We start from the raw sequence: 52,539 nt of genomic DNA, 5'->3' as shown, positions 1-52,539 counted from the left end.
GGGGCACTAATCCTCCCCACTGGCACCAACGAAGGGGCACTAATCCTCCCCACTGACACCAACGAAGGGGCACTATTCCTTCCACTGACACCAACGATGGGGCAATATTCCTCCCCACTGACACCAAAGATGAGAAACTATTCCTCCCCACTGACACCAACGATGGGGAAACGATGGGGCACTATTCCTCCCCACTGGCACCAACGATGGGGCACTAATCCTCCCACTGACACCAACGATGGGGCACTATTCCTCCCCACTGACACCAACGAAGGGGCACTATTCCTTCGACTGACACCAACGATGGGGCAATATTCCTCCCCACTGACACCAACGATGGGGCACTAATCCTCCCCACTGGCACCAAAGATGGGGCACTAATCCTCCCCACTGGCACCAACGAAGGGGCACTAATCCTCCCCACTGACACCAACGAAGGGGCACTATTCCTTCCACTGACACCAACGATGGGGCAATATTCCTCCCCACTGACACCAAAGATGAGAAACTATTCCTCCCCACTGACACCAACGATGGGGAAACGATGGGGCACTATTCCTCCCCACTGGCACCAACGATGGGGCACTAATCCTCCCCGCTGGCACCAACGATGGGGCACAGTTCCTCCCCGCTGGCACCAACGATGGGGCACAGTTCCTCCCGCTGACACCAACGATGGGGCACTGTTCCTCCCCGCTGGCACCAACGATGGGGCACTGTTCCTCCCCCGCTGGCACCAACGATGGGGCACTGTTCCTCCCCGCTGGCACCAACGATGGGGCACTGTTCCTCCCCGCTGGCACCAACGATGGGGCACAGTTCCTCCCCGCTGGCACCAACGATGGGGCACAGTTCCTCCCCGCTGGCACCAACGATGGGGCACAGTTCCTCCCCGCTGGCACCAACGATGGGGCACAGTTCCTCCCCGCTGGCACCAACGATGGGGCACAGTTCCTCCCCGCTGGCACCAACGATGGGGCACAGTTCCTCCCCGCTGGCACCAACGATGGGGCACAGTTCCTCCCCGCTGGCACCAACGATGGGGCACAGTTCCTCCCCGCTGGCACCAACGATGGGGCACAGTTCCTCCCCGCTGGCACCAACGATGGGGCACAGTTCCTCCCCGCTGGCACCAACGATGGGGCACAGTTCCTCCCCGCTGGCACCAACGATGGGGCACAGTTCCTCCCCGCTGGCACCAACGATGGGGCACAGTTCCTCCCCGCTGGCACCAACGATGGGGCACAGTTCCTCCCCGCTGGCACCAACGATGGGGCACAGTTCCTCCCCGCTGGCACCAACGATGGGGCACAGTTCCTCCCCGCTGGCACCAACGATGGGGCACAGTTCCTCCCCGCTGGCACCAACGATGGGGCACAGTTCCTCCCCGCTGGCACCAACGATGGGGCACAGTTCCTCCCCGCTGGCACCAACGATGGGGCACAGTTCCTCCCCGCTGGCACCAACGATGGGGCACTGTTCCTCCCCGCTGGCACCAACGATGGGGCACTGTTCCTCCCCGCTGGCACCAACGATGGGGCACTGTTCCTCCCCGCTGGCACCAACGATGGGGCACTGTTCCTCCCCGCTGGCACCAACGATGGGGCACTGTTCCTCCCCGCTGGCACCAACGATGGGGCACTGTTCCTCCCCGCTGGCACCAACGATGGGGCACTGTTCCTCCCCGCTGGCACCAACGATGGGGCACTGTTCCTCCCCGCTGGCACCAACGATGGGGCACTGTTCCTCCCCGCTGGCACCAACGATGGGGCACTGTTCCTCCCCGCTGGCACCAACGATGGGGCACTGTTCCTCCCCGCTGGCACCAACGATGGGGCACTGTTCCTCCCCGCTGGCACCAACGATGGGGCACTGTTCCTCCCCGCTGGCACCAACGATGGGGCACTGTTCCTCCCCGCTGGCACCAACGATGGGGCACTGTTCCTCCCCGCTGGCACCAACGATGGGGCACTGTTCCTCCCCGCTGGCACCAACGATGGGGCACTGTTCCTCCCCGCTGGCACCAACGATGGGGCACTGTTCCTCCCCGCTGGCACCAACGATGGGGCACTGTTCCTCCCCGCTGGCACCAACGATGGGGCACTGTTCCTCCCGCTGGCACCAACGATGGGGCACTGTTCCTCCCGCTGGCACCAACGATGGGGCACTGTTCCTCCCCGCTGGCACCAACGATGGGGCACTGTTCCTCCCCGCTGGCACCAACGATGGGGCACTGTTCCTCCCCGCTGGCACCAACGATGGGGCACTGTTCCTCCCCGCTGGCACCAACGATGGGGCACTGTTCCTCCCCGCTGGCACCAACGATGGGGCACTGTTCCTCCCCGCTGGCACCAACGATGGGGCACTGTTCCTCCCCGCTGGCACCAACGATGGGGCACTGTTCCTCCCCGCTGGCACCAACGATGGGGCACTGTTCCTCCCCGCTGACACCAACGATGGGGCACTGTTCCTCCCCGCTGACACCAACGATGGGGCACTGTTCCTCCCCGCTGACACCAACGATGGGGCACTGTTCCTCCCCGCTGACACCAACGATGGGGCACTGTTCCTCCCCGCTGACACCAACGATGGGGCACTGTTCCTCCCCGCTGACACCAACGATGGGCACTGTTCCTCCCCGCTGACACCAACGATGGGGCACTGTTCCTCCCCGCTGACACCAACGATGGGGCACTGTTCCTACCCGCTGGCACCAACGATGGGGCACTATTCCTCCCCGCTGGCACCAACGATGGGGCACTATTCCTTCCCCCTGATACCAACGATGGGGCAATATTCCTTCCCCCTGATACCAACGATGGGGCAATATTCCTCCCACTAACTCCAAAGATTGGACACTATTCCTCCCCACTGACACCAACGATGGGGAACTATTCCTCCCCGCTGACACCAGCGCGGGGGCACTTTTCCTCCCCGCTGACACCAAGGATGGGGCACTATTCCTCTCCACTGACACCAAGGATGGGGCACTATTCCTCCCCACTGACACCAAGGATGGGGCACTATTCCTCCCCACTGACACCAACGATGGGGCACTATTCCTCCCCACTGACACCAACGATGGGGCACTATTCCTCCCCACTGACACCAACGATGGGGCACTATTCCTCCCCACTGACACCAACGATGGGGCACTATTCCTCCCCACTGACACCAACGATGGGGCACTATTCCTCCCCACTGACACCAACGATGGGGCACTATTCCTCCCCACTGACACCAACGATGGGGCACTATTCCTCCCCACTGACACCAACGATGGGGCACTATTCCTCCCCCACTGACACCAACGATGGGGCACTATTCCTCCCCACTGACACCAACGATGGGGCACTATTCCTCCCCACTGACACCAACTATGGGGCACTATTCCTCCCCACTGACACCAACGATGGGGCACTATTCCTCCCCACTGACACCAACGATGGGGCACTATTCCTCCCCACTGACACCAACGATGGGGCACTATTCCTCCCCACTGACACCAACGATGGGGCACTATTCCTCCCCACTGACACCAACGATGGGGCACTATTCCTCCCCACTGACACCAACGATGGGGCACTATTCCTCCCCACTGACACCAACGATGGGGCACTATTCCTCCCCACTGACACCAACGATGGGGCACTATTCCTCCCCACTGACACCAACGATGGGGCACTATTCCTCCCCACTGACACCAACGATGGGGCACTATTCCTCCCCACTGACACCAACGATGGGGCACTATTCCTCCCCACTGACACCAACGATGGGGCACTATTCCTCCCCACTGACACCAACGATGGGGCACTATTCCTCCCCACTGACACCAACGATGGGGCACTATTTCCTCCCCACTGACACCAACGATGGGGCACTATTCCTCCCCACTGACACCAACGATGGGGCACTATTCCTCCCCACTGACACCAACGATGGGGCACTATTCCTCCCCACTGACACCAACGATGGGGCACTATTCCTCCCCACTGACACCAACGATGGGGCACTATTCCTCCCCACTGACACCAACGATGGGGCACTATTCCTCCCCACTGACACCAACGATGGGGCACTATTCCTCCCCACTGACACCAACGATGGGGCACTATTCCTCCCCACTGACACCAACGATGGGGCACTATTCCTCCCCACTGACACCAACGATGGGGCACTATTCCTCCCCACTGACACCAACGATGGGGCACTATTCCTCCCCACTGACACCAACGATGGGGCACTATTCCTCCCCACTGACACCAACGATGGGGCACTATTCCTCCCCACTGACACCAACGATGGGGCACTATTCCTCCCCTCTGACACCAACGATGGGGCAATATTCCTCCCACTAACTCCAAAGATGGGGCACCATTTATCCCACTGTCACTATTGATGAGCGATGTGAATGGAGGGTTTTTTTTTTTTTAAGGAATTTGTTTCTTTTTTTGGCCCTTGGGGCAATATTCTTCTCACTGACATTAATAATGGGACATAATTCCTCTCACTGAAACCAGTGATGGAGCACTATTCCTGCAACTGACACCAACACTGAGGCACTATTCTTCCCCACTGACACCAACGAACTATTTATCCCACTGACACCAATGATGGGGCACTATTCCTTCCACTAACTGCAACGATGGGATACTATTCCTCCCCACTGACACCAACGATGGGGCACTATTCCTCCCCACTGACACCAACGATGGGGCACTATTCCTCCCACTGATACCAGTGATGGGGCACTATTTCTCCCACTGATATCAGAAACACTGGGGGGGCAGTTGTGGTAACACTGAGGGGGCATAAACACTGGGGGGGGGGCAGTTGTAACATGGGTAGGGGGGAAAACACTGGGGTGAGGGCAGAAACACTGGGGGGATGGAGGCAGTTGTGGTAGCACTGGGGGGCAGAAACACTGGGGGGGATGGGTCAGTTGTGGTAACATGAGTGGGGCAGAAATACTAGGAGGAGGGTGGGGGCAATTTTAGTACCACTGGGGGTGGAGTTGTGGTAACACGGGGGGAGGAACAATGGGGTGGAGGGAAGAAACACAGCTGGATGTGGGCAGTTGTGGTAACACGGGGGGGGCAGAAACACTGGGGTGGAAGGCAGAAACACTGGGGGGATGGGGGCAGTTGTAAAACTGGGGGGGCAGAAACACTGGGGGGATGTGGGCAGCTGTGGCAACACTGGGGGGGACAGAAACACTGGGGGGCATGGGGGAATTTGTAACAGGAGGGGGGCAGAAAGACTCGGTGGGAGGGTGGGGGCAGTTGTATTGACACTTTGGGGTAGAAAAACTGGGGGGGGGGGCAGAAACACTGGGGTGGAGGGCAGAAACACAGGCAGAGATGGGGGCAGTTGCGGTAACACTGGGGGGGGCAGAAACACTGAGGGGAGATGGGGGCAGTTGTGGTAACACTGGGGGGGCAGAAACACTGGGGTGGAGGGCAGAAACACAGGCAGAGATGGGGGCAGTTGCGGTAACACTGGGGGGGGGCAGAAACACTGAGGGGAGATGGGGGCAGTTGTGGTAACACTGGGGGGGCAGAAACACTGGGGGGGAAGTTGTGGTAACATGGGGGGTAGAAACACTGGGGGGGATGGGGGCAGTTGTGGTAACACTGGGGATGGGGGGCAGAAACACTGGGGAAGAAGTTGTAACATGGGGGGGCAGAAACACTGGGGGGGGATGTGGGCAGTTGTGGTGGGGGGGGTGGATGCAGTTGTAGTAACACTGGGAGACAGAAACACGGGGGGGAGTGAGTTGTGGAAATACGGGGAGGGGCAGAAACACTGGTGGGAGGGAAGAAAGACTTGATGAAATGGGGGCAGTTGTGGTAACACGGGGGGGGGGGGGCAGAAACACTGGGGGGCATGGGGGAAGTTGTAACAGGAGGCGGGCAGAAAGACTCGGTGGGAGGGTGGGGGCAGTTGTATTAACACTGGGGGGTAGAAAAACTGGGGGGGGGGCAGAAACACTGGGGTGGAGGGCAGAAACACAGGCAGAGATGGGGGCAGTTGCAGTAACACTGGGGATGGGGGGCAGAAACACTGGGGAAGAAGTTGTAACATGGGGGGGCAGAAACACTGGGGGGGGGGGGTGGAGGCAGTTGTGGTAAGACGGGGGGACAGAAACACTGGGGGGGGCAGAAATATTTGGGGGAGATATGGGCAGTTGTGGTAACACTGGAGGGGTGGCAGAAAAACTGGAGTGGAGGTCAGAAACACTGGGGGGGGGGTGGGGGCAGTTGTGGTAAGACGGGGGGACAGAAACAGTGGGGGGGGCAGAAATATTTGGGGGAGATGGGGCAGTTGTGGTAACACGGGGGGGCAGAAACACTGGGGGGGGGATGGAGGCAGTTGTGGTAACTTGGGGGGGGGGAGAAACACTGGGGGGGGTGGAGGCAGTTGTGGTAAGACGGGGGGGACAGAAACACTGGGGGGGGCAGAAATATTTGGGGGAGAATTGGGCAGTTGTGGTAACACTGGGGATGGGGGGCAGAAACACTGGGGAAGAAGTTGTAACATGGGGGGGCAGAAACACTGGGGGGGTGGGGGCAGTTGTGGTAAGACGGGGGGACAGAAACACTGGGGGGGCAGAAATATTTGGGGGAGATGGGGCAGTTGTGGTAACACTGGGGGGGGCAGAAACACTGGGGGGGCAGTTGTAACATGGGGAGGGGGGAAAAACACTGGGGTGGAGGGCAGGAACACTGGGGGGGAAGGGAGCAGTTGTGGAAACATGGGGGGCAGAAATACTGGGGGGAGGGTGGGGGCAGCTGAAGTAACACTGGGGGGGGCAGAAACACTGTGGTGGAGGAAATAACACTGGGGTGGGGGATGGGGGCAGTTGTGGTAACACTGGGGGGGGGCAGAAAAACTGGGGGGGGGCAGATGTAGTAACTCTGGGGGGGCAGTTGTGGTAACATGGGGGGGAAGGACGGGGGTGAGGGTGGGGGCAGTAGTAGTAATACTGGGGGGGGCAGAAACACTGGGGGGGATGGGGGCAGTTGTGGAAACATGGGGGGACAGAAACACTGGGGGGCAGAAATATTTGGGTAGTTGTGGTAACACTGGGGGGGGCAGAAACACTGGGGGGCAGTTGTGGTAACACTGGGGGGGCAGTAACACTGGGGGGAAGTTGTGGTAACATGAGGGGGGCAGAAAAACTGGGGGGGATGAGGCAGATGTAGTAACTCTGGGGGGGGGGCAGAAACACTGGGGGGGATAGGGCAGATGTAGTAACTCTGGGGGGGCAGAAAAACTGGGTGGGGTGGGGCAGATGTAGTAACTCTGGGGGGGGGGCAGTTGTGGTAACATGGGAAAGACTGGGGTGAGGGTGGGGGCAGTAGTAGTAATACTGGGGGAGGCAGAAACACTGGGGGGGATGGGGGCAGTTGTGGTAACACGGGGGGGCACTTGAGGTGACGCTGAGAGGGGGGGCACTTGAGGTATGGGGGGTGACAGGCGATGGTGGAGCTCCAGGTATGCCCCCCCCATCATTTATTAGTCTCTCGATAAAATTCCCCCCCCCACATCATCCAGCACTCACTCAGCCTCTTCCTCCTCTCCACCCCCGGCCTTCTCCTCACCTCCTCAGTTGGGCTCCCCCGGTCGCCATCTTGCCCCCCCCGGACCCCGTTTCTCTCAGCTCCCGTCTGTCTCTGCTCCATCCTTCCTCCGGCTCCGATTCCTCTCTGTGACATCAGAAGATGGCCGCCGAAGGAAAGGAAAGCGATGTTTATGAAGGAAGGGAGACATCTCTGGCGGGGAGCAGTATTACCGCCATGGAACACATACAGGCACAGTAAAATCTAGTGGCGGAATTTAGAAAAACCCACTAAAGTCACCACAACACTGATTAATTCTATGGGAAAATCAATAAAACGATATCAGATTTATTTTGGTTGTCACTCAAAATATGTAGGCCTGAAAAGTGAGGTGGAAGGCTGTGATAGGCAGGCAGAGCGAATAGCTCCACCTCCAGGCTGTGATTGGCAGTGATTAGCTCCACCTCCAGGCTATGATAGGCAGTGATTAGCTCCGCCTCAGGCTGTGATTGGCAGAGTGTTTAGCTCCGCCTCCAGGCTGCCTCTGACCTCACTTCCTGTGACCTCACTTCCTCTGACCTCTCTTGCTGTCTGCATGCCTAGCGATACGCATCAGCAGAGAGAGTCTCCTGCCACTGACTGCGATTCTTAGCATTTCGATTCATTTCTATTGCTGATATCATTATCAGGTTATTTTTTATTCTATTAATGGGAAATTTTTAGATTTTTAGCCACTTTAAGGTCATCCAGAGCCATCAGGATGCCACGACCTTCACGACGCCCATCCCGTGGAAGGTCTTCACATCAGGAGGATGGAGGGTCTCCGATCGCCCATCGGACGAGGTCCAGAGTCCAACATCATCGGAGAGGGGAGGAGGCCTCCACCCACCGCAGCCATTCACCAGGAGAGCGTGCCCGGGCCCCTGAGCACCCCCCACCTCCGGCCATGGAGCAGCGTGCCCGGGCCTCTGAGCACCCCCCACCTCCGGCCATGGAGCAGCTCCTCCCATTGACACCAACGATGGGGCTCTATTCCTCCCACTGACACCAACGATGGCGCACTATTCCTCCCACTGACACCAATGATGGTGCACATTTCTTCCCACTGATACCAAAGATAGGGCACTACTCCTCCCACTGACACCAATGATGGGGCACTACTCCTCCCATTGACAACAATGATGGGGCACTATTCCTCCCACTGACACCAATGATGGGGCATTATTCCTCCCACTGACACCAATGATGGGGCACTATTCCTCCCACTGACACCAATGATGGGGCATTATTCCTCCCACTGACACCAACGATGGGACACTAGTCCTCCTCGCTGACACCAATGATGGGGCCTATTCCTCCCACTGACACCAGCAATGGGGCACTATTCCTTCCACTAACTCAAACGATGGGATACTATTCCTCCCCACTGAAACCACTGATTGGGCAATATACCTCCCAATAACTCCAAAGATGGGGCACTATTTATCCCACTGTCACTATTGATGAGTGATGTGAATGGATTTATTTTTTTTTAAGGAATTTGTTTCTTTTTTCTGGCCCTCGGGGCAATATTCTTCTCACTGACATTAATAATGGGACATAATTCCTCTCACTGAAACCAGTGATGGAGCACTATTCCTGCAACTGACACCAACGGTGGGGCACTATTCCTCCCACTGATACCAATGATGGGGCACTATTCCTGCAGCTGACACCAATGATGGGGAACTATTCCTCCCACTAACACCAACGATGGGGCACTACTACTCCCACTGACACCAATGATGGGGCACTATTCCTCCCCACTGACACCAACGATGAGGAACAATTTCTCCCACTGACACCAATGGTGGTGCACTACTCCTCCCACTGACACCAGCAATAGGGCACTATTCTTCCCCACTGACACCAACAATGGGGCACTATTCCTCCCCACTGATACCAACAATGGGGCACTATTTATCCCACTGTCACTATTGATGAGCGATGTGAATGGAGGAATTTTTTTTTTTAAGGAATTTGTATCTTCTTTCTGGCCCTTGGGGCAATATTCTTCCCACTGACATTAATAATGGGACATAATTCCTCTTACTGAAACCAGTGATGGAGTAAAATTCTTGCAACTGGCACCAATGTTGGGGCACTATTCCTCCCACTAACACCAATGATGGGGCACTATTCCTCCCACTAACACCAATGATGGGGCACTATTCCTCCCACTGATACCAATGATGGGACACTACTCCTCCCATTGACACCAATAATGGGGCACGATTCCTCCCACTGATACCATTGATGGGGCACTATTCCTCCCACTGACACAAACAATGGGGCACTATTCCTCCCACTGACACCAACAATGGGGCTCTATTCCTCCCACTGACACCAACAATGGGGCTCTATTCCTCCCACTGACACCAACGATGGGGAACTATTTCTCCCACTGACACCAATGATGGTGCAATATTCCTCCCACTGATTCCAATGATGGGGCACTACTCCTGCCATTGACACCAATGATGGGGCACTATTCCTCCCACTAAAACCAATGATGGGGCACTATTCCTCCCACTAAAACCAATGATGGGGCACTATTCCTCCCCACTGACGCCAGCAATGGGGCACTATTCCTCCCACTAAAACCAATGATGGGGCACTATTCCTCCCCACTGACGCCAGCAATGGGGCACTATTCCTTCCACTAACTCCAACGATGGGATACTATTCCTCCCCAATGACACCAATGATGGGACTCTATTCCTCCCACTAACACCAAACGATGGGGAACTATTTATCCCACTGATACCAATGATGGGGCACTATTCCTCCCACTGATACCAAGGATGGGGCACTATTTCTCCCACAGACACCAACGATGGGGCACTAGTCCTCCCATGGACACCAACGATAGGGCAGTATTCCTCCCCGCTGACACCAGTGATTGGGCACTATTCCTCCCACTGACACCAGCAATGGGGCACTATTCCTCCCTACTGACACCAACGATGGGACACTATTCCTCTCTACTGACACCAACGATGGGACACTATTCCTCCCCACTGACACCAACGATGGGACACTATTCCTCCCCACTGACACCAACGAGGAGACACTATTCCTCCCCACTGACACCAACGATGGGACACTATTCCTCCCCACTGACACCCACGATGGGACAATATTCCTCCCACTAACTCCAAAGATGGGGCACTATTTATCCCATTGTCACTATTGATGAGCAATGTGAATGGAAGAATTTTATTTTTTAAGGAATTTGTTTCTTTCTTCTGTCCCTTGGGGCAATATTCTTCCCACTGAAATTAATGGGACATAATTCCTCTCACTGAAACCAGTGATGGAGCACTATTCCTGCAACTGACATCGATGGTGGGGCACTATTCCTCCCACTAACACCAACGACGGGGAACTATTTCTCCCACTGACACCAACGATAGTGCATTATTCCTCCAACTAATACCAATGATGGAGCACTACTCCTTCCATTGACAACAATGATGGGGCACTATTCCTCCCCAAGATACCAATGATGGGGCATTATTCCGTCCACTGACACCAGTGATGGGGCACTATTCCTTCCACTGACACCAGTGATGGGGCACTATTCCTCCCACTGATACCAGTGATGGGGCACTATTCCTCCCACTGATATCAGTAAGAGGAATAGTGCCCCATCATTGGTATCAGTGGGAGGAATAGTGCCCCATCATTAGTATCAGTGGCAGGAATAGTGCCCCATCACTGGTGTCAGTGGAAGGAATAGTGCCCCATCACTGGTGTCAGTGGAAGGAATAGTGCCCCATCACTGGTGTCAGTGGAAGGAATAATGCCCCATCATTGGTATCTTGGGGAGGAATAGTGCCCCATCATTGTTGTCAATGGAAGGAGTAGTGCTCCATCATTGGTATTAGTTGGAGGAATAATGCACTATCGTTGGTGTCAGTGGGAGAAATAGTTCCCCGTCGTTGTTGTTAATGGGAGGAATAGTGCCCCACCATCGATATCAGTTGCAGGAATAGTGCTCCATCACTGGTATCAGTAGGAGGAATAGTGCCCCATCATTGGTACCAGTGATGGGGCACCATTCCTCCAAATGATACCAATGATGGGGCACTATTCCTCCCACTGATACCAATGATGGGGCACTATTCCTCCCACTGATACCAATGATGGGGCACTATTCCTCCCACTGATACCAGTGATGGGGCACTATTCCTACCACTGATACCAGTGATGGGGCACTATTCCTCCCACTGATACCAGTGGTGGGGCACTATTCCTCCCACTGATACCAAGGATGGGCACTATTCCTCCCACTGATACCAAGGATGGGCACTATTCCTTCCACTGATACCAGTGATGGGGCATTATTCCTCCCACTGATACCAATGATGGGGCACTATTCCCCCCACTGATACCAAGGATAGGCACTATTCCTCCCCGCTGACACCAATGATGGGGCACTATTCCTCCCCACTGACACAAACGATGGGGCACGATTTATCCAATTGACACCAATGATGTGGCACTACTCCTCCCACTGAGACCAATGATGGGGCATTATTCCTCTCAATGATACCAATGATGGGCACTATTCCTTCCACTGACAACAATGGGGCACTATTCCTCCCACAGACAACAATGGGGCACTATTCCTCCCACTGACACCAATGATGGGGCACTATTTCTCTAATACCAAAAATAAGGCATTGTTCACTCTCACTGATGCCAGAACATTTCCTCCTCTCACTGGCCACAGTTCGGCCCCTCTATAGTCTGAAGAACAATAAATTGGCCCTTTATTTAGAGAGTTTAGCGATCCCTGCTATATACCTTCACCAACTCTCTCTTAGATGCTTTGCCATGTAAATATTTTAAAGATTTTTAACCTTCACCATCCTCACTTAGACACTAAAGAGCCATTTACATACCGGTTAGTTCCCTCACGACCCACTCTAACCTAGAGACTTTACAAACACATCTATCACAGTCCTGTTATAAGTCGCTGATCGCTGGCATTACTAGAGAGAAAAATATTCCTGTATACATACTGCTATTAGTAGATGATATCATTTTCACGCACACCAATTAATATACACTTACTGGGATTTTGTTTACCAAAGACATGTAACAGAGTACATTTTGGCCTGAATTGATGAAGAAATTTTATTTTTGTTACTTTTTTTTTATGGGATATGTAAAGTAAAAAATATTGTTTTTTTTTCCATTTATAGTGCGGGAAATTAATAACCCAATAGTGATCAAATATCACCAAAAGAAATCTCTATTTGCATGTAAAGAATTACATAAATTGTATTTATGTACAGCGTTGCATGAAAGTGCAATTGTCACTTAAAGTAGTGCAGCGCCATATAGCAAGAAAATGTTCTGGTCATGAAGGGGGGTAAATCTTCCAGAGGGTAAGTGGTTAATGTGCTATACAACATTCTCCATTTACTGGGCTGTTTATTACACCTTTCAAAATCTCCCCTTTTTCAAGGAGCTACAGTCACTGTAATGGGCCTAGCTTGATTCTTTGTCCAGTAACTTCATATTAACGATACATGCGGTCATGTAACTTTACAGATATTTTAACATGCCCTAAGGAACATGTGTCAAACACAAGGCCCACGGGCCATATCCAAGTCCCAGCAGTTGGCAGCACAGAGGACAGGACTCCTCCTACAGATCCTGTGCCTCTCTGTGCAGCCGCAGCACCCCCTCATCGCTGCCTCCCCTGGTCTCAGGATTCAGCAGATTCTGGCAGCTGACTCCAGCCCTCCTCTGGTCCCCCTCCAGATCCTGAACTTTCTACTTCCCAGCACACTTGCCCTCCACTTTTTCCCAGCAGCAGCACAAAATAAGAAAATAAGGGGGGGTGCACTGTGATGTAAGGGAGGGTAGGGGGAACCTTGACCTCTGATGGTGGGGGGAGGCTCATGATATCTGATGTAAGGGGGGGGGGTGCCCTGGATGTCTAGTCTTACAGAGACAGTCAGCCCTTTGAGGGCATCCATAATGCGGATGGGGCCCACTATGATAAAGAATTTGACACCCCTGCCCTGAGGTAACGTAACTTACTTTTTAAAAGGTTTTTTATATCTGATCTAGAGGTACATTGTCACTTACTTAGACATTTATCCAGAACTAGTGGTAACTATTATACACATTATCTAGTCAAATAATAATATATACAATAACATACAACTACATGAGGAAAACTATTATTTAACATCTAAGCTACACGTTATACATTGTGGAATATCCAGTTCCGGTTATTACACTTCAGTGTCATTATTAGAAAATATCCAATCACTGTCTGTTTGGGAAATTTCATTCATCTACCTATCTTAACTGCTTGCTGACCGCTTCACATAGGAATACGGTGGCAAAGCGGGCTCCCTGCACTGGACCACGTACTTAGAATGCGATCCGAGCACCGGGACAGGGGGTGCACACATGTGCCCGCCAGACCAGCACTGCTTTGATTCGGTACAGCACTCATCAGTCATCATGCTGATCTGCTGTAATGAATCACAGATCAGCTGGTTCCTGTGTTTACAAAACATTAATCAAAAAAGTAAAAAAAAAACTTAAAAAATTAAAAAGAAAACAAACGTTAAGAAAGTTAAAAACAAATTGTTGTTTTGTTGACTTCATGTTATATTGTTACTGTGTTTTATTGTTAATCGTTGTTTGCTTTGCAGGAAGACCAATCAGCTGCAGCACTGACATGTTTACTCTGACAGAATGTATACGCCCAAATATGGGGGCCGGGGGCGGTCAGTGGGTGGATCGCTCCTATACTTCGGCATATATTTTTTTTCCGTTTTCTTCTGGCACAGATTTCTTCATCCACATTGATCGATGTGAATGGAGGAATCCATATGTTTTATTTTTAGGTATGTGTTCTTCTTGAGGCAATATTCCTCCCACAGACATTAACCACTTGCCTACCGGGCACTTATATCCCGTTCCTTACCAGGCCAATTTTCAGCTTTCAGCGCTGTCGCAATTTGAAGGACAATTGCGTGATCATGCAACATTATTCCCATATGGAATTTTTATTATTTTTTTCTCACAAATCGAGCTTTCTTTTGGTGGTATTTACTTGCTGCTGGGTGTTTTACTTTTTGCGCCATAAACAAAAAAAGAGCAAAAAAAAAAGTTCCTTTGTTTCTATTATAACATTTTGCAAACTGGTCATTTTTCTCCTTCACTGATCTGCGTTGATGAAGCTGCACTGATAGGCAGCACTAATGAGTTGGGTAATGATATTCGGCGATGATAGGCGATACTGACTGGCGCAACTGCTGGGAACTGACTGGCGGCACTGACTGGTGGCACAGGTGGGTGGCACTGCTGGGTACTTGTGGGCAGAACTGGTGGGTGGCACTGCTTGGCATAGGTGGGTGGCACTGCTTGGCACAGGTGGGTGGCACTGCTTGGCACAGGTGGGCGGCACTGCTGGGCAGAAGTGGTGGGTGGCACTGCTGAGCACTGATGATCGGTGCCGATCCCTGCTTTGACAACTGCCGGTTCTCAACAGTACTTTCCTCACGCTCTGAAAGTAGTCAGAATAATAATATATACAATAACATACAACTACATGGGGGAAAACAATGTTTTACATCAAAGCTACACATTATACAGTGTGGAATATCCATTTCCGGTTATTACACTTCAGTGTCATTATTGGGAAATTTCATTCCTCTACCTATCTTAACTGTTTGCAGACCGTTTCACGTAGGAATACGTTGGCAAAGTGGGCTCCCTGCACTGGATCACGTACTTCATACACCATTCAAGCACCCGGACAGGGGGTGCACACGTGTGCCAGCCAGCCCGGCACTGCTTTGATTTGGTACAGCACCGATCAGTCATCATGCTGATCTGCTGTAACGAATCACAGATCAGCCGGTTCCTGTGTTTACAAAACATAAATCACAAGGTAGAAAGAAAAATTTACAAAATTAACTGGTTGCCGACCAGCCACTGTATAAAAACGGCGACAGGGTGGCACCGCTGCACAAAATCATGTTTCAAAACGTCATTCGCACTCCCGTTGTTTTTGCAGGCAGGGGGGCGCGCCCAAGCCCCCGCCGACCCGTGGGTGTCACGATTCGATCTCAAGTACAAAAAAAAATTTAGGAAATTAAAAAGTAAACAAAAAGGTTAAAAAAAAAATGTTTTGTTGACTTCATGTTATATTGTTACTGTGAGGAGGATGATGATGGAGGAGGAAATGATGGAGGAGGGGGAGGAGGAGGAGAAGGAGATGATGGAGGAGGAGGAGGAGAAGATGGAGGAAGAGGACATGGAGGAGGAAGAGCAGATGGAGATGATGGAGGAGGAGATGGGATGATGGGGATGGAAGAGGAGGAGATGATGGAGATGGAGATGATGGAGGAGATGATAGAGGAGGAGGTGGAGAAGATGAAGGAGGGGGAGATGCAGGAGGAGGAGGAGATAGAGATGGAGGAGCAGATAGAGGTGATGGATGGGGATGATGGAGGAAGAGGAGATGATGGAGGAAATGGAGATGGAAGAGGATGAGATGATGGAGGAGGAGATGGAGATGATGGAGGAGGAGGAGATGGAGGAAGAGATAGGAGGAGGAGGAAGAGATTGGGGAGGAGATGGAGGAGGAAGAGAAGATGGGGATGATGGAGGAGGAGATGGGGATGATGGAGGAGGAGGAGATGGAGGAAGAGATAGGAGGAGGAGGAGATGGAGGAGGAAGAGAAGATGGGGATGATGGAGGAGGAGATGGGGATGATAGAGAAGGAGGAGATGGAAGAGAAGGAAATGGAGATGGAAGAGGAGGAGATGATGGAGGAGGAGATGGAAAAGGAGGAGATAGAGATGGAGGAGGAAGAGCAGATGGGGATGATGGAGGAGGAGATGGGGATAATGGAGGAGATAGAAATGGAGGAGGAGGAGATGATGGGAGGAGGAGGAGATGATGGGAGGAGATGGAGGAGGAGGAGGAGGAGGAAAAAAGAAAGAAGAAAGGGAGAAGAAAAAGAAAGAAGAAAGGGAGAAGAAAAAGAAAGGGAGAAGAAGAAGAAAGGGAGAAGAAGAAGAAAGGGAGAAGAAGAAGAAAGGGAGAAGAAGAAGAAAGGGAGAAGAAGAAGAAAGGGAGAAGAAGAAGAAAGGGAGAAGAAGAAGAAAGGGAGAAGAAGAAGAAAGGGAGAAGAAGAAGAAAGAAGAAAGGGAGAAGAAAAAGAAAGAAGAAAGGGAGAAGAAAAAGAAAGAAGAAAGGGAGAAGAAAAAGAAAGAAGAAAGGGAGAAGAAAAAGAAAGAAGAAAGGGAGAAGAAAAAGAAAGAAGAAAGGGAGAAGAAAAAGAAAGAAGAAAGGGAGAAGAAAAAGAAAGAAGAAAGGGAGAAGAGAAAGAAAGAAGAAAGGGAGAAGAGAAAGAAAGAAAGAAAGAAGGGGAGAAGAAAAAGAAAGAAGGAAAGAAGAAGAAATGAAGAGAAGAAGAAAAGCAAAGAAAAGAAGAAAACAAAGAAAAGAAGAGGAAAAGAAAAAAGAAAAGAAGAGGAAAAGAAGAAAGAAGAGGAAAAGAAGCAGAAAAGAAGCAAGAAAAGAAGAGGAAAAGAAGAAAAGAAAGAAGAAGAGAAGAGGAAAAGAAGAAGAGGAAAAGAAGAAAAGAAGAGGAAAAGAATAAAGAGAAGGAATAGAAGAAACAAAAGAAGAAAAGAAGAGGAAAAAAGAAAGAAAAGGAAAAGAAGAAAGAAAAGAAGAGGAAAAGAAGAAAGAAAAGAAAAGGAAAAGAAGAAAGAGAAGGAATAGAAGAAAGAAAAGAAGAAAGAGGAAGAAAGAGAAAGAAAAGAAGAAAGAGAAAGAAAAGAAGAAAGAAAAGAAGAAAGAAGAGGAAAAGAAGATGAAAAAAGGAGAGGAAAAGAAGAAGAAAAGAAGAGGAAAAGAAGAATAAAAAGAAGAGGAAAAGAAGAAAAGAAAGAAGAAGAGAAGAGGAAAAGAAGAGGAAAAGAAAAAAAGAAGACGAAAAGAATAAAGAGAAGGAATAGAAGAAAGAAAAGAATAAAGAGAAGGAAAAGAAGAAAGAAAAAAGAAAAGAAGAAAGAAGAGGAAAAAAGAAGGAAAAGAAGAAAGAAAAGAAAAGGAAAAGAAGAAAGAAAAGGAAAAGAAGAAAGAAAAGGAAAAGAAGAGGAAAGGAAGAAAGAAAAGAAGAGGAAAAGAAGAAAGAGAAGGAATAGAAGAAAGAAAAGAAGAAAGAGAAAGAAAAGAAGAAAGAAGAAATAAAAGAAAGAAGAGGAAAAGAAGAAGAAAAGAAGAGGAAAAGAAGCAAGAAAAGAAGAGGAAAAGAAGAAAGAGAAGGAAAAGAAGAAGGAAGAAGGAAAAGAAGAAGGAAGAAAGAAAAGAAGAAAGAAGAGGAAAAGAAGAAAGAAGAGGAAAAGAAGAAAGAAGAGGAAAAGAAGAAAGAAGAGGAAAAGAAGAAAGAAGAGGAAAAGAAGAAAGAAACGAAGATGAAAAGAAGAAGGGGAAAAGAAGAAAGAGAAGGAATAGAAAGAGGAAAAGAAGAAAGAAAAGAAGAAAGAAGAGGAAAAGAAGAAAGAAAAGAAGAGGAAAAGAAGAAAGAAAAGGAATAGAAGAAAGAAAATAAGAGAAAGAAAAGAAGAAAGAAGAAAGAGGAAAAGAAGAAAGAGGAAAAGAAGAGGAAAAGAAGAAAGAGAAGGAAAAGAAGAAGGAAGAAAGAAAAGAAGAGGAAAAGAAGAAAGAAGAGGAAAAGAAGAAAGAAACGAAGAGGAAAAGATGAAGGGGAAAAGAAGAAAGAGAAGGAATAGAAGGAGGAAAAGAAGAAAGAAAAGAAGAAAGAAGAGGAAAAGAAGAAGAAAGAAGAAGAAAGAAGAGGAAAAGAAGAAAGAAAAGAAAGAGGAAAATAAGAAAGAAGAGGAAAAGAAGAAGAAAGAAGCAAGAAAAGAAGAGGAAAAGAAGTAGAAAGAAGAGGAAAAGAAGAAGAAAAGAAGAGGAAAAGAAGAGGAAAAGAAGAAAGAAGAGGAAAAGAAGAAAGGGAAAAGAAGAGGAAAAGAAGAAAGGGAAAAGAAGAAAGAGAAGGAATAGAAGGAGGAAAAGAAGAAAGAAAAGAAGAAAGAAGAAAGAAAAGAAGAAAGAAAAGAAGGAGAAAAAGAAGAAAGAAGAGGCAAAGAAGAAGAAAGAAGAGGAAAAGCAGCAAGAAAAGAAGAGGAAAAGAAGAAAGAAAAGAAGAGGAAAAAAAGAAAGAAAAGAAGAAAGAAAAGAAGAGGAAAAGAAGAAAGAAAAGAAGAGGAAAAGAAGAAAAAAAGAGGAAAAGAAGAAAGAAAAGAAATAAAAAAGAAGAGGAAAAGAAGAAGAGGACAAGAAGAAAGAGAAGGAATAGAAGGAGGAAAAGAAGAAAGAGAAGGAATAGAAGGAGGAAAAGAAGAAAGAAGAGGAAAAGAAGAAAGAAGAGGAAAAGAAGAAGAAGAGAAGAGGAAAAAAAGAAAGAAAAGAAGAGGAAAAGAAGAAAGAAAAGAAGAGGAAAAGAAGAAAGAAGAGGAAAAGAAGAGGAAAAGAAGAAAGAAAAGAAGAGGAAAAGAAGAAAGAAAAGAAGAAAGAGAAGGAATAGAAGAAAGAAAAGAAGAAAGAAGAGGACAAGAAGAAGAAAGAAGAGGAAAAGAAGGAGGAAAAGCAGAAAGAAAAGCAGAAGAAAAGAAGACAGAAAAGAAGAAAAAAAGAAGAGGAAAACAAGAGAGAAAAGAAGAAGAGGAAAAGAAGAAAGAGAAGGAATAGAAGAAGGAAAAGAAGAAAGAAGAGAAAAAGAAGAAAGCAGAGGAAAAGAAGAACAAAAGCAAAGGAAAAGAAGAAAGAAAAAAATAGGAAAGGAAGAAAGAAAAGAAGAGGAAAAGAAGAAAGAGAAGGAATAGAAGAAAGAAAAGAAGAAAGCAAAGGAAAAGAAGAAAGAAGAGGAAAAGAAGAAAGAAAAGAAGAGGAAAAGAAGGAGGAAAAGAAGGAGGAAAAGCAGGAGGAAAAGCAGAAAGAAAAGAAGAAGAAAAGAAGACAGAAAAGAAGAAAAAAGAAGAGGAAAACAAGAGAGAAAAGAAGAGGAAAAGAAGAAAAAAAAGAAGAAAAGAAGAGGAAAAGAAGAAGGGGAAAAGAAGAAAAGAAGAGGAAAAGAAGAAGGGGAAAAGAAGAAAGAGAAGGAATAGAAGAAAGAAAAGAAGAAAGAGAAGGAATAGAAGAAAGAAAAGAAGAAAGAGAAGGAATAGAAGAAAGAAAAGAAGAAAGAGAAGGAACAGAAGAAAAAGAAAAGAAGAAAAAGAAGAAAGAAAAGGAAAAGAAGAAAGAAAAGAAGAGGAAAAGAAGAAAGAAAAGAAGAGGAAAAGAAGAAGAGGAAAAGAAGAAAGAGAAGGAATAGAAGAAGGAAAAGAAGAAAGAAGAGGAAAAGAAGAAAGAAGAGGAAAAGAAGAAAGAAGAGGAAAAGAAAAAAAAATAGGAAAGTAAGAAAGAAAAGAAGAGGAAAAGAAGAAAGAAAAGAAGAGGAAAAGAAGAAAGAAAAGAAGAGGAAAAGAAGAAGAAAAGAAAGAAGGGGAAAAGAAGGGGAAAAGAAGAAAGAGAAGGAATAGAAGAAAGAAAAGAAGAAAGAAGGAAAAGAAGAAAAAGAAGAAAGAAGAGGAAAAGAAGAAAGAAGAGGAAAAGAAGAAAGAAAAGAAGAGGAAAAGAAGAAAGAAAAGAAGAGGAAAAGAAGAAAGAAAAGAAGAGGAAAAGAAGAAAAAAAGAAAGAAGAAAAGAAGAAAGGGAAAAGAAGAAAGAGAAGGAATAGAAGAAAGAAAAGAAGAAAAAGAAGAGAAGGAAAAGAAGAAAAAGAAGAGAAGAAAAAGAAGAAAAGGAAAAGAAGAAAGAAAAGAAGAGGAAAAGAAGAAAGAAAAGAAGAGGAAAAGAAGAAAGAAAAGAGGAAAAGAAAAGAGGAAAAGAAAAAGAAAAGAGGAAAAGAAAAGAAAAGGAAAAGAAGAAAGAAAAGAAGAGGAAAAGAAGAAAGAAAAGAAGAGGAAAAGAAGAAAGAAAAGAAGAGGAAAAGAAAAGGAAAAGAAGAAAGAAAAGAAGAGGAAAAGAAGAAAGAAAAGAACAGGAAAAGAAAAGGAACAGAAGAAAGAAAAGAAGAGGCAAAGAAGAAAGAAAAGAAGAGGAAAAGAAGAAAGAAAAGAAGAAAAGAAAGAAGAAAAGAAGAGGAAAAGAAGAAGGAGAAAAGAAGAAAGAGAAGGAATAGAAGAAGGAAAAGAATAAAGAAGAGGAAAAGAAGAAAGAAAAGAAGAGGAAAAGAAGAAAGAAAAGAAGAGGCAAAGAATAAAGAAAAGAAGAGGAAAAAAAGAAGAAAAGAAAGAAGAAAAGAAGAGGAAAAGAAGAAAGAGAAGGAATAGAAGAAAGAAAAGAAGAAAGAAAAGAAGAGGAAAAGAAAAGAAGAAAGAGAAGGAATAGAAGAAAGAAAAAAGAAAAGAAGAAAGGAAAAGAAAAGAAGAAAGAAAAAAAGAGGAAAAGAAGAAAGAAAAGAAGAGGAAAAGAAGAAAAAAAAAAAGAGGAAAAGAAGAAAGAAAAGAAGAGGAAAAGAAGAAAGAAGAGGAAAAGAAGAAGAGGAAAAGAAGAAAGAAAAGAAGAGGAAAGTAAGAAAGAAAAGAAGAGGAAAAGAAGAAAGAAAAGAAGAGGAAAAGAAGAAGAAAAGAAGGGGAAAAGAAGAAAGAGAAGGAATAGAAGAAAGAAAAGAAGAAAGAAGGAAAAGAAGAGGAAAAGAAGAAAGAAGAGGAAAAGAAGAAAGAAGAGGAAAAGAAGAAAGAAGAGGAAAAGAAGAAAGAAGAGGAAAAGAAGAAAGAAATGAAGAGGAAAAGAAGAAAGAAAAGAAGAGGAAAAGAAGAAAGAAAAGAAGAGGAAAAGAAGAAAGAAAAGAAGAGGAAAAGAAGAAAGGGAAAAGAAGAAAGAGAAGGAATAGAAGAAAGAAAAGAAGAAAGAGAAGGAATAGAAGAAAGAAAAGAAGAAAGAGAAGGAAAAGAAGAAAAAGAAGAGAAGAAAAAGATGAAAAGGAAAAGAAGAAAGAAAAGAAGAAAGAAAAGAAGAGGAAAAGAAAAGAAGAAAGAAAAGGAAAAGAAGAAAGAAAAGAAGAGGAAAAGAAGAAAGAAAAGAAAAGGAAAAGAAGAAAGAAAAGAAAAGGAAAATAGGAAAGAGAAGGAATAGAAGAAAGAGAAAGAAAAGAAGAAAAAGAAAGAAAAGAAGAAAGAAGAGGAAAAGAAGCAAGAAAAGAAGAGGAAAAGAAGAAAGAGAAGGAAAAGAAGAAGGAAGAAAGAAAAGAAGAAAGAAGAGCAAAAGAAGAAAGAAAAGAAGAGGAAAAGAAGAATGAAATGAAGAGGAAAAGAAGAAGGGGAAAAGAAGAAAGAGAAGGAATAGAAGGAGATAAAGAAGAAAGAAAAGAAGAAAGAAGAGGAAAAGAAGAAAGAAAAGGAGGAAAAGAAGGAGAAAAGAAGAGGAAAAGAAGAAAGAAGAGGAAAAGAAGAAGAAAAGAGGAAAAGAAGAATGAGAAGGAATAGAAGAAAGAAAAAAGAAAAGAAGAAAGAAAAGGAAAATAAAGAAAACAATAGGAAAAGAAGAGGAAAAGAAGAAAGAGAAGGAATAGAGAAGGAAAAGAAGAAAGAGAAGAAAGAGAAGAAAAAGAAGAAAGAAGAGAAAAATAATTGGAAAAGAAGATGAAAAGAAGAAAGAAAAGAAGAGGAAAAGAAGAAAGAAAAGAAGAGGAAAAGAAGAAAAGAAGAGGAAAAGAAGAAAGAAAAGAAGAGGAAAAGAAGAAAAGAAAAGGAAAAGAAGAAAGAAAAGAAGAGAAAAAGAAGAAGAAAAGAAAGAAGAAAAGAAGAGGAAAAGAAGAAAGAGAAGGAATAGAAGAAAGGAAAGAAGAAAGCAACGGAAAAGAAGAAAGCAGAAGAAAAGAAGAAAGAAAAGAAGAGGAAAAGAAGAAAGAAGAGGAAAATAAGAAGAAAAGAAGAGGAAAAGAAGAAAGAAGAGGAAAAGAAGACAAAAAAGAAGAGGAAAAGAAGAAGAAAGAAGAGGAAAAGAAGGAGTAAAAGAAGACAGAAAAGAAGAGGAAAAGAAGAAAGAAGAGGAAAAGGAGGAAAAGAAGAAAGAAAAGAAGAGGAAAAGAAGACAAAAAAGAAGAGGAAAAGAAGAAGAAAGAAGAGGAAAAGAAGGAGGAAAAGAAGACAGAAAAGAAGAGGAAAAGAAGAAAGAAGAGGAAAAGAAGGAGGAAAAGAAGAAAGAAAAGAAGAGGAAAAGAAGACAAAAAAGAAGAGGAAAAGAAGAAGAAAAGAAGAGGAAAAGAAGGAGTAAAAGAAGACAGAAAAGAAGAGGAAAAGAAGAAAGAAAAGAAGAGGAAAGAAGACAAAAAAGAAGAGGAAAAGAAGAAAGAAAAGAAGAGGAAAACAAGAAAGAAAAGAAGAGGAAAAGAAGAAAAAAAAGAAGAGGAAAAGAAGAAAAGAAAGAAGAGGAAAAGAAAAAAAAGAAGAAAAGAAGAGGAAAAGAAGAAGAGGAAAAGAATCAAGAAAAGTAGAAGATGAAAAGAAGAAAGAAAAGAAGAAAGCAGAGGAAAAGAAGAAAGAAGAGGAAAAGAAGATGAAAAGAAGAGGAAAAGAAGATGAAAAGAAGAGGAAAAGAAAAAAAGAAGAGGAAAAGAAAAAAAGAAGAGGAAAAGAAAAAAAGAAGAGGAAAAGAAGAAAGAAGAGGAAAAGAAGAAAGAAGAGGAAAAGACGAAAGAAAAAAAAAAGAAAAAGAAGAAGAAAGAGGAAAAAAAGAAGGAGGAGAGGAAAAAAAGAAGGAGGAAAAGAAAAAGAAGAAGAAAGAGGAAGAAAAGAAAAAGAAGAAGAAAGAGGAAGAAAAGAAAAAGAAGAAGAAAGAGGAAGAAAAGAAAAAGAAGAAGAAAGAGGAAGAAAAGAAAAAGAAGAAGAAAGAGGAAGAAAAGAAAAAGAAGAAGAAAGAGGAAGAAAAGAAAAAGAAGAAGAAAGAGGAAGAAAAGAAAAAGAAGAAGAAAGAGGAAGAAAAGAAAAAGAAGAAGAGGAAGAAAAGAAAAAGAAGAAGAAAAGGAGAAGGAAGAAGAGGAGACATGTTTAAAAGCAAAACGTTAAAAATATTGTTTTTTTTTCAAAAAATAAAAAACGCACAAGCGATCAAATACCACAGAAAGAAAGCTCTATTTGTGGGAAAAGGACAAATTTCATTTGGGTGCAGCGTTGCATGACTGCACAATTGTCAGTTAAATTAACACAGCGCCATATCGCAAAACAGGGCCTGGTCAGGAGTGGGGGGATCCTCTGGAGGGCAAGTGGTTAAAGTGGTTGTAAAGGCTCAACGTTTTTTATCTTGAATACATGAAGTTAAAAACAGACTTGTGTACAGCAGCCCCCACTTCCCTGAGCCCCCCCTCATTCCAGGAATGGAGCCAAGCCATGCTGTGTGTGTGTGTAAATGGTCACACACAGCAGCAGCTCAGGAGTGAGCCTGCTCGAGTGCCCTCATATTCCGTCATTTCCGGGTGGAGCTCGGTGACGTGTTTCCGGTGACGCACTTCCGGTTTTTGCCAAACGTGATTTCCTATTACTCCCATAGGATATGGGGGAACCGCTTGTTAACTACTAGGAGCATGTGAGTTATTCGTCTGGTCTTTATATTTAATAATCGTTACATATTGCGCAATGGAGATCTCTCTTTTTGCTTAATCTTCCATGGTCCATGGATATATGGCTGAGTCATCTTATATAATAAGATTTTGAGTCGTGGGGACAAGATATATCCTGGTGTCGGTCTGGAACATCATTTAAATAAATGATCTGTGACCTCTAGGGGTCGAATGTTGGAGGTGAGGAGGCACTCTGGATATTTAGGATTGATGCACTGGAGTGACACCTTGGTCTGAGCACAATTTTGATGAAGAAGCACCTATTTATATCTTAATTTTCACAGAAGAATGATAGCATGATTTTGCACATGATGATATTAGATGTATATTGATTGCATTTTAACACTTGGCACTTTTTGAGATTATTCACTGTGATTTTTTATTATATTTATTAAGACATTATATATGTAAGTAAGCACTTGGTCACCCTTATTTAAGTCGTGTGTGCACATGTTTAACCAGTTTTTAGCCACTTGGGGGCAGACTGGTTTTATATGAATTATATATTTTTATTGTGTTTACACATATAATATTTATTAAGCACTAGTCACTTTCTTTTTTTGTTTTATATATATTTGTACAATATTTTGGTTTTGTGTATAGTACTATTATAGCAGAGCGCTTCATCCAATATTTAATATTTATGTTGTGTGCAAAACCAATGCACAGAGCAGGTAAGTATGACACATTTATTTTTCTTAATCTGCCTTTAATATCACTTTAAGGAACCCAAAGATATGGGTGGGGGTCCAGTCAGCAAAGCCCAACAGCAACACACGGCACAGTGGTAGAAACTGTGAGGCACTTTTAGTGCATTATCATAGCCAAGAATTTTATGGAGAAGACTGTGAATTCCTAAGATATGAGGGGTCTCCATTTACTAATCACCACCCATAATTAAAATATCCATTTTAGGTGGACTGACCCATAAAGCAGATTTATACAGTAATCTCCTCTTCTTGCCCAAATCTGAGTATAGCACATCCAGTATATTGGCACTTCTTATACAGAGCATACAATAAAGAGGCAATATGCCAATCAGGTCCAGACATATTGGCAGGAAAGGTTTCATGCAACTTAAAGGTTTGTTACAAGTTCCACACACTTTAGGGTCACAAATTCCCCCCCCCCCCCACCTGTGACAGCGGGCCAGGGATCTTCTCTCAGCGCTAGCTGTCACAATTTGAAAAGAATGCAGCCGTGTGGTCAGAATGTAAATTAATGAACTACAAGTATCAACAGTCTTTGCGTCTGACGGCTTGCAGTTCTTGAACTACCAGGGTGCTAGTGAGTGCTCTAGGCAGTTCATTGAGTCTTCCTGTCATCGTGTAACTGCCTGTCCATATGAGGAACGAGCAGACAGATACAATGACAACCTGCAGGAGCCTGTCATTGCACCAGCGATCTGCTGATCACGGGGTGCAATGTTTTACATGCACCAAAACAAATAAATAAATGAATGAATGCACATTTGTTTTACCTGCAAAATAATTGCATGGGAAAGCTTGGGTTTCATCCTACCCCCCCCCCCCTCTTTACTGGTCAGCCACATAAAAATGCCAAAAGTAAGGCTGAGAATACAACAGCTCCAGTAAGGATGGCGAGTTGCACATCACATCAGCTGCCTCCATCTCTGGCATGCAGGTTTAACTCAAAGTTAAAGGATAAGTTAATCTTTGGGAACATGCAACATGTTCCCGGGGCCCGCTCTGCTGCATCTAGTCACAGCGAGCAGATCTTTCCCCTGATAGCGGTTACTATTTTTTTTTTTTTTCAATGAACTACCACGGAGCTGTTGAGCACTGTGGTAGTTCTTTGTCTCTTCCTGTCTGTCAGTGTGTATCATCTTGCCTGTATGAGGTAGGAGCACACAGATACACTGACAGGTCTACAGGAGTCCTGCATGGCACCTGTATCTGCTAATTGTGGGTGCAATGCTTTCTAGGCTCCAAGTAAAAAAATAAATAATAAATGCACATTTTTTTATCTGCAAAACAGAGTTAAAGAATAATTTCACCTTTTTTTTTAAAATGTATTTATGTGTTTTTTCCTGATAACCGATCTGCTCATTTCAACTTGCCCAGTGTAGCCACCCTGCCATAAACAGAGGTGACTAGTAAATTTAGTTCTGCCAGGTTGATCAATAGTCTTTTACTTGGCTCTCCCCTAAACTCAGTGTTGGTGTTCCTGGCTGCTGCTACTAGGAATCACTGACGCTTAGGGCAATAAAAAAGGGAGCTGCAGCAATACTAGATTATAGATATTTATGTCAGTCTTGGTAAACCACAAGGAAAATCCTCAAGCTGCCTTGCCAGGTCAAGGAGCATACAGTACCCAAGCTGGAGAGCCAGGAAAAGAAGTCCTGTTGGAGGAAGATTGGAGTCTGCCCTCAGAGAGTGTGATGACGTTTTGAACCCATGTTGCTGGAGGTATCTCAATCCCTAATCCTCTCTCTCTTATGAGCCAGAGCAGAATACTATAAAATACTAAAGTGCTAGGTGCCCTTCATCACTGTAACTCTCCACTGCGGCCATGGATCCACCCTGGGGTAATATCAGCCCACCTCTGTGCTGGAGGTTTTTCCTTTTCTAGCCAGGAGGAGTCACTACACCAATTTAGGATGATCAATAACAGTTTTTTAGATCAGGGGTATTGAATTAAAATTCAAGAAGTCCGGTCACTAAAATTTTCTTCTGGCCGAGGTCCAAATAGAGTGTGCCCATCAGTGCACCCCCTTACACTAAGTGTCGCCATCAGAGTGCAACTTTACATCATGTATTCCCATCACATCAGGTGTGCCCATCAGAGTGCCCCCTTTACAACAGGTGTCCCCATCACAGTGCCACCTTACATCAGGTATTCCCATCAGAGTGCCCCCTTTCACTCAGAGTACCCCTTTAAATCATATTCCCCATCAGAGTGCCCCTTTCCACAGTATGTGCCCGTCAGAGTGCCCCCTTAACATAACATGGGCCCGTCAAAGTGCCCCCTTAACATAACATGGGGCCGTCAGAGTGCCCCCTTAACATAACATGGGGCCATCAGAGTGCCCCCTTAACATAACATGGGGCCGTCAGAGTGCCCCCTTAACATAACATGGGGCCATCAGAGTGCCCCCTTAACATAACATGGGGCCATCAGAGTGCACCCTTAACATAAAATAAGGGGCACTCTGATGGGCACATTTATAGTAAGGGGCACTCTGATGGGCACATTTATAGTAAGGGGCACTCTGATGGGCACATTTATAGTAAGGGGCACTCTGATGGGCACATTTATAGTAAGGGGCACTCTGATGGGCACATTTATAGTAAGGGGCACTCTGATGGGTACATTTATATTAAGGGGCACTCTGATGGGCACATTTATAGTAAGGGGCACTCTGATGGGCACATTCTATGTTGTGTCCATCACAGTGCACCTTAACATTAAATGTGCCCATCAGCATGACTCTAACATTAAATGTGCCCATCAGAGTGCCCCTGTAAGACTACACCCTACCTTAAGGGCAGACAGGAGCTGTGTCAGGATCCTTGCTGAAGAATGCTTGTGTACAGGCAGGGAGAGGGAGCCGGAGAGACAGTGAGCTGCAAGGGGCGGGGCGCACACACGTGATGTCATGTTGCTGTGAGGACCGCCCTGCTCAGCGGCAGATCTGTCATTGCAGGCTGGCGGTCCAGAAGGGAGCATTTTGGGGCCGTTCTCGGACTGTGGTCCGCCATTTAGTGACCGCTGGTTTAGATACTGAGCAAGTCTATTGTAGCTAACACGAATAGCATTTTGTTTGTTCACCACAAACTAGAAGAAAAACTACAGCAGCCAGTGGGAAAGGTCTAAATTTAATAAAATTAAACACTGCACACAGAAATCATGACTACGTACATGAAGGTGCACAGAGCAGCAATGCAGGATGGATGGATGGATGGATAGAATGAGTCTGTTGGCGACTTTTACTGCAGTGATCAGGAGGGAAGGAGGATGGGGATTCTGAGGTCATGGAGCTTCATCCCACTGGGCACAGCATTCATGGTTCCCAGGTAGTGACATGGAGTCTTGCGCTCCATCTGTTGGAAAAGAGAAGAAGAATGAACAAATTGAATTGACTGCAGGAGGACATGACACAAAAAAGAAGAGGATTGGAGCGGTTTGCCTTAAAAAAAAGTACAACCTTACATCACTTTAAATTTATCCTGTATGTTGATTAAAAAAAGAGAAAATCAATGTTTCCTGTAATCCCTCACCCTTTCCCAACAATTCCCCCCCTTCAACAAGCACCAGCATGACTTCACAAACACCACTCCTTCGGGGCTTTACTTTCATTTCCAACCTTACAGATTGGCTGAGGAGCAAAAACCAGGAAAGTATTTGCATTTGTGGAGGTTGGCATTATGGTGAACCTGTCGCTTTATCCTGAATGTGCAGATTAATTTAACCTTCATGCGTTTACTTTGCAAGGAAGAATGAAGGTTGAATTTTATCAAAGAGAACCTGTCACCCAAACACCATGGAGAGACCCATCCTGTGCACAGACCCAATACACAGCTTATTAGTATAAAATTATGGATGTACTACAAGCCACAATGTTAATGCTGCTCCCTGGGCAATTCACAGGCTGTATTTTATTAAATATTAGACCATCCTAAAAGCGTGGTCTTCCACGGGGCTAGGAAATGCACAGTTGAATAGGGACCCATCCATCTTTCAAAACAGCTCTTAAATTTACCCATATATTAGAAACAATGTGAAACCCCCCGGAAAAGCAATTGGCTGGAAAAAGACATTTGATATACCGTATTTTTTGCTCCATAAGATGCATTACCCCCCCAAAAAAAAAAAATGGAGAAAAATGTCTGTGCATCTTATGGAGCAAATATGGAGCAGCCGGTCTGGTATTCCTGCTGCCGCCGTGTCAGAATACCTGGCCGGCCACTCGGCTCTTCTCTGCAGCAGAGCCCTTACCTGTTCCTCGGTCCAGAGCTCTACAGTCTTCTCTCCCAGCACCGGCATCTTTAGTGTGGGCACCAGGCTGTGACAGCCGGGTGCCCACTGCGCATGCATGAGAAGTGTTGCTCTCTGTGAGTGGTCCAGCAGTCTTCTGGGACCTGTCAGTGTCCCAGAAGACGGGGAGGGAGGACAACTCAGTGCAAGTGGGAGTGGGTACCTGCTACCCCTCCCTCCCCAAAGGTCCGCAGTCTCTGCTCATCCCCTGTACTGTGTCACCAGTCTCTGCTCATCCCCTGTACTGTGTCACCAGTCTCTGCTCATCCCCTGTACTGTGTCAGCAGTCTTTGCTCATCCCCTGTACTGTGACCGCAGTCTCTGCTCATCCCCTGTACTGTGACCGCAGTCTCTGCTCATCCCCTGTACTGTGACCGCAGTCTCTGCTCATCCCCTGTACTGTGACCGCAGTCTCTGCTCATCCCCTGTACTGTGACCGCAGTCTCTGCTCATCCCCTGTACTGTGACCGCAGTCTCTGCTCATCCCCTGTACTGTGACCGCAGTCTCTGCTCATCCCCTCTACTGTGTTCGCAGTCTCTGGTCATCTCCTGTACTGTGTCTGCAGTCTCCGGTCATCTCCTGTAGTTTGTCCGCAGTCTCTGGTCATCTCCTGTACTATGTCCGCAGTCTCTGGTCATCTCCTGTAGTATGTCCGCAGTCTCTGGTCATCTCCTGTATTATGTCTGCAGTCCATTGGGTCAAAATATTTTTTTTCTTGTTTTCCTCCTCTAAAACCTAGGTGCATCTTATGGAGCAAAAAATACGGTATATCCACCTGTGTCTGTCTGGGTCTCTTCCCTGCCGAGTAACCACCAGCTTATCACTGACCATTCCTGCAAACTTCCAGGAATCTAAAAAAAAAAAACAAAAAAAAAAAAACACTTAGCTTAACACTTAACACAAAAAACATAGCTGGTGTCAGTGAAAGGAATAGTCCATCACTGATGGGAGGAATAATACCTCATTGTTGGTCAGAGGGAGGAATACACCCTGTTCCAAATTATTATGCAAATTCTATTTAAGTGTCACAAAGATTAAATATTTTGTTTTTCAGTTTAACTCATGGATGGCATTGTGTGTCAGGGCTCTTTTGATCACTGAACACAATCTCGGACACCTGTGATAATTAGATTAGCAGGTGAGCCCAATTTAAGGAAACACTACTGAAGGAGGGCGTTCCACATTATTAAGCAGAGCACCGTTTTCAAGCAATATGGGGAAGAAAAAGGATCTCTCTGCTGCCAAAAAGAGTGAAATAGTTCAATGCCTTGGACAAGGTATCAAAACATTCGATATTTCACGAAAACTTAAGCGTGATCATCGCACTATTAAGAGATTTGTGGCTGATTCAGAGCACAGACGGGTTCGTGCAGATAAAGGCACATTGAGGAAGATTTCTGCCAGATCCATGCATCGGATCAAGAGAGCAGCTGCTAAAATACCATTACATAGCAGCAAACAGATATTTGAAGCTGCTTGTGCCTCTGGAGTCCCACGGACAACAAGGTGTAGAGTCCTCCAGAGTCTTGCAACTGTGCATAAACCTTCTATTCGGCCACCACTAACCAATGCTCACAAGCAGAAACAGCTGCATTGGGCAGAAAAATGCATGAAGACTAATTTTCAAACAGTCCTGTTCACTGATGAGTGTCGTGCAACCCTGGATGGTCCAAATGGATGGAGTAGTGGATGGTTGGTGGACGGCCACCCTGTTCCAACAAGGCTGCGACGTCAGCAAGGCGGTGGTGGAGTCATGTTTTGGGCCGGAATCATGGGAACAGAGCTAGTCGGCGCCTTTAGGGTCCCCGAAGGTGTAAAAATGACCTCTGCAAAGTATGTGGAGTTTATGACTGACCACTTTCTTCCCTGGTACAGAAGGAAGAACTATGCTTTCCGTAATAAAATCATCTTCATGCATGACAATGCACCATCTCATGCTGCAAAGAATACCTCTGCATCAATGGCTGCTATGGGGATAAAAGGAGAGAAAGTCATGGTGTGGCCTCCATCCTCCCCTGACCTCAATCCTATTGAGAACCTTTGGAGTTGGATCTGTGTTTAACAGATGAGGCTGAGCGCTCCTTACGTTGGACTCGCCAGAAGTGGTATTGCAAAGCTAACAAACCAGACTCTATGTTGGCCCGTAGATTGCGTTCTTTTGCGCAACACCCTAAACCGATATCTTTACGTACTCGTCACAATACCCTTACGAGCAACCCAGTAACGGTTTTAGAGGAGTTCCGGCACAGACTAGCTAAACTTTACTCTGATCCCACCCGGGCTGACCCTCAGTCTATTTCTGACTTCTTATCTAGTTTGTCATTACCTACTTTAACACCGGCCCATAAGGATCTGATGGATCGCAATATCCAAGTATCTGAAGTTTTGCAATGTATAGCGGAACTGAAAACAGGCAAACGCCCAGGTCCTGATGGATACACGGCACTATATTATAAGAAATTGGCTGATGTGCTCGCTCCCCACCTTGCCGCTATGTTTAATGCGGTGAAGGGAGGTTCAAATTTTTCCCCGGACTCTTTAACTGCTAATGTAGTTATGATCCCTAAACCGGACCGAGATCATTCTTCCTGGGCTAATTATAGGCCTATCTCTCTTACCAATATCGATATGAAGATTCTTACTAAGATTTTGGCTACTCGATTGAATTCCTTCCTTTCTCGTCTGATTAAAAAGGATCAGGTGGGATTTGTTCCCCATAGGCAGGCCGGAGATGCCATTAGACGTATTTTACAATTGCAACATTTGGCCCATACTCGTAAAATCGATATGATGCTCTTATCCTTGGACATCAACAAGGCTTTTGACACTTTATCCTGACCGTATCTCCTGTCGGTCCTCCATCGTTTTGGCTTCGGTCCTTCCTTCTTGCGATGGATCTCTTCACTATATACATCCCCTCAAGCGAAGCTTAGATACTACGGATTTGAGTCTTCTACGTTCTCGGTTGCTAGAGGTACTAGGCAGGGCTGCCCGCTTTCCCCTTTACTTTTTATCTTAGCCCTGGAACCGTTGGCAGAAGCAATCCGTGTACATCCTGATATTAAGGGAATCGATGTGGCGGGCTCCCAACATAAATTATCGTTGTTTGCGGATGACATATTATTGTCAATCTCGAATCCGGGGATTACTTTGCCTAATTTACTAGCAGTTCTTGATTCTTTTGCCACCCTCTCAGGTTTACACGTCAATCCAGCTAAATCAAGAGCTATGTCAGTTACCCTCCCACCATCACTTCTGACTACTTTGAAGCAAACGTTCCCCTTCCAATGGCTTTCGGCCTTACCATATCTAGGAATTAAGCTTACCCCGACATATGATGGACTGTATCAGGCTAACTTTCCCACTGTTTTTCATGAGTTGACTGAGCTTTTGTCCTCTTGGTCCCATTTCCCGTTATCATGGTTTGGCAGAATTAATGCAATCCGTATGACCTACCTTCCTAAACTATTATACCTATTTCGTGTTCTGCCAGTTTCAGTACCTTCGCATATATTGCGTATACATCAGCGAAAACTTTTGTCCTTTATTTGGGGCTCCTCTCGACCTAGAATTAGCAAGCACATTTTATTTGCGCGGCGGAATGCGGGCGGGTTATCTGTTCCAAATCTCCAGTCCTATTATTTGGCGGCTAACATTGCCCCTTTAGCTCATATTCATGCTTCTCACCATTTCCCCCTGTGGGCTGTAGTAGATATGATGGACTCTCACCCGATACCGCTCCCCTCCTTGCCCTGGCTCCCTAATGCTCAGCGTCCATCTAATCTTAGCCCAACGCTGACACTTTCGCTTCGTCTTTGGGATTCTATAAAATACTCCGCTGGCCTTATCTCTCCTCATCTGCCTCTGCTACGTCTATTGCATAACCCATTATTCCCTCCGGGTAAGGATAACCCTAGACAGTTTGTCTGGTGGCAGACACATGGTTTTTATGATATTCATTCACTCCTATCCCCCACCAGAATAATTACCTTTGACACTTTGCGTTCTTCTTATAACATTCCCCTCCGAGAACATTTTGGTTATCTTCAACTTCGTCACTTTATTCATACTCTAATACGTACGCATCCAGGACCTTACCGTTTATCCCCTTTTGAAAGCCAGTGTAGACATAGACCTCATGCTCCAGGTCTGATCTCCCTGATTTATTCTTCCATTATGTCATATAGAACCCCTCCGGTTCGTTCCTACCATCAGCGTTGGCAGTCGGAATTAGGGGGAACCCTGGATCAACAAGACTGGCAGCTCATGACCCAAACATTATCTAAGTGTTCCAGGAATGTTATTATTCTTGAGAATGCCTACAAAATTCTATACCGATGGTATTATACGCCTGCCCGTCTAGCTAGTTTTATTCCTACCTATTCCCCGGTTTGTTTTCGGGGATGTCAGCAATTAGGTACCATGGCACATATCTGGTGGACTTGTCCTAAGGTAAGCAGGTTGTGGATTAGGGTGTATGCCCTCCTCCGCACTATTCTTCATACAGACATTAAGCGTAATCCATATGAAGCGCTTCTATTTAAACCACCAGAGGGCCTTCTCCGCTCTGAACGGCAACTGGCATCACATTTATTTATGGCAACTAAGTTGACGATTGCGAGGGCTTGGAAGACTCCTGTTCTTAGCTTTGAGGCTGTCAAAAACCGGATGAACTTCATAATGGTCAATGAAAAACTGACGGCCATATTATTGGATACCCATACAAAATTTCTGCAGATATGGCGTCCCTGGCTGGACGTAGCCCAGCCCTCGAGATTCGACCAGTCCCTTCTATCGATATGAGGATGGATTCTGCTGTGATCCCCCCGGGGCCCCTCCCTCTCCCCCCTTTTTTTTTTTTTTTTTTTTTGTTGTGTGTCTGTGTGTGTTGTCCATGTCTCTCTACTATTTGTCTTTTTCTACTCTTCTGTTTACTCTGCTCTTAAACATAATTTACGGATTGTACCTCCTGTTCTCTACGCTGCATTCGTAAGGCTATTTATGCAATCTAGATTTCTTTTTAAATTCTAGGTCATGAATATGTGCTGTTTTTTGATGCGGCCTTTTCTCGGGCCTTTCCTGTTTATTATAATGTTGATATAGCAATACTTCCCTTTGGAGTTTACATTATCATTGCCCACAAAGGTCTGTTGCCCGTTCTCTCCCAACCTCCCTCCCCATCCCCTCCCTCCGGGCACCTATGTAAACTTTTCCGATTTTGCCTTTATTGATGCATGCCTTGCACCAGCTTCCCTTCATTTATTGTACTATGTAAATGTTGGTCATTGAATTTTTGTTACGATTGTCTGTTCATCTTTGCTTATTTTTCAATAAAGCTTTTTGTAAAAGAGAACCTTTGGAGCATCCTCAAGCAAAAGATCTATGAGGGTGGGAGGCAGTTTACATCCAAACAGTAGCTCTGGGAGGCTATTCTGACATCTTGCAAACAAATTCAAGCAGAAACTGTCCAAAAACTCACAAGTTCAATGGATGCAAGACTTGTAAAGCTGCTATCAAATAAAGGGTCCCATGTTAAAATGTAACGTGACCTGTTAAAATGTTGTTAAAAGTTTGATTGAAATAGCTTTTGATTTCAGTAAATATGCTGCAAACACAAGAAACTACAATTTTCAGTTCTTTACAACCTATAAAGTGTTTTGAAACTTACTGTGCGGAATAATTTGGAACAGCGCATTGTAAGTGTTTTAGGTTTCAAAAAAATCCTGTTATCATTAGGAGGTTTGTTCAATCAAATTTGAATTGTACTCTTAATAGTTGATAACATGAGAATTATGCCGACTGTTATTTACATCAATTATTTAGGTAAATGAGAAAAATATCATTTGCATAATAATTTGGAAGTCCAAAGGGCTAGATAAAGGCAAGTAAAGGACTGGATATGGCCCTCGAGCAGCAGTTTGGAGACCACTGGTCTAGGGAGTAGTGATGGACGAATTGGAAAGCACTTAAATGTGTTCAACAATTCACAGGATAAAGTAATATTTGAGCAGGTAAAGACTTAACAACTGGGACTTCTAACCTGCCCAACTGACTGTAGGTTGGGAGATCAGGGCACACTCACTCAACATCATAAAGCAACTGGAAATGACAGGATTCTCCCAATTAAGTCTTCTTAAATGTAACCCATTGGAATTCTGCACCACAATCCTTTTGCAGGGTTTTAACACTGAAACACTGACAATCCCTGTTATTTCCCCACCCTCCCCAATAACTGGCCCTACAGCCACTGCTTATTTTTAGTCAGGAGCAAAATAGAAGTATCATCGCCCATGCCATGTATGAATGCGAATTCACCCTGCACTGCAATATGGTAAATGTCTGCAAGCAATATCCATCTGTACTATCGCCCATGCCATGTATGAATGCGAATTCACCCTGCACTGCTATATGGTAAATGTCTGCAAGCAATATCCATCTGTACTATCGCCCATGCCATGTATGAATGCGAATTCACCCTGCACTGCTATATGGTAATCTATACTGCTTTTAAAATCCACCTCTAACTGAAGCCGATTCATGGCTATCAATGTTCTTGGTAATTCTTACTGCTTCCCAAATCTTTACGGCTACGTTCACACTAGCTTTGTCAGCAGGCGTCAGACAGGCGTTTGGGAAGTGTTTTTAACGTTTCTCAAACACCTATGAATATTCTGCACATGGCAGCACACAGTGCTGTTCACACTGAAGCGTTGCGTCGCCGCAAAACTGACGCCTCATGTTGAGTCAGGAGGAGTTGAAACCTCCCATTCAAGTCTATGGTGACGCTCCTCAAACGCCTGGGCGTTTGTGGAGCATTAATACCATTAAACTTCATTATAGGTGTTTGTGGTGCGGTTTTAATGCTTGGTAAATGCCTCAAAAACGCTTCCCAAATGCCTGTCAAACACTATAGGAGCGTTTGGCAAGAGTTAGAGATAAGTCAAGTGTGAACGAGCTCTAACTCTGTCCATATTACTGTGGTGTTTATTTTGCTCTTATTGTCTTACCCAAATTTATGAGTTGATCCTAATCTTTACAACTCTGCCCTCCTGCAGTCTTTTTGTCCTCCTTTGGTGTGAGAAATTTGCCCTGCTAGCCATGTGTCTCTCCTATGCATTCCTCATTGATTAATTGGCAATACCCCCACCCAACTCAGTAAAAATTTAGACCTTCCTTAGGGGAGGCACAGCCAGAGGCAGCACAGCCATGGGTAGCATTGGCAACTATCATCTTGGATTAAGTATTGAGCATTGCACTTTGGCTCTGCACTTCAGCAAAACCACAGCAGACGACTTCAAATACTAAACAGACTACAGGTGACCTGTTTCCTCTTCCACTCTTTCATCTCTTACCCAGTCTGCTTCTTCATCTCACCACTCTGTAACATGCACTCCCTACTCCTCCTTCTCACAGTTGTATCCTCTCTCTTCAAACTCTCTCTCCTACACCCCTCTTCTCCACCCCACAACTCATATATATCACCCTCACTCCTACCTTCACCTTATTACTGTACTCATCAACTCCTGCTAATTCTGAACTCACATCCTAATAAAACCTCCAGGACACTGGGACCTGTCCCTCCATATAAGTCACACTCCCATATTACCTCTCTCACCCTTCTGCATCTCCTAACATCTGGGAGACATTTCCCAAATCCTGGGCCACCATCTTTCTCATTTGACCAACACACCTTATCCTCGAACTGCGGCCGCAATCCACACAATCTGGTTACTATTCCTCTTCTTTCTAGAACCAGCCTCCCCTTTTCCTGTGCCCTTTGGAATGTCTGCTCTGTCTGTAACAAACTCACTTCTGTCCATGACCTTTGAATCACTAACTCCTTTAACCTACTTGCAACTATGTAAGGGTGTGACGCATGGATGAATACTGACATCTAATGTTAAACTATATTGTGCCTGTAATATGCTCTTTGGTCAGTAGATGGCAGCAAAGTACAAGAATCGATTTTGTAGTGACTTTTGCTAAGACAAGATAAATGCTTATTTACCCTATAAAGTTTCATGAATACTAATTTAGGGGCCGAGTAGGACCCTCAGAAGGGTCATAGTGAACTGTAAATGCAGGTTTGAGGCTGCAATTAAGAAATGACTTACTGCATCACAAACTCTGAGGAGGAAGTGGAGTCTGGGTCTGGCTTTTGGATGCTGAGGACGTCTGGAGAATCTGTGTGGGGCCTGGAAGAGGATTTACGGCTCACAGTGGAATCTGGCAAGGGCACCTAAGGAAGATCCACAACGAGGCCAGGAAACAAGTGACTGTGTGGTCTGGTTCCGGAGTGGGTCAGGAGAAAACACCAAGAGCCTGGCAGGGAACCGTAAGTGCGGCTTTGCCGCAGCACATCGCACCACACGTGGTCAGTGACATTTTATATATACCAGAAAGTTACAAGAGACATACTCCACTTTCCTTTGGATTACAAATAGTATTGCGCAATACTTAGGGTGCACCCCAACGTTATATCTTGCTCAGGAACATTCAGGCGCAGCCAGGCTGCTTTCTGGACATTGGGGAAAAGTCCGCAAGTACGGGGTTAGTGTTAGACAGTATTATTCTTACTGTATGGTTATGCGCTGTTATCATTCTGTTTACGTATGCTCAACTACATGATCACTATAACTCTTCAGTAAACGTAATTGTGGCATCGTGTACCCTCTGAATCTGTGGGCCCAGCCCTCGGTTTTCCTTCAACTACAGAAACCTGGCTTCATGAATCTGACTTTCCCTCTCCTGCTGCCCTTTCCCATGGTGGTCTCCTCTGGACTCACTCTTACAGGTCTAGTGGATGGAAAGGAGGTGGAGTTGGAATCCTCCTATCCCCTCAAAGCACTTTTCAGGACCTCCCTCTCCTCATTTGAAGTTCACTGTATACGTCTATTCTCTCCAATTTCTTTAAGAATTGCTGTGATCTATCAGCCTCCTGAACCGGTATCACGCTTCCTTGTTGACTTCTCTGCCTGGCTGCCTTACTTTTTCTCTTCTCAAATTCCCACAATCATTCTTGGTGACTTAAACATCCCTGCTTATCTTAAAACTCCTGCTACCTCTAAACTTCTGAGCCTAACCACTTCTATTGACTAAAACAATGGACACATGCTTCTACTCACTCTAATGGGAACTGCCTCAACCTTGTATTCTCCTACCTATGCACTTGTCAGGGATGCGGGTGTGACCAGAAGTGTGTGGACTGACACAGGGAAACGCAGGCTTCAGATATGGTATAAATAAGACAATTTATTAAGACTAACAATACAAATATAAACGCAGTGCACCAAACACCAAGCTAACACAAATTCATACAACAAGGTAAAACAAACCCAAACCTAAACTGATATAGATACACAGGTACATACACATATAGAGCACAACGTAGCCAGGCAGGCCGTGTCGATAACTATCGGGCAGGTAGGTACAGGAGGAGCAGGCGGAGAGTAGTCAGGTCACGAGCCGGGTACAGCAACTAACGGACAGGTAGGTACAGGGGGTCAGGCAGAGAATGGTCAGGGTCACAAGCCAGGGATCAAACAGGAGAAGTCAGCAGAAGTCAGGATTAGGCAGGGTCGGCAACAAGTCAGGCAGAAACAGGAACAGGAATGCAGGTTACAAGATACAGGGGCCCATGGAAAAACACACACCAAGGCACAGACTGCAGGTCTGGCCATCCCTTAAATACACCACCTGCAATCAGCCCCAGGTGATGGCTAATTGCCGAAGTGAACCTCTGGTTGTTGAGAGCACCCGCTGGCCAGCCCTGGTACTGCAGCCCACAAGGCAGGTGAGTCCCACCACTATTGGCAAGTCCATTCCTGACAGCACTCTTTGCAACCTCACCAACTTTTTTCCGATCTCTGATCACTCCGTTATTAGCCTCACTCTCTCCTTGGCTTCCAACTACCAGTTACCGGTAGAAACCTTCGTTATCTTAACCCTTCTCTTCTTTTTTTCGGCAACAGATTGTCTCTATGACAAAATCTCAGCCCTGTCCTGTCCCAACCTGGCCACTTCTGTCTACAACAGTTCACTGTCATCCACTGTGGACACATTGGCCCCCCTCACTACACACAGACCTAGGCCCTAACCGCTACAGCCCTGGCAAAAAGACAATACCAGATGCCTCAAAAAATGTAGCCATGCTCTTGAGCGTTTATGGCATACGACTAAGCCCCAGCAAGACTTCAATCAATATAAATCTGCCTTTCAAAAATACAATTCCTGTCTCCACACTGCCAAACAGACCTATTTTATCACTCTCATTAACACCCTCTCACGCAATCCCCATCAACTCTTTTCTCCATTTAACTCTACTTCATCCTTTACCTCCAGCCGCTAACTCACTCACTGCCCAGGAGATCGCTAATCACTTCAAAAATAAGATTGATACAATTAGTGACGAGATCTCTACTGTACAGATATCTCCCTCACCCTACACTCCTTGTCTACCTGCACAATCTATACTTCCCTTGGTTAACCCAGCTACTATAGAGGAGGTTGGTAAACGTTTCTAAAGCCTACCTAACCACCTGCCCCCTGGACCCTGTTCCCTTGCAAATACTTCGGTCATCCTCTGGCTCTATTCTTCACTCTTTAACTCGTATCGTCAGTCTCTCCCTTTCTACTGGCATCTTCCCCAACTCTCTAAAACATGTGCTAGTCGCCCCCATACTTAAAAAGGCCTCACTGAACCCCAGCAATCTTAGCAACCTAAGACCCATCTGCTTACTCCCTTTTGCCTCCAAACTCCTTGAATGTCTAGTCTACAACCAGCTGAGCTGCCACCTTATTGAGAATAACCTTCTCGTTCCCCTTCAGTCTGGATTTCACCCACAACACTCCACAGAAACTGCTCTCCTAAAACTCACAAACGACTTACTAACCGCGAAAACCAATGGTCACTATTCCGTACTCTTGCTCTAGGACCTCTGTGCTGCCTTTGACACAGTTGGCCACCCCCTCCTCCTCAAAAAAACTCTATTTACTTGGTCTTGGTGACTGTACTCTCCGTTGGTTCAAATCTTACCTATCTCACCGCACCTTCAGTGTCACTTACAACTATACTTTCTCCTCTCCTACTCCTCTCACTGTCGGGGTCCCCCAAGGTTCTGTCCTTGGACCTCTCCTAATCTCGATCTACACTTCTTCCTTGGGTCAGCTGATAGCTTCCCATGGTTTCCAATACCATGTCTATGCTGATGACACACAAATCTACCTCTCTACTCCTCAGCTCACCACCTCAATTCCCTCACGTATTAACGATTTACTAACAGACATATCAGAGACAAATCAGACTGGATGTCACACCACTTCCTAAAACTCAACCTATCCAAAACCATTTCTTAGTCAGGATCAATAGCACCACTATCAACCCATCCCTGAATGCCAAAGTGCTAGGGGTAACCCTGGATTCTGAAATATCCTGTCAGGCCCACATCCAATCCCTGTCCAAATCATGCCGCCTCAACCTCCGCAACATCTCCAGAATACGCCCCTTATTAACAAAATGATGCCACAATGCTCCTAATTCACTCTCTGATTATCAGTACAATTTGCACTGTTGTCATTACAGTTACAAATTGTATTGTAACTGTAATGTCAACCTTCATTTTGTATAGCGCTGCGCAAACTGTTGGCACTATATAAATCCTGTATAATAATAATAATAATCAGAGAATCTGTCATTCAATAACATTTTGTTGGGGTGGTTACTGCACTAGCTATTGAGTCACAGAATAAATCCACAACACTTGCAGTCAGGACACCGGTACACCACGATCCAAACATATCAACAAACTTACCTTGAACACATCCTAGTTGTGGTCCAGCGTGAAAAGCACCAGCAAGTCAGACGTTCCCTTGGACAGATTCTTGGGGACGACAATTGCTCCAGAGAACTTTCTCTTTACAGTCATTCCGTTTTCACTTTGACAACAAAAATAAACATATTAGTTATCTGGAAGAGCATCAACCCCAGCACTGCCCTCATATTCTACCATGGACAGGAATACAATCAGTTTGATTTAAAATTCCAAACACTTGACTTCTTATGAACAGTTTTCATATTTCCATTGTCTTTAGGATGTATTTGGGTGCATTTATTTTACATTACAATTTAAAGAAGGATCGAAGTCTACACTCAGAAACCTGCAAGTTTAAAGGATAAGTTCACCTATTGTAAAAAAAAAAAAATAATAAATGCACGTGTTTTTTGCAAGCACCAAAAATGTGCATTTATTATTATTTTACATTGCATTCTGTAAAGTATTGCACCTGTGATCATCAGATTGTGGGTGCAATGCCAGGTTCCAGCAGGCTCACAATAAGCTGTCTGCCCGTACCTGGGCAGAAACGGGTGTGGAAATTTTTGAAAAAACTACTTGTTCAGGGACTAAATCGGTCTCCAGGTCTACTTGTCCTGACTAAAAAATAAATATATTTTAACCAAAACACTATTTAAATCTGAGGTGCTTTATGGACTGTCTGGGGCTTTTAAAAAAAAAATAAAAAAAGGGACTTTATGGCGAATTAAACGTTTAATATTTTTAACATTGCACTCTATATCTCCTCCTCCCCTCCCTGCCTGTCTCCGGCACCGTACCCGGGGACTAGCAGGGAGGGAAGAGACCTTGCAGTGTAATGAGCACTGATTGGCTGCTCCTCAGAAAATGGGAGTGTTGGACTTATCCTTTATCACTTTCACTGCCAGAGCCATTTTTGCGTTTTTTGTGCACATTTAAAAAATCATTTAAGGCCTGATTACACAAAACTCTTAAACATTATATATTTTGTGAAAGCAGAGACCCTAGAAAATAAAATGGCAGCAGTTCCAATTTTATATGTCACATGATATTATCACAAAGATCTATGAAACTTAAAATTTCAGTAAAAAATCCACTTAATTTAATTTCAGGGCACAAAACGCAATAAATTATCAGATTTTCTTGTAAAATATAAAAGATGAGATTGCATCGAGTAAACAGATATCCAACATGTCAAACCTTAAATTTGAATGCACGCGTGAAAAAGGTCCCAAACTTCAGTTCCCTATATTTTCTATAGGTGACGCTTTTAAAGCTCCTTATAGGTCATCAGTTTAGCGTTACATAGGAGGACTGGTACTAGAATTATCGCTCTCATTCTGGTGTGCACGGCGATATAGAACATGTGTATCGCACTTGACGTTTTGATGTGTAGGCGCCCCAGCGCATGCTTTTACATTTGTGTGTGCGTACATATGTGGGGGTGAGGGGCATTATATGCTAGGGTGTAACTTACATTTTTAAGAAATAAATTTTTTTTTTTTTTGTTAAATCACATAGGGGACAAAAAGTCCCCTATGTGATGATTTTGGGTGACAGATTCTCTATTTTGAGACATCCAGGATCTAAAAGACCCTGCATGCCTCCCCTGTGCTCCACCAAGATCAATAACACAAGCATCATTCCCTCCCCTCATGCCAGGGTACTAGGTGTAATCCTAGACTCCCATCTGTCCTTTCAGCCCCAAGTCCAGTCACTGTCCAAATCTTGTAGACTTCACCTCCACAACATCCCCAAGATACGCCCGTTCCTAACCTCAGAAACCACTAAGCAACTTATCCACTCCCTTGTTATATCTGGCCTTGACTATTGTAACTCCCTCCTCATTGGCCTACCTCATCACAGGCTATCCCCTCTTCAGTCTATCATGAATGCTGCTGCCAGACTCATCCACCTTACTAACGTTCTGTATCTGTCACCCCTCTCTGCCAATCCCTCCACTGGCTTAACGTTGCCCAACGGATAAAATTCAAAACATTAACAATAATGTATAAAGCCATTTATAACTCTGCCTCAAATGACATCACCAATCTTGTCTCTAAATATCACCCAAACCGTACTCCCTGCTCCTCACAAGACCTCCTACTCTCTAGCTCCCTTGTCTCCTCCTCCCATGCTCGTCTCCAGGACTTCTCCAGAGCTTCCCCATCCTCTGGAACTCTCTACCCCAATTTATCAGACTATCGCCTACTCTGCAAACCTATCTCTTCAGGGAAGCCTATCCTTCCCTCAACTAATACTGGAATCTTCTACTCTTCCAACCAGTTCATCCCCCAAAGTTACTACCTTTTGTACCACTAGCCCCTCCCTCCTAGATTGTAAGCTCCAAGGATAAGGCCCTCCTATCCCTCTTGTATTGAACTGTATTGTTGCTGTATTGTCTCCCGTTATATTGTAAAGTGCTGAGCAAACTGTTGGCACTATATAAATCCTGTATAATAATAATAATAATAATCACATTCTTTCCTGGCAGGGCCGGATTTAGTTTGTCTGGTCTGGGGGTGCAGTAAAAAAAAAAAAAAAAAAAAAGTCGGGGGCATAATGTTTACACACATTTTATCCAATCCTCTCTTAGCTCCCTACAACTCCATGTGGCTGTATTATGCCAGCGTTTTTCAATCTTCAGATCCAGCTGAGGAAAGCTGGGATTGAACAGAAAATAAGTCCAGCAGTGCATGTAGCACACCATTGCAATTGGTTGTCACGGTCAGGTTGTGCCTAGCAGTGGAAATGGCTTAAAGCAGGATGAAAAGAACCTGAGCCTAGTCCCAGTATACAGTACACTGTACACATATGGCACAGTCCTTGTACCCACAAAATGCTTCTAATTTATATGCCACAAGTGACAGTCTCACAGTAAGAACATAAACCTCAGGGCAAAGGAGTTAAAATGAACCCTTCCTTTACATTTGCTTTTCTGCACCCAAAAAGGTATTGTTTTGCCTCACTGAGCATATCTTAAAGAACTTCATAACAGGTTGCCGACCAGCCACAGTACATATACTTTTTTTCTTTTGTTTAGAAAAAATTAGTCTTAGCCTTGCATTAATTTTACTAAAGCTCTTATTATTAGCGTTCGTATTAAAACTACAAAAATGACCACGGAGTGTGTAATTGTGGGAGAGTCTGCGCCTACACTGGGTACAATACTATCACTGAATTCTCTGAACACAGCGCACTAAGCTTTGCAGCAGCTGTAAAACAGTCCTGCTGCCACCCTGTTCTCCACAGAGGGGGAAGTTAAGGATATATACAGTATCTCACAGAAGTGAGTACACCCCTCACATTTCTGTAAATATTTGATTCTATCTTTTCATGTGACAACACTGAAGAAATGACACTTTTCTACAATGTGACGTAGTGAGTGTACAGCTTGTATAACATGTAAATCTGCTGTCCCTTCAGAATAACTCAACACACTGCCATTAATGTCTAAACCGCTGGCAACAAAAGTGAGTCCACCCCTAAATGACAAGGTCCAAATTGGGCCCAAAGTGTCAATACTTTGTGTGGACACCATTATTATCAAGCACTGCCTTAACCCTCTTGGGTATGGAGTTCACCAGAGCTTCACAGGTTGCCACTGGAGTCCTCTTCCACTCCTCCATGACGACATCACAAAGCTGGTGGATGTTAGAGATCTTGCGTTCCTCCACCTTCCGTTTGAGGATGCCCCACAGATGCTCAATAGGGTTTAGGTCTGGAGACATGCTTGGCCAGTCCATCACCTTTACCCTCAGCTTCTTTAGCAAGGCAGTGGTCGTCTTGGAGCGGTGTTTGGGGTCGGTATGTTGGAATACTGCCCTGCGGCCCAGACTCCAAAGGGAAGGGATCATGCTCTGCTTCAGTATATCACAGTACATGTTGGCATTCATGGTTCCCTCAATGAACTGTAGCTCCCCAGTACCGGCAGCACTCATGCAGCCCCAGACCATGACATTCCCACCACCATGCTTGACTGTAGGCAAGACACACTTGTCTTTGTACTCCTCACCTGGTTGCCTCCACACACGCTTGACACCACCTGAACCAAATCAGTTGATCTTGTTGTCATCAGACCACAGGACGTGGTTCCAATAATCCATGTCCTTAGTCTGCTTGTCTTCAGCAAACTGTTTGCAGACTTTCTTGTGCATCATCTTTAGAAGAGGCTTTCTTCTGGGACGACAGCCATGCAGACCAATTTGATGCAGTGTGTGGCGTATGGTCTGAGCACTGACTGGCTGACCCCCTTCCCATTCAACCTCTGCAGCAATGCTGGCAGCACTCATACATCTATTTCTCAAAGACAACATCTTGATATGACGCTGAGCACGTGCACTCAACCTCTTTGGTTGACCATGGCGAGGCCTGTTCGGAGTGGAATCTGTCCTGTTAAACCGCTGTATGGTCTTGGCCACCGTGCTGCAGCTCAGGTTCAGGGTCTTGGCAATCTTCTTATAGCCTAGACAATTGTTTGATAAAAAATTCCTCCTGCGCTGTAATGGACCCCAAACCCTACCTATCAGCTGCTTACACTCAAACTGATACCCAACCAGTGCAGAATAAATATTAAACAATAGTGCAGCGCTAATAAACTGAATCACTATAAATATTGCTACATGGGCTAAAAATGCCAAACACACCTACATGTGAAATAATGATATTGAAAACATGGAAAAAAAATTAAAAAATGAAAACATATGAAATGTGAAAAATATGACACATCTTAAAGTGACCAAATCATCTTAGTGCCCCATACAAGTGCCAGCAAATAATATTGGAATAAAGATAACAAACATAAATCACGTGATAGTGCCACTTCAAATCTCATAAATGTACAAACGCAGAAATATATAAGTCCAATATGAATAATTCAGTGATGCAACATACACATACACACGCAGCTGGAGTGGAAAAGTGTGTTGGCACTTACACGATTGAGCACCAATTGCACATTGCATGTGTATGTTGCATCACTGAATTATTCATATTGGACTTATATATTTATGCGTTTGTACATTTATGAGATTTGAAGTGGCACTATCACGTGATTTATGTTTGTAATCTTCTTATAGCCTAGGCCATCTTTATGTGGAGCAACAATTCTTTTTTTCAGATCCTCAGAGTTCTTTGCCATGAGGTGCCATGTTGAACTTCCAGTGACCAGTATGAGAGAGTGGGAGCGATAACACCAAATGTAACACACCTGCTCCCCTTTCACACCTGAGACCTTGTAACACTAATGAGTCACATGACACTGGGGAGTGAAAATGGCTAATTGGACCTTGTCACTTAGGGGTGGACTCACTTTTGTTGCCAGCGATTTAGACATTAATGGCTGTGTGTTGAGTTATTTTGAGTGGACAGTACATTTACATGTTATACAAGCTGTACACTGACTACGTCACATTGTAGCAAAGTGTCATTTCTGCAGTGTTGTCACATGAAAAGATAGAATAAAATATTTACAAAAATGTGAGGGGTGTACTCACTTCTGGGAGATACTGTATTTGCCAACTAATTCAAGACCAAGAAAAATACAAGTGCCGCAGGACCAAAACAGCAGGGACGTTTACCGACATGAAAAGAAGGACCTTCCACCAATGCGTTTTTTCTAATATACCTGCTCTATGTGCAGCACATTGGGGTGTATGGATTATGAATGGCACACCCTTACATTGTACAGCAGACCGCAATGCACTGCACTACAACCAACATATACCATTTTATTGTGGGTATTGAGCCTAAAACACTTTTTCCCCGCTCACACTCCCACTCAGAACAGTACGGCACCTATAGGACTGATGAGGTCACAGCTCCTCATGTTCCTCTGGTTGGGGAATCCCAGCGGGCTGCTGACAGGAGGCCGGAGTGTAGAATTCCATGAGGTATTCACAACGACTTGGCTCCGACGTGGACATGATGACTGTTTCTTTACCACAGAACAATTTCACCTGCAGAAGGGAGAAAAATGACGGCATTTGCATGTCTTAGTCTGATCAAACACCTCATCACGATTGCTACGGTGCAACATACAGGGGGAAACACGCCTCCTCACACGTTCCCAAAGATTCCGAGTACAATCCTTCCACGTGGCTGTATGTGTACAGATGCACTTTTATGGAGACTACAAAACTGCTATGTAGCTGTATTTATAAAGTGACTGCAATGCTGTTACATAGCTGTGCAGAGTAGGCATAAGATATATGGTGTATGTGACCTTCTAGGTGTCTCGTTATCCTGTAATGAAGCCATACCCTGCACTTTGGTCACAGCAGGCAATGCCCCGCAATCCAACATGTTATTCCCATCGGTCATCCCTAGTGACACTCACCAATGTGGACCGGTTGGGACCCTGCCAACAGCCTGTGCCCTGGTCGTACTTCATGGCACTACATCTGTCATTTTCTGGTCCGGCCCAGGTGTTCCAGATGCTGTGAATATGAAGTCATAACAAAAAAAGAAAAATCACATTTACTAGAAGGTGCTCAGGAGCCTATTTGCCCATTTCCTGTGAGTCCGGTTCACACCAATGCACTGAATGAAATGTTATTTTGTGAAATTTTATTAAAGGACAAGTTCACCTTTTGTAACGTTACGTGTTATACCCGTATTCAAGGTGTAACATGTAACAAGTTACTTTTGCAGCAGCAACAAGGCCCCCCCCAATCCTCATTGTGTCAGCATGCTGCTGATCTTCTCCCCACACCCACCATTTTAAATAAACACGGCCTTGCGGCGCTCTGTCCACCCAGCCGTGTCATCCATTCACAGAATTTTGTGAACGGGAAAACTACAAGTACCAACAGCTTTTGCAGCTGACGGCTTATAGTCCTCAACCACGGCACTGTTGAGTGCTCTAGGTAGTTCACTGCTCCTCCCAGTACGTGGTGATAGCAACACTGACATTCTGCAGGAGCCTAATATTGCACCCAGGTTGCACAAAAAAAATAAATAAAAAAAAAACATTTTTACCTTCAAAAACTTTCCTTTCTTTTCTTTTTTTTTTACAAAGAGCAGCTTATCCTTTGAAGTAAAACAAGTAAACGGTGTGATGCAAAATGTCGATGGTGTGAATGGATCCTACAAAGAGTGGGCTTGTGGATAGGAATTGTGTTCCAACACAATTGTGTTTTTTTTTTTACTTTAGGTACTTTCACATTTGTTTCTTACTCAAAACATGCATACAAATATCAATGCCATTGGACTCCATTGTTTTCACTTTTGTATAGAAGGCTTACTGCTGGCAGGTTTGGGGCATCCTCACAGTAGTAAAAATCATCATTTCTGAGCTTACAGAACCAGAAATAAACAAGTACTAACACGCATAAAATGACAACAAATGAAGAACATTTCCTTAAAGCACAGGAGAAAAGCTGCAGATTTGTGGCAACTACTGCACCGAAACACATTAAAACTCCAGCAGGTAAAAAAAAATAAACACCCCTAATAAGGCAGCTTTCAAACCGTTTGGCTCCGATCAGCAGGGTATCTGCTCACAGATCGCAGTGGACTTTCCTCTGTGTGAAAGGAGCCTTAGCATTACTATTTTTGTGACCTGCAGGAGTAATAATGTTTCAGTGTGTGACCGGTCACATCCGTGCCCTTACAGTTTCTGTGGACACAGGCAGACCCGTCAGCTCTATGGGTGGCCAGGTGTAAATGGGCTCTCCTGTACCTCCCATCCAGTCAACAAAAATGAAAAATTACGCATTTCTTTTCTGTTTTTTTGCTTTCTGGACCTGGATGGCGGTAGGTGGATGTAAAGAGACACAAGCCCAATTACATCTGCCTGTCCATAGGGCTCCATGGACCTTCCAACCAGGTCTGCCTGAAAAACTGACAAGTGGACCTGATTGGAATGCTGGTGTGAAAGTAGCCTAACAATTACATCAGCACTTGCCCTATAATAGATCATACTCATCTGCAGCTTAGACCAAATTAGGGCTCATTCACAAAGAGAAAAAAACACAGTTATTTACCTGTTAACTATTTCCAGGAATCTTCCAGGACAGCTTCACATGAGAGATAGGCTCCTCCTACCAGGAAACACCTGATCCACTTTTTCCTAATAAATAGCCTCTCCACCCCTGAGATCCTCAGTGTAATAATATAACCGAAGGTCTAGGATAAAACACAAATATAACAGTAGGAATATCATATATCTAGTCCATTGTATGACAGAACACCAGCTTATAACTAGAAAAGCTACAATTTCTGGGGAAATTGTGTGAAGTGTTCTTGCCTCCACCAGTAGTCTATAACTGGAGTGGGCGGTGTAACTGGGTGGAGTGGGTTCCTATGGCAACTCACTCTACAGCAAGGCCAGAGAAGAGCGGTTAAAAAACTGCTCCAACTTGCTCACTTCACTGGCGGTTGGCCTCTTCAAAAGATTGTAGTTTAAAAATGATAAATCTGAAGAGCTTTATATTGTGAGAATCACAAGACCCAGCCCTACATTTTGTTGCATAGTATGTCTCTGAAATATTAAAAATGAAGGCACAGTCGCAGTTTAGAAATTGCCCTTCAAATTTGAGGTGGCTAGAGTGCAGTTTCAATGAATGTCAATGGGCGGCGTGAGTTGCAAACAAATGGTCATATTGTGAAGACTATCAGGACTATGGCCTAGCCGTGGACATTTTTAGTGGCAGCAGGGATAGCTGAACGTTTTGATATAAGATTTGTGTAGGTGGGCTTGAAAATGAGGGAGTGATGGCAGTTTACAAATCATGTCCTGATTTTTCAGCTCACACTCTAGCTTTTGTCAGCTCCCACTCTAGTTTTCAACATTCCGCCATTCATTCCTATGGGACCAATTTCACCACAAAAACGCTGATATTTCGTGAACCATTCGGCGAAACGTTCCACAAAGTAATAGCACACCAATCGGGAACAATCCGCACGTTTCGGTATATTACTGTCTATGTAGTGTAAAAACTGCGGGAGGAGTTAGGGTGGTAAATTTGGCAATAATAATAGGAATATATATGTGAGATAACAGTAAGTGGTTGCCATGCAAGAACACTTAATGACAGGATTCTCCCAATTAAGCCTTCCTAAATGTAACCCATTGGAATTATGCACCACAATCCTTTTGCAGCGGTTTAACACTGACACTGGTATTTCCCCACCCCCCACCGATAACTGGCCCTACAGCCACTGATTATTTTCAGCCAAGAGTAAAATGGAAGTTGATTCTAATCCAAGAATCTGTCATTCAATAACATTTTGTTGGGGTGGTTACTGCACTTGCTACTGAGTCACAGAACAAACCCAAAACACTTGCAGTCAGGACACCGGTACGCCACGATCCAAACACATCAACAAACTTACCTTGAACACATCCTAGTTGTGGTCCAGCGTGAACAGCACCAGCAAGTCAGACGTTCCCTTGGACAGATTCTTGGGGACGACAATTGCTCCAGAGAACTTTCTCTTTACAGTCATTCAGTTTGCACTTTGACAACAAAAATAAACATATCAGTTATTTGGAAGAGCATCAACCCCAGCACTGCCCACATATTCTACCATGGACAGGAATACAATCAGTTTGATTTGTAATTCTGAACACTTGACTTCTTATGAGCAGCTCTCATATTTCCGTTGTCTTTAGGGTGCATTTATTTTACATTACAATTTAAAGGAGGATTGAAGTCTACACTCAGAAACCTGCAAGTTTAACCACCTATCTACCGGGCACTTATACCCCCTTTGTGCCCCGGCCAATTTTCAGCGCTGTCTCACATTGAATGACAATTGCACAGTCATGCAACATTGTACACATATGACATTTTTATAATATTTTTCACACACAGAGATTTTTTTTTGTGGTATTTAATCGCAGTTGGGTGTTTTATTTTTGGCACTATAAACAAAAGAAGAGCAACATATGCAGCAATGATGGGCACTGATAGGCGGCGCTGATGGGCGACACGGACAACCAGCCCTGACTGCCGAAGCTGAATGGGTGGCATTGATGGACGGTACTGATGGGGGCCCTGCTGGGTGGTACTGAAGGGCACTGATCATCAGTGCCCTGATGATCATTGCCAATCTCCTCTGTGACAGCTGCCAGTTATCGGCAGTACTTTCTGCACGCTGTGACAGTGTGAGGAAAATGCTGCCGATAACAGACAACTGTATTTACACAGTGAACTGTTGTGTCATTGGACGCAGCTGATCATGTGGGAAAAGGCTGCTGTGATTGGCCTTTTACCTCATCATGTGATCAGCTGTCTCCGTAGGACACAGCGATCACGGAGATCGCCGGGTGCGTGCCCCTGATGGTGCGCGGGGGGCACATTCTGGGAGGACGTCATAAGACACCCTCCCAGAATTAGGTAACCGCGCTGTAGCCGTCATTTGGCTATATCACGGTTACCAAGTGGTTAAAGGATAAGCTCACCTTTTGTAAAAAAAAAATAAAAAATTAAAAATGCACGTTTTTTTTTTTTGCAGCCAACAAAAATGTGCATTTACTATTTTTGTACATTACATTCTGTAAAGTATTGCACCTGTGATCAGCAGATTGTGGGTGCAATGCCCGGATCCTGCAGACCCACAATAAGCTGTCTGCCCGTACTCCCATATGTCAGAAAGTTCCTACACTGCAGGAAGAATCAATGAACTACAAGAGTGCTCATCAGTGTCCTCGCAGCTCATTGAGAACTACAACCTGTCAGCCACAATGGCTGACAATACTTGTAGTCCGTTCATTCAAGGAAACTGAATGAATGACGTGGACATGTGGGTGGAGCCCTGAAGGGCCACACTGTTTTTAAATTGTGACAGCGGGTGAGGGAAGAAGCCCACTGTCATGGAGAGGAGCGCTGGTGGCGGGAGGTTGGGGAATAGGAGCATGGTAAGTGTTACACCCCAAATATGGGTGACATGCTCCGAAAGGTGCTTAGATCCTTTCATTTCTACATTGTTTTTGTTCAACCAGAGTGGCTCCAGGCAGAAAAGTACAACCTGAAGATGAACTGCTGAAAAACAATCTGGAATACATAGAACAGAGACATTTTACCTGCCAAAAGATTCTTTATTTCTGTCTGTCCAGTTCTGAGAATTTCAAAGCTCTGTCACACTGCACAGCTCTGTCTAGCAGGGCAGTAGACCTGATTTTAATCTGCTGCAGTAACTTACAGTTCTTGCTCCTCCCTCAGTCTGAATGGATAGTGAAAGAAGCAGTAGACCGATGAGCTCACACCCGTCACTCTGCTCTCTCCTCCTAACCGCATGCCCCTTACACGAGTATTGCAGCAGAACTGATTCACTTCTTGTGCTGCGGCTTCTCTCTGGTCAAATCTGAACTCTGCTGTACAGGGATTTTAAGAGTCAAATATCAAGTCAAAGTGTAGGCACTTGCATCATTCAATGTAATAATTATATATAAGCAGTAGACGAGCACATAAATGCTGCATTCTAGTCCATGGGGCGTCATTTTAAATGACTCATTC

The 52,539-nt window shown here is 45.0% G+C and overlaps 1 long non-coding RNA gene across 3 annotated transcripts; it reads right to left on the bottom strand.

Moving 5' to 3' along the window:
- Positions 1-28,088: 28,088 nt before the first annotated feature.
- On the bottom strand, positions 28,089-51,107 carry LOC149429403 (uncharacterized). Of its 3 annotated transcripts, XR_016310482.1 has the most exons (7): positions 50,414-51,107; positions 49,063-49,204; positions 47,415-47,514; positions 46,874-47,034; positions 41,078-41,201; positions 30,043-30,118; positions 28,089-28,332 (listed from the first exon to the last, which is right to left on the bottom strand). It is a non-coding gene; the product is annotated as an uncharacterized LOC149429403 (long non-coding RNA). The 3 variants fall into 3 exon arrangements; XR_016310480.1 differs by lacking the exon at positions 30,043-30,118 and having other exon boundaries at positions 50,414-51,104; XR_016310481.1 differs by lacking the exons at positions 30,043-30,118; positions 41,078-41,201 and having other exon boundaries at positions 50,414-51,102.
- Between the last annotated feature and the right edge of the window lie 1,432 nt (positions 51,108-52,539).

The sequence above is a fragment of the Staurois parvus genome, unplaced genomic scaffold, assembly GCF_062004578.1.
Source record: "Staurois parvus isolate SC_StPar_1 unplaced genomic scaffold, SC_StPar_1.0 ptg002716l, whole genome shotgun sequence".
Classification (NCBI taxonomy): domain Eukaryota; kingdom Metazoa; phylum Chordata; class Amphibia; order Anura; family Ranidae; genus Staurois; species Staurois parvus.
This window is presented reverse-complemented; position numbering and strand designations above follow the sequence as displayed.